This window comes from Pinus tabuliformis, chromosome 2_1 (assembly GCF_031772625.1).
Source record: "Pinus tabuliformis cultivar Carrire ecotype Pingquan chromosome 2_1, CPIR1, whole genome shotgun sequence".
Taxonomy (NCBI): Eukaryota; Viridiplantae; Streptophyta; class Pinopsida; order Pinales; family Pinaceae; genus Pinus; species Pinus tabuliformis.
In genome coordinates, this window is record NC_142299.1 from 877,106,937 (window position 1) to 877,179,025 (window position 72,089).

A 72,089-nucleotide genomic window follows, 5' to 3' on the forward strand; every position below is an offset into this window, starting at 1 on the left:
CAGAATGAGGTGTCTTTACCCTCCGTTGTAATATTCTACAATAACTTTTACTTTAAGTAGTTAGGAGATAGTTAAGTAGTTTGGCAGTTTTGGTGATTACAAACTGTCTCATAATGTATAAAAGGAGGAAAATTTATAGAGAAAGGGTTCGAACTTTGGGAAACTTGGAGACTAAGCCACTGTATTCTTGATAAAACTATGATTAATGAAAGAATTAGAAGTTTTCCATGCATTGTTGGGTATGATTTTGTGACTTCCCTGTTATGTGTCATCATAAGTTTTCTTCCTTTAAGTATGGTAATGAAGTTGCAGGTCTTTATTTTCTTATGTAAATGAATTTAAAATCCCTTAAAAGGGCGCTCCTATACTAGAAGTTCCTACCTTTGCAATTCTTCTAAGTTACAGATAGTAGTTTATGTGTAAGAAAACATATTATCTTTAATTTCTCCAAGTGTCACATATAATAGATTCTGTGTAAAAAAACATATTGTCTTTGACTTCTTCAAGCTTTATTCATTCACCATTTATATTCAAAAATTAAATGGCATTCTGAGATTTCATGTCACCTAAGTATTAAGGGTTAAAAACCAAGTCTTTTAGGTCCTTCATTTGAGAATACAACATACAATTAAGTGAAAAACAAGTGACAACAATTATAAACATTAATGTCTTAAGTACAATTTCTACACAGCGAGGAAATTGGTTTCTTAAGGGACAACATTAATTGGGACTGTTGTCGGGGAGAGAAGACAGGAACACTTTTCCCTAGGTTTTCAATATTTTCCTCTGGTTGTTCAGTGAGGAGGAAATATTTGGTTGTTTTGAAGAAAAGCAATAACTCTGGCTCTAAAGAGGCCTCATACAAGGTCAGATACCTCACGGCAGAAAGTTCAAGCCCTTTCAGATCCTGAGAGGCTAGTTTTTCAAGAGGGTTGGAAGGCCAAAAACTTCAGTTATACCAAGTCCTACACTGTGTGCACCTGGCAATAGTTCATCACATCTTTCATCCAAACATTCATCTGACCAAGAGTCACCTTTTACATCCAATTCATTTCAGGAACCCAACTGTCAAGAAAAGTCTCTAGATTATGTTACTTTTTCAATATCTACTATAGTTATTTAGCCTGAACCTATGACTACATTACCACCTCTTCAAACTCCATTTACTCCTCAGTCAGGTTCCACATTTGCTAGTAATCAAGGTTCATTAAATTCAAGAGCAAATATGGTAGCACCTGCATTCTTGATGAATAAGTATGCGCCTATTCAATTTCCACAATAGTTGAATCAAATGCCACAGGAATACTTGAATATTCTTCCTCGTTTCACAGGGGAGGATGAACAAACAGCAGAGAATCATATATCAATATTTTGTAATTCACAAAAAACCTAAATGTTGAACACCTGGATGTTATTCTAAGACTTTTTGTCCAATCCTTGGATGGAGAAGAAAGAAAATGGTTTAAAGGGCTTCCTAATAACTCTATTACAACTTGGGAAGAGATGGAGTGCCTGTTCACCCAGAGATGGGGAGAGAAAAGAGACCATGGGTATTCACTCGGATATTTTAATGCTATCAAGAAGAAGTTTGGTGAAAGTGTTCTTGAATTCATCAGAAGGTTTAATAAATTGTACAATAGTCTTCCAATGGAGATTAAGCCCCCTCCTACTGGTGCAAAAATAACTTTTGCAGGGGCTTTTGAGTCAAATTTTGGATTTACATTGAGGGAGAGAAGATCTGCAACCCTTGATCAGATCCAAACTGATGCATTAGAGATAGAAGCAAATCTGGTGGCTACAGGTAAAACACCAGAGATGCAACCTATCCAAGATAAGGGAAAGGCTAAAGTAGAGTCCTCTCAAAGTCAAACATTAGAGGATATGAGTAATGTAATTAAAACTTTGTCGAATAAATTGATTAAATTAGAGTTGGAGAGTAAGAATTCTCAGAGGCAAGCACAACAGAATAGAAATTTTAATCCTCAATATAGAAGACAACCTCTGCAAATTTTGCAGAAGGAGAGAAAAGATCAAGATCATATTCAAGCACCACTGTATATAGAAGCAGATCCTGATGAAATACTAGAGCATTCTAGGGACCATGATGATCATATTTCCACATTGTATGCAATAGATGAAGATGAACTAGGTGTTGAGGGAGAAGAATATGAATATGTTGAAACAAATGCCATTTATGATGAGAATGAAATTGATGAGTATTGGAAGCATTTTTCTGATTTTATGCAGGAAGAACTACATAAGAAATATGACTTGAGATCAAGGAAAAGGTCTAGAAGTCAAGAAGATGAAGGTGAGCAGCAAGTTCTAGCTCCCTTACAGAAGGCGACTCCATAAGAACCACAGCCTGCAAAATAATTGAATAAAGGAAAGTAGCAACATAATACAAGTAGCAAGACTCAAATGCTTCAAGGTGAGTCTTCTCAAGACAAAAGTGAAAAAATTCCTTTAGAAAAACTTATTTCCATTCCACAAGATATTTCAATCATGAAGAGAGGAGAAGATGAAAATTAAAAGAATAATAAACAGGGTCATGCATTTAGTCTAACTAAAGAATTAGAGAAAAACAGAATTCAAGTGCCCCTCACTAAGTTAGTCAAAACACCAGTTTATCAAAGAGAGATTGCTGAGTTTATCAATATAAAAGAGAATGTAAATATAAATGACACTGTGAACTTACAAGAAGATAAACCAATAGTGTTTTTTGGTCCACATGTGGAGGAGGTAGATTCTTCAACCCATCCTTTCTACATTTCTTTATTGATTCATGATTTCCTCTTGCACAATTGTATGTTTGATTTAGGAGCCTCACATAACCTTATGCCATTATCAGTGATGAAATAGATAAACCTACAAGTTACTAAACCTTATAGAGACTTGTATTCTTTTGATTCAAATAAAGTCAAGTGTCTGGGGGTCATTAAAGATATGGTGGTGTCACTAGCCCAGATCCCAGCTAGAAGCTTGGTAATGGATGTAGTGGTAGTAGATATCCTTGCTAGGTTTGGAATGTTGCTATCTAGGTCATGGGGAGCCAAATTGGGTGGTGTTTTGAAGCTAGATTTTACATATGCTATTATACCAATTTTTGGTGGAGAAGAAAGGAGGTTGTATAGAGAAACTAGATTTGTAAAAACAATTACAAAAAACGAAGTAAGTAATTCACCTGTATATAGCCAGGAGAAAGATGACTTTGCTTATTCATGCTGCATGATATTGTAGAGCTAGCTGAAGATAACTAGAGGCATCTTACATCAACCATTGTAAATACAGAGTTGCGAACAGAAGGGGTGTGGAAGTTCTTCTTTGATGGAGCCTATTCTAAGGAAGGAACAGGTGTTGGTTTTCTTCTAATTGCACCTGGAGGTAATATGTTCCCTTTTTCTTTTAAATTTGAGTTTGAAGCAACAAACAATGTGGTAGAAAATGAGTCCTTGAACATTGCTTTGCAAACAAAAAAACAAATGGGAGTCAGGTCAATTTCTGTCTTTGGAGATTCAGAGCTAATTATAAAGCAAATAAGGAACCACTGTCAGACAAAACACCCTAGGCTTAGGGCATACAGAAATGAAGTGTGGGATTTGGTTGAGAACTTTTTTTAAGCTTTCAATATTTAGTTCATTCCAAGAGATGGAAATAGATTGACAGACTCTTTGGCTATGGATGCTAGTACTTTTAGGCCTCCTATTAATCCAAAGCTGAGATATGAGGTTGAAATGAGGCATAGGCCTTCTGTTCCTGATAATATTAAACACTGGTAGATTTTTGAAGATGATCAATAGATTAAAGGGTTTTTTACTATGATTGAAGATTTTTAGGGCACAGAGATTGATCAGGATGAAGATGGAGCAACAAAAGGTGCAAAAGTAAGTGGTTTAATAAATTCTACAGTTAATCAAAAAATTATTCAATTAAAAGATAATACTTTGCCAAGGGGACTTGTCCCTCTTGAAATACATTTTAACTCCAATGATGTAGTTATTAGTTCACAGAAATTCCACAGGATGAGCAGATTCAAGATCACAATATTGGAACCCAAATTAGTCAAATTATTTTATGGAGGTCCACCTAATTATAAGGAGAGATATATTAAACCTTTCAAGGGCCATGTTGATGTTTTTGCTTGGTCCTATGAGGATCTTAAAACGTATGATGTAAGTATTATTTAGAACAAGATTCCCTTGTAAGAGGGGATTAAGCCATTCAAGCAGATGCTTGGGCAAATAAACCCTCGGCTTTTACCATTGATCAAGAAAGAAGCCAAAAAGTTGCTTAATGCCAAGATTATAGTTCCACTCAGGTACTCTGACTAGGTGGCCAATTTAGTGCCTGTAAGGAAGAAGAATGGAGAGATAAGCCTATGTGTAGACTTTAGAAATCTCAATAGGGCTTCCTTGAAAGATAACTATCCGTTACCTAAATTGGATCATGTGCTATAGAAGGTAACAAGGTCATTTAGGATGGGTTTTCTGGGCATAACTAGGTGGTTGTGGATAAAGAAGATTAGAAGAAGACTACATTCACAACTCCTTGGGGAACCTTTATGTATGCTAGAATGCCTTTTGGGTTGATGAATGCAGGTGCTACATTTCAGAGGGCTATGGACATTGCTTTTGTGGGAGATAAGTTTGTAGTGATATACTTGGATGACATCACTATTTTCTCTAAGTCTAATGAGGAGCATCTAGACCATCTAAAAAAGACTTTTGAGAAATGTAGAAGATTTGGACTTTCCTTGAATCCTAAGAAGTCCATTTTTGCTCTGGAGGAGGGAAAAATATTGGGGCACATTGTTTCTAGAGATGGAGTGAAGATAGATCCAGCAAGAGTGCAAGCTGTGTAGAAAATACCCCTGCCCAAGAGTAAGAAGGATATTCAAAAGTTTCTGGGAAAGATAAACTTTTTAAGGAGGTTTGTGTCCAATTATGCAGAAATTGTAAAAAAAATTACTAATATGTTGAAGAAAGAGAATGAAGTGCATTGGACCAAGGAAGCCAGAGAGTCATTCTCCAGGAATGAAGAAGCATTACAAGCTACTCTAGTCCTAATTAGCCCTGATTATCAAAATCCTTTCCAAGTTTTCTCATTTGCATCACCTAATTCAATAACTGTTGTCCTGTTGCAGAAAAATGATGAAGAAAAGGAGCAACCAGATGATTTCTTTAGCAATATTCTTAGAGATGCTAAACTAAAGGATAATATTCTTGAAAGATAAGTATATGCCTTGGTAAAAGCCCTAAAGGTATTCAGGACTTATATGTTGCAGTCACAGATCATTGCTTATGTACCAAATGTTGCAGTAAAGGATGTCTTAGTCCAGAGCGATGTGGAAGGAAAAAGAGGAAAATAGATAGCCAAGATCCAAGAGTATGACTTGGACATAAAGCCCACAAAGCTGGTGAAAGGGCAAGGATTGGTGAAGATGTTGACAGAGTCAAACTTTCAGGCATTGGGAATCAACTTGTTGACACCTGTGAATGAAGAAATAATTGAAGAAGGTGAAGAAAAATCAGATGCAGGTATGAAGATCAAGTATAAATTTTTATGTTCAGAATGGTACAAGCACATAGTCCATTATTTATGTTTTCTCTCTTGTCCTCAATATTTGGATAGAAAAAAGTATAGAGCATTAAAGATCAAAGCACAACCATATGTGATTGTTGAGGGCAGATTGTATTGGAAGGATCCTGTAGGAATTTTTTTGTTATGTTTAACAGAGGATGAATTTACAGAGACCATTAAGGATTATCGTGAGAATTTATGTGGACGACATTAGTTGGAAGGCTACTACACATAAAATCCTCTAGGCAGGGTTTTATTGGCCTACTCTATTTGGTGATACATATAAGTTTGTCAGAGGTTGTCAGAAGTGTCAGCTTTTTGCTGAGAAGAAGAGGTTAGCTCCCTTGCCTTTGATCCCAGTCTTCATAGAAGAACCATTTAGATAATGGGGGCTGGACTTTGTTGAAGAGATTAACCCGCCTTCAAGTGGACAACACAAGTGGGTTCTCACAACTACTGATTATTTCACCAAGTGGGTAGAAGCTATACCTACTAAAAGGGAAAATGACCAAGTGGTGATGAAGTTCTTAGAGGAGAATATTTTCAGCAGATTTGGATGCCTTATCAAAATCATAACAGATAATTCTCAAGTCTTCAATTCAAGTAAGTTTATTGCTTTTTGTCAAAAGTATAATGTTATTTTATCCCATTCAACAGCTTATCATCCACAAGGAAATGGATTGGCTGAATCCACTAACAAAAATTTGATGAATATCCTTAAGAAAACTATTGCAGAGAACCAGAAAGACTAGGATTCTAAGTTAAAGTTTGCTCTATGGGCTGCTAGAGTGACTACAAGAAGGTCTACAAGAAAATCACCTTTTGAGTTAGTGTATGGAACTCAAGCTTTGTTCCCAAGTCAGCTTGTGAAGCCTGTGATTGCAATGCTTCAAGAGGCAAAAGAAGAGCCCAATGCTCTGATAAGAAGAATGAATAAGGTAGTGGAGTTGAGTGAAAACATGGATAAGGTAAGAGACAACTTGATTATGTATCAATCAAAGATGAAGAGTATTTTTGACAGAAAATCTAGAGAGATTGATTTTAAAGTTGGAGACCTGGTATTAAGGTGGGATACTAGAAGAGAAGATAAGGGTAAGCATGGAAAGTTTGATCCTCTCTGGTATGGCCCATTCAGAATTATAGAAGCAAGGACAAATAATACATTCTTCCTGGAGAATCTTTGTAGTTGTCTGTCAATGGGCAGTACCACAAACATTACTTCCAGTTCTGAAGCATAAGCATCTTGTCATTGTAGATACCGGAGTGAATCCATTGTACAAATTCCATAGAAGTTTAATTGGCTAAGAAATATGTGACTCCATGCTCGAGGTGAAGGAACTAATCTGTGGTTCTTAGTGTTTCTGTGGCAAAAGCACTATCCATGGGTGGAGCCAGATGTTGTAGCATCCATTGTATTTAAGTTTATTTTCAGTTTTATCACAAAATGAAAGAAAAACCAAGTATTATGTTATAACGGAAATAAAGGAAATGTGGAGATTTGAAAGAAATGGTTGATTTTGTATTATTAATGGCTTTTGAAAGTGATAAAACCATGAGAAGATCTAGGCCTCCGATCAACAGGCCATAGATCCAACGGTAGTCACGCGGATAGCATGGACGAGGTATATTTCGGAAATCAGATGCGATGGTGTATGAAATGCAGTCTAATACATTGAAGTCTGAATCAATCACAACCGTTCATCGAAAGGGAAGAGATCTTATGGATATGGCATCGAAAAGTAATCAGGTTTTATTTTTAAAATCAGACCCAATAAATCTATAAATGGCAATTTTATTTCTTATCGGGTCCATGTGAAAGTCAAAGGTTTGTTGAAAAGACAGACGCGATAAGGTTTTGTTCAACGAGTTTAAAGCTTCATTGAATTCCAAAGGATCAGACCGCCCATTGACTGGGTGATCAGACGGTGATTGCGCATAGCTTAGGCAGACGTGATAATTTTATGAACCAAAGTCTAAATCCTTTTCAGTTACCTGATTTTCCATATTTCATTTAAATCAACCGATTTCATTGTTTTAGCAAAATAACCAAAGTTAGAGATGAACGACTAAAATTCCAAAGGGAATGATAATTGGTCGGTTTTCTTTGTGTTTCCTCTAATTGGAACACTCTCGATACATACGTGGGCCCAAGTCCATGCACGGGGTTTTGTTAAAATGCATTGTGTTGTGTTAAAACAGTTTAACCATTATCAAAACATCAACAAACAAACTTTTTTAGCAGCCAAGCCACAAATCTGAACAGCGAACAATCATCATCAGTTTTCTAAATTCTGTTACTTCTTGTTATTTTATTTTCTTGAGAATGAGGTGTCTTTACCCTCCATTGTAATATTCTGCAATAACTTTTACTTTAAGTAGTTAGGAGATAGTTAAGTAGTTTGACAGTTTTGGTGATTGCCAGCTATCTCATAATGTGTAAAAGGAGGAAAATTTACAGAGAAAGGGTTCAAACTTTGGGGAACCTGGAGACTAGGCCATTGTATTCTTGTTAAAACTATTGATTAATGAAAGAAACAAAAGTTTTCCACACATTGTTGGGTACAATTTTGTGACTTCTCTTTTATGTGTCATCATATGTTTTCTTCCTTTAAGTATGGTAATGAAGTTGCAGGTCTTTATTTTCTTATGTAAATGAAGTTAAAATCCCTTTGAAAGAGCGCTCCTATACTTGAAGTTCCTACCTTTACAATTCTTCTAAGTTACAGATAGTAGTTTTTGTGTAAGACAACATATTATCTTTAACTTCTCCTAGTGTCACAGATAGTAGATTCTGGGTAAAACAACATTTTGTCTTTTACTTCTTCAAGCTTTATTCATTCACCATTTATATTCAACAATCAAATGCTATTCTGAGATTTCATGTCACCTAAGTATTAAGGGTTAAAAACCAAGTCTTTCAGGTCCTTCATTTGAGAATACAACATACAATTAAGTGACAAACAAGTGACAACAATTATAAACATTAATGTCTTAAGCACAATTTCTACACAGCCAGGAAATTGGTTTCTTAAGGGACAACAGTAGCTGTGGACATCTTGGAAGCATATGGCTTATTTCTCAGTAGAGACTGTTCCAGCAAGCTGCAAGGATACTTTACTACGAACTGGTCACATTTATGGCTTCCATACAAGGGCAGAAACAACTAGATCCAGGTGTTTTCGGAAAGATATTGGAAACATAACATTACTCCCTTGAATGGTGAAAATGAACCGTTGGATTTCACAAAACTTATGTTTGGAAATTTCTTTCCAGAAATGCAGTCGGGGTGTTATATTGCTCAGCAGAGATTGGTCCAACTAGCTGCAAGGATACTTTGATATGGACTAGTCACATCTATGGCTTCCATACAAGGGAAGAAACAACCAGATCTTGATGTTGTTGAAAAGATATATGAAAAATAAATTTACTCCCTTGAATGGTGAAAATGAATCGTTGGATTTCACAGAACTTATGTTAGACAACTGCTTTCAAGAAACACAACTGGGGTGTTACCTTGCACAGCCAAGCCCCACCCCACCAGACACACAGTTGAGTCTCCTTCCTTACCCAACTATCAGAAATGAAGCTTGTACAATACATTTTAATAGTAGTAGCAATGGTGTTAGCAATACTTGCACGACAAGCAGTCCTTGTACAGATAACATGTGGACCTTGTATCTCAATGGATCCTAGACACAAGATGGCTCTAGAGCCGAGTGTGTTTTAATAGACCCAAGGCAAAGGAAACACTTAGTCTCAACCCACTTGGATTTCGAGTGGACGAACAACACTGTTGAATATGAAGCACTCATTTTGGGCTTACAAAAAGCCATCAGCCTCAACGTTGTTATGCTAAAAGTGGTAGGTGATTCAGAGATCATGGTACGTTAGGTACGTAACACCATACACTGTGTTTCACCTCATCTTAAGAGTTACCAACAAGAGGTATGGAAACTTATCTCTAACTTCCAAGCTTTCAATATTGTTTATGTACCAAGAATGTGTAATATAGTTGCAGATGCTCTGGCAAATGCAGCTGCTAGGAGGACACTGCTTAGGGATAAATTTTTTGTTGAAATTTTATACGAGCCATCTATCCCTGATAACATCACTAATTTGTGTGTTTTTTATGATGACCAACATATACTGCACTTCATGGCCGATGTTAACATCTTCAAATACATAGTGATAGACGAAGATGAGCACCAGCAATCTCTGCAAGACACAGCAGATACAAGAAAAGGAAACCTCATACCCAAGGGTGTGGTTTCACTTGAGAAGCTATATAACTTCCAGAACCACTTCCAGGGACCTAGGAATGCTAAAACCCACAGTTCCACACTGATGCATGAATACATTAATCTAGGAACAGACAAAGATCTGAAGTTTGTGAATCTTGGTATGTGTTGCACACTGGAAGAACAACAAGCCTTTGTCCTCATGTTCAGACAGTACCATGATGTATTTTCATGGATGTACAATGACTTGAAAACATATCACATGTGAATAATCCAACACATCATCCCAATCAAGGAAGGGGCCAAACCATTTCAGCAAAAGCTCAAGAAAGTACATCCATCACTTGAGCCCTTCATTGAGAAAGAGTTAACTAAGTTGTTGGATGCTCGAACCATTTACAAAGTTCGTCATTCTAAATGGGTTTCAAACTTAGTTCCTATTAGAAAGAAGTCTGGGGAGATTCTCTTGTGTGTATATTTTCATAACCTCAATTGTTCCTTGGACAAAGACAATTACCTAGTGTCGTCCTTAGAACACATCTTGCAAATAGTATTTGGAGCAGAAATGTTTTCTCTGCTAGACGAGTTTTCGAGATATAACCAATTTCTAGTTGCAGAACCTAACAGACTAAAAACAACTTTCGGTACCAAGTGGAGTACATTCACTTATAGAAGAATTCCAGGGTTGGTAAACCCAGGCGTAACGTTTCAGTGCACAATAAACATCGCCTTTCATGGTCTCATCGGACAAAGTGTGGTGATCTACCTTGATGACATAACATTTTTTACTAGAAAATGGTTAAACCACCTGCACCATCTCAAGAAGATATTTGAGCAATGTTGTAAGTGCGGGATATCCTTGAATCCCAAGAAGAGCATATTTATATTGTCTGAGGGGAACCTCCTTAGGCACATCATTACCCAAAGTGAGATCAAGGTAGATACGAACTGAATCTAAACCATCACGTAGATTCCTCATCCAGTGAACAAGAAAGCTATGCAGTCCTTCTTGGGAAAGATCAACTTCCTCATAAATTTCATCTCTGACTATGCACAAATTATCAAACCCATACAAGAGATGATCAAGAAGGATGTAGTTTACAGCTGTGGAAAGAAGGAAAAGGATGTGTTTGCCCATATTAAGTAGGTGATAGAAAAATCACCTACATTGTACAACCCATATTTTAGTAAAGATTTCTTTCTCTACACATTTGCTTCTGACACTTCACTCGCTACAATCCTCACTCAGAAGGACGAGCTCAATAACAAACATCCCATGTCCTTCATAAATGTGAGATTGCAAGGAGCAGAGCTCAACTATCCCATTGTGGAAAAAAAACTTATGTTGTATAAAAGGCAATTAAACACTTTAGACCTTACCTATTGAATAATCATTACATAGTCTTTGTGCCACACCCAACATTCAAATCAATGCTTGTTCAGCAAGAGCTAGGTGAAATATGGGCGAACTAGATGACTGGATGGCAAGAGTATGATATGGACATCAAGCCAGTTCACACCATCAAGGGTCATGGCCTTTGCAGACCGGCAGAAGAAGCAGTGCACGTGCAAGAGGAAAAAGAAGAGCTCATCGGTTGGGAGAAAGAAATTGACATGTACAATGTAGAGTGACCACCCCCACTTCGTACGGTAACTCTTTGTACGAAGAAGTTCACCAATACCTTGAGCACAACACCATGCCCTCTCACTTCTATATGTGGCAGAAGAGGGAACTCCAACTCAAAGCCTTATCTTACCAGTTGGTGCATGGAGTACTTTACAGAAAGCACCACAATGGAATTTTTCTCAAGTTCCTAGAAGCGTAGGATTCATAGAGAGTCTTACATGATCTACATGACAGACTAGTTGGGGGTCACTTCGTACACAACACAAAATCACACAAAGTCATGAGATTCGGTTTCTACTAGCCCACATTGTTCAAAGATGCACACGCTTATGCCCGCAAGTGTCTAGTATGTTAGAGATGTGTCGATAGACAATGAAGGTCGGCAGCCCCGCTGCAGCCTGTTGCAGTGGACGAACCATTCCAATAGTGGGGCTTGAACATCATTGTGGAGATTTTTGCACATTCATCAAAGAAACACTGCTACATCCTAATTTCCACTGATTACTTCACATGGTGGGCAAAAGCAGTTCCGCTCAAACAAGTGAATGATCAGGAATTCATTAGCTTCCTTCAGCATAACATAATCTCAAGGTTTGGCATTCATGTATCACTTTTTTTTGACATGGCAACGTACTTCTCTTTGTTAAATATTTATGACTTTGCATTGCAAAATGGTATTGTGTTAAAGCATTCAGCTAACTACTACCCACAGGGAAATGGTTTTGCCGAATCTACAAACAAAAATATTACCTGAATCATAAAAAATACCATTTTCTATGAACAGTGAAACTGGAATTCTGCTCTGGTGAATTCTCTTTGGGCTAACCGGGTCACACCCAAACTCTCTCTGAATACCTCCCCCTACTTCTTGGTATACGGAAAAGAATTCATCCTCCCACCAAATATCTACTTGTCTACTCTTCAGTTATCCCAAGAATCCCAAGGCAAGTCGTGTCTACTTGTTCAGTGTAGGATGGACACATTACACAAGATCTAGGAGGAAAGGATGAAAGAAAAAGAAAAAAATTCACTCCACCATAACTGTATCAAGAGATGGTTCGATCGAAAGTCTATTGGGAACACCAGCTTCGTTGTGGATGACTTAGTCTTCAACTGGGATAAACCCCATGAAGGCAGAGGAAAACATACGAAGTTTTTGTCCCTGTGGATTGGCCCTTTCACAATTCACAAGAAGCTTGGACAACACACATATCTTTTATAATCACTTGACAGGAATATTGACACTCTCCTCGTCAATGGCTTAGATTTAAAATTTTATTTTCAATGATCTTGGGCTGCGCCCCGCACTATGTACATAGCAGGTTTATTTCATGTTCTGTCATTTTTTTTTGCTATTTTTGTTTCATCTTGCTTTTCTTTTCTTTGATGTCTTGTCATTTTTTTTGTAAATAAGTGTTGTCATGCACTGTTTTCTGGCTTTTGAATAAGTATGTGGCTGAAGTTCAGGAGTCTTGTGACACTGCAGCGCTTGGCCAGTCTTGTGTCCATCTTCTCTGTGCTTGGTTGTAACTTTTGGTTGATGAAGTCTTGATGAAAAATATGATCTGTATGTAAGGGAAGATCTGGTCAAACTATGAACCTAGGTCCAAACTAGGAAACCCCATTCCTGTACTCAGTCTTCTGCTTTGTGTGTTCAAGCTTATCCAACTAGTAGAAACGGAGGAGGGGAAAACCTAAACGAGCAAACCTAAATCAGAGTTCTTACATGCTTCTATGAAGTACCAACCTCTCCTTCTCTCAATAATTTGGGATCCCTCTTCCACCCCAAAAACCAATAAGTGCCTATGCATATTCCTCTTTCAAAAAAATACAAAGGAGAAAGAACAGAAAGGCTTCGTACACAGAGAGGTGAAGAAAGTAACTCCACCAGGTTACTGACCAGGCTCGCTAACAATGGAGAAATGCTTGTGTTCCTACGTGACTCTGTTGGGGTACTGTCTAGGCCTACTGGTAGTATAGCAACACCATAGATGAAAACTTATACTCTGATAATCTTAAGCTCGCGAGCCAAACTACCCTTCCCGGTTTTCAAACACTATGATTTGGCTGAATCGTTTTATGTGTTCAACTGAGTTGGTACAAGGTGAACCATGTCTATGCATGGGGTAAGTGGGGAAGCCAAAGTGACCTACACAACAAATCAATACTACCTGAAAATCCAAGGCCTTGCGCTAAAATAAACCAAAACAGAGAAGTTGGTATTTAACCAATGTAACACCAAGTGTTGTAGTGGTTGCAACACCCTCCAAAATTTTAGCCTACATCCAAATTTGGGTTCCTTCTTTGGTGTTTCCACTGATGGTTGCAAACACTTGAGCTCATTCCATGAGCTCTTGTAGAGTCTTTAAACCCTTTTTTCTTATTCAACCAGCGATCGTCTTTTGGAATGTTGATTTCTTTGTCATGCTTGCGATCTTGTTCAGGCGATTTTGAAGGTTGGTCTTTGTGTGAATGAGTTGTCTTCACTCTGTGAACATCGGTCTTACTCACACACAAATTTTTAAGCATGGTCACGCAAGTTTTTTCATTTTCATTCGAAGGTCTATCTCAAGTGTCGCACTTGTTGCTCTTAACCTTAAGACAATCTCACAAAGCACATGTTCATCTTATTGGTTTCTAGTGTCCTGTCATTGAGTCATGCTAAGTGTTTGATCACAATTTCACATTTACACAAGTTCACTTTCTCTCACACTTAGCCATTTTCCGTGAAAATCTTTCGACCGGATGAACCGCTTCAACCAGACCTCGAATGAGCTGCACTGCACAGTCTCAGCTCTCAGTGACCATGCTTTGCTGCCTAGAACTGCATAGTGCTTGAGTTTGTCCTTCGAGGCAGCTGCACTGCGCAATACAGGAAGTGAGCAAGCTAATTGTATCCAAGAACTGCACATAATTTGTCTCCAAGCTCGATCCAATATGTGCTTCCCACAAGATCAGTTACCAAGCCTCCCTCTGGTCTATCAGAAATTTGCACTGCACTGTGACTAGTGACCGTACTACTCTCCAAAACTACACAGACATGCCTAGCTACCTTCCCTACTCTACACTATTTTTGGAAACTACACAGTCATGATATGAAGGCCCCTACTACCGATCTCGCACTATTCCTAAAAAATTTACAATTGTGACTAGCAGCTCCCCGCAGCCCGATCATGCCTTGCTAGTTCCCTCTATTGCCCCGCTTTGTCTCACTCTAAGAAACTGCACAGATTCCCAACTATACCCTGAGTGGCCTACTCAGTCCTCATCCTGAAAATTGTGCAGAACTGTCCAGTAGTTCCCTCGACACTTTGCCTTGTCTTCCTCCCAGGAATTGCGCAGTTTTGCCTAGATGGGTTCCACCTTGCATCTATCACTGTTGTCCCTGATTGTGCAATTTTGTCTCCCAGTGACCTCTGCACAATTTTTCCCAACAAGACTATGGAGCCCCTCATCCTGGCCCAAGTTGTGCTCTACATACTTTTTTTATATTGTCCTCCCTCCTAGTCCTGGACTTGAAACCGAAAACAATGCATCATATTAGACTAGGAAATTTTTGGATTTGATGCCATCATAGCATGAGTGAATTGTAGGAATAAGTACATTGATGAAACATGGCATGATGATGAATGGGATGAAGAAAGAGTGCATGCTAGGAGACTCGATCATAGTTGAATGGGCATACAAAGCACATCGAGCAGCAAGCGAAAGGGATACATACATTGAACCATCAATCAAGTACCAAGACCATCGAAGACCCCACAACACTTTTCCATGTGAATGTGAAGATACTACACATTGAGAGCACATCCATCACTCAACAACATAGAAACTTGACATAGACACCACAGTTAGTCAGTACATGTCAGCAGTATCATGTCAAGTTGTGTCATGAGTTGTCTCGACCACATCACTACCATGGGCCATACTTGTTGTAATCAAATGTAATGTAAAGTGAAAGTCCAATGAATGCACATATGAAGTTGAAGATTCACGTCAGGTTAAAAGTCATAGGAAGTTGAATGGTCATGAGGGAAGTCCAAGTGTCACAAGGGTCAGGCATCACCCTTGGCTATATATACCCCCTCATTGTATGAGCAAAGGGCTTTTCACCTTGGCTCCTCCCACATAGCCTTGAGAGTCAGTAGTATGTTCTTTGAGAGCAAGGAGTGGCTCCAATGTCCCACTACTGGGACTAGTGGTATATGGTGTACAGATGTGTCTTGGAACTTTTGCTTAATTTAGAATCTTGTCTTAGGCCAACACACTTTCACACATGTTTTGTATCCATTTGTAATACTATTCTTTAAACATTTGTAATGCATGTTCGCTTAACCTATACTAAGATAGTTGAACTACTTTTGTTATTTTAGTACTTACATTGTTGAAGATATGTTGTATTGTTTATCACTATTGTCTCGTCCATGTGGACTACTCTGCAATACATTAGACAAACCATTCTTGTTTTTTCTTGGTTATAACGTCCATCACCCCTGTGTGGACTACTCTGTTGGATGTTGGACAGACCCTTGTTGTTTTCGCATGTATCTCTCCCTAGGAGGTACTATTACCTCTCATCTAGAGGCTACTTTTACTCTCTCCCCTTATAGTAAGAGAACCCGGACACAAATTTACATTACGCACTCACCAAGCATACTCACCGCACTTTTTCAAGATACACGCATAACACTCTCATGTGCTAAACAACAAGAGCTAAGGAAAATATTTAATATAATAGCAACCAGACCATCATACCATATGGGACTCCTACACCAAACGACGTGGGGTCTAGTTGGGACTTCATACGACAGATATCCCCTAAATGTTGGCGAGTCCAACACCGTCAACACATACAAATATCACTCCCTTAATTTGTAATGAAGTGATTGGATGGCCAATATTTGAAAATCCTCAAATGAACCTCATATAGTCCCTAGCTAATCCCATAGAATATCACCTCTTACACATTCTGAGGTTCCATCTAACCCATGATTTCCTTGATCTTTTCAAGGTATACTACAACCCCTTCCTCTAAAATTACAAGATTACCATCTTAAATTGTTCCTCATTCTCCCCCTTAGTCTTTGAATACACCAAGATGCCATCTATAAAAGTAAATGAAAACTTATCCAAGTATATGCTAAGGATATTATTTAATAAGTACATAATCGTAGTTGGTGCATTGGCAAGCCCAAATGGCATCACCACAAACTCATATTTCCCATACTTGGTCAATGTATTTTTGTATATGTCCTCATTCTTGATCCTAACTTGATGATATCCAAACCTCAATTCTATCATTAAAAATAATGTGGCTCCTCTTATTTGAAAAAATAGGTCATCAATCTTTAGCAATAGATATTTTTTCTTGATGGTCATCTTGTCAACTATCTATAATTAATGCATAATTTAAGGGTACCATATTTCTTCTTAACAAACAATGCTTGTGTTCCCTATGGAGACACAATAGGATTGATGTACACCTTTTCCAACATTTCTTTCAATTGTATCTTCGATTCCACTAGCTAGGGGGTGCTTATCCTGTAAGGTGCCCTAGATAGACGTATTAATTCTGACATAAGCTCTATAAAAAAAAGAATCCCTTTTGGGAGGCAATCTTACTATCTACTATGGAAAATTGAAATACATCATTATATTCTTGTAGCACTATATGCTCTTTAGTTTTCAGTTTATTGTCCTCAATTGAATCTAATACATGTATAGTATAAAACATACATCCATTTATGCAATATTTATTTAGTTGTAGAGTTGAAATATGCCTCGGTGACATAAGTGTTTACACACATTGTAAGGTCATTTGTTTTCCTTCATCATCATCACATTCCATTTTTTTTATTAAAATTGATATAGATTGGATCACTATATAATTTTTCATCCATCTTTGTTGGAAATTGTTGTTGTTGATGTCAAAGTTTGTCCAAATAAAAGAGAAATATTCATAGTCAAATAGCGTATTATAAGACCTTTCCAATGGTATATTGTTGTTGAAAATTTTTTAACAGTCAAGGACCCAGGTTTAGCCTAAGTTTCCAACAAAGGAAGTCATCATAGTCTAGCTCTTCACCGACATTTTCGCTCCCTTTTGCAAAGGAGTGTCTCACTCGAGGCGAGCCATAACCATAGAAAATTGAAGTGATTCTAGATTAATATCATAATGTAATTCACATTATGATTAATTTTCATCTACGCAAGTATACCATAACTAAAACATACGGCCATTACAAAATAATTCTATACATTACTTGCATAAATAAAACTGGAAATTTAAAGGGGGCCATCCATTCGTCACATAATTGCAACATCAACACATAATTTCCCAAACTCCATTTTATTATTAACACCATCCATTACATCAGATATCAGGCAACTTTGCAGAACTCTATTAACCATAATATCACGTCAATCTCTACAAAACAAATACTAGATCTTCTACATAAACACAAGAATCTGTGGCACCAAATACACTAGCACAGAGACTCGACCTATATGGGAAATTTATGTTAATTCTTCCTCTATGATTTTCTTTATAGGAACGCTCGCTTGATCTAGTCTTCCTGGAAGTTTCATGATCTCATGTAGATTTGTTCCCTTTTTCCTAAAGTCCTAAAACAGTTTTCCATTTTTCTTGTTGGTTTCTTCAAAATTGATCCCATCCTCCTACTTTTGCAGGCATGCTGCCCTGCTTTTTGGCTGCATAAGTTCCAACACTTTAGTTCTCTGCCGCTTTTATACTTTTGGTGATTTGTTTCCAACTTCTTTTGTCATTTTCCTTCTGTAAATGCTTTTTACTAGATTTCCAAAAAACAAAGGACCCAACAGGCCCCGAGCATAATCCATTGACTCACCCTCGAGTTAATGCACTACTAATACATCCAAATCATGGCTTGCTTGTGCTTCACTAGCTACAATTGTTTCTCCTTCAAATGAAGGACCCAACTCCAGTACTAACTGCAACATATTGTCCTTGAAAGTGGTGTGTGTAGAAACAACATCGTTCCATGTGTTCAATACTACAGAAACCTGTCTCACAAACATTGTAGTCACTTCGACAGTGAACTCGGTGGGTTGCAACTAAAGGACATGCTTTAGTTATTCGTCTACACTGGTTGTAAGGGCGCTCAATGTAAGATAGTGGCACTGTGCTTCTAGATGGAGGTCCCATAGGACTCGCTTGGTGACTTGGGAAGCATCCTCCAGTCAGTTAATCTGGTCCTCAAGTGTAACTGATTGCACCCAAAGTGATTTCTTCTACTCTAGGTTAGAGGTATTCATTGCCTACATGAAAAATTGTTTAACATTCTCCCAGAGTAGATAAATAGGTTGATTTTTCTTAGAGAGGACATCACTCCAATCGCAGACCTGACTAAAAATATCCTAGGAGTACTACATGAGTTGAGCAAGAGTTTCTTTGATAGTCAATGTGACAGCAATCTACTAATCAATATTCTCGCGATTCTTGTACAATAGGTACGGTACTACCTTGAAGAGTTTAGTTACAGTAGCCTATAACTCTTGGTTCTACACAACCAATTTGACACATGCCACTTCAACATATTCATAGCATTCAACAAGGGAACAGGTGGAACTATTTTCAGGTTGCTCATCAACTTATGTAGCAACATTCGGCCACATTGACTAGAATTTGGTACCTAATTTTAATAACTATTGCTTGACCTGGGATTTTTTAGTACAGAGTTGTTCATGATCGCTTGTAACCAGTGAAAGTTGTTTTTTATGTTGATCGAATGCTCCTGAGAGGTTGGTACATTGGGATTCCATCTAGACTAGATGACCTTCAATTTGGGATTCATAAACATGAATAAACTAGAAGAGATATGGGGTATACCATGTATTAAGGGAATCTACCAAGATTGTATCTAATGGGGGGGGCCTTGCTTGCATAGATTTCCCAATGGCAACTGATTTCTCCAATTGACCCTGTGGAGAAGATTATCTCTCTTGGTCATGTTAATGGAGAGCTCTTTTCAAAGCTGCAACAAAAATGGTGGTGGAAGAATGGAACAATATCATGCTGCTAGGAAGTGAGAGAAATGACTTGGCAATAATGCTGAGGATTACTGATATAGGTAGCAACCTATTATGTAGGGAGAACTAAACTGGGTGGTGAAGAAGGAATAGTTAATTCAGGGAAAATTGGCTCAGAGACTGGAGAAAATGGAGACAAAGGAGTGATAGTGGGTGGAAGTAAGATAGTGGAAGTGACAACAAGCTACTCAGTATCCATGGCAGTAGGTTCATTAAATCCTTCAGGGGAATCAGGTCAGTCAGAGAAGGTTTCTTCAAAGTTCCTTGGCGAAACGATAGAAGTGGAATGTGAAGGGAGGTGTTCTTCAGAGATAGGCACAACAGGTGTTGTAGTGACTGGACATTCATCGGTAAGGTTGATGACACTAGTTGAGGTTGAGGTACGATTGGGATTTGTTTTATGAGGAGAGACTGAAGTGGTAATGGTAACTAGTGGGAGAGTGGAGGCAATAGTGAGAGGTGCAACAAACATCAGTGGAATGGAATGAATAGTGGTGGCTTGACAAAACAGTGAACTTAACTCTACGCAAGTGATATATGTCGAGGAAATTCATTCCTACTCTTTCCTTAGTAGGGGTTGGAGGTCTTCATCTCTATTGACGTGATGCTTGCAAGAGGAATAAAGAAAATATTCAGTGGAATATTTGGGTGCATAACATCAAAAAAATAGAATTCTTGATCATCCTTCTTCCACGCAATTACGCTAGGCCATGAAAGAACCTCACTATGGAATACGTTCTCATTAATATAGAAAGGAAACTTGTGCATGGAGAAAGTTTCATGGTGAATAGTCATTGATTGAATATAACAATGACTATGGCCAATCCTGAACCAAATCTGGTGAGCATATTGATCTAGGAGAAGAAGAGGTAGTCTTGGAACTTTGTAGGTAACACCGACCATCTTATTGTACTAGTTCCCAAAGGCAAGGTCATTAAAATCACGATTGGTTGTATCTTCGATGTTGCGCCATGGAGCATATGCATAAGCAAGCAGTTCATATTTAGGAACAAGTGTTAATTATCTTCCATCGAGTGTGCACCATTTGTACATGGTGAGAGGAATAAATAGATACCCAAAAATAAAGTAAGTGGCCCTAGCATGGACATATTTTGTGGCTTCAAACAATTCATTGAGTAGGTAGTTGGACCAATTTAGTTGATATCCTCGAACACAGGCCTCAAAAACAAAAATTGTATCTAGAGAACATTCCCCTCTGGTGAAATGTCGCATGATCTTGCTGGAAATTATAATGTAGATGACTTTGATAGGTTTATTGTTGATCATCTCAATAATGGTTCCTCATCCCTTCCTTTTGGTGCCATACATTTTATAGAGGCTATTCTCATCCTTCTTCTTTCCTCACTTGGAGACATTCTGGAATTTCATAGTAACATTGAAGCCATAGGTAGAGAGTCTGGTGAGGGTATGGATATTTTAAATAGGGTTTGGGTATTCCCGGTCCAACCATATCGAACCTCCATGCAAGCGACTGATTAGCAACTTAGTACACCTCATGACCTCCCTTGTGGTACCAAAGACATGTTAGTCCCAAAAAATCAATAAGGAGGACTGTTTGAATGGGCAGAAGTTGAGTTTGGTCTTGAGATTAGATTGGGCACCAAGTCTAACATTCAGCTCCATGAAAAATTCTGTGTGGATGGAGGGGAAAACTTCAAGGTCTAAGAGATTATTTTTGACTAGAGTGGATTTGTCATATTTTCCAAGGAGGTCATCATAGGAATGAATACAAGAGTTGATGGGGAAAAGAGACACGATAGCTTTAATAGTGCAACCCATGGTATATAAATAGTAGACTCGGCAGAACATGACATAGAAGCCAGGGTGACAAACTAGGGAAATGCTAAGTGGAATGACATGTGAAAGACAATGAACAAGGGTTATATAGAAGGATGTACAGCAGAAGGTTGAAATGACTTGACAGTTATGCTATGGACATGCATTGGACCCAAAAATCCCTCATGATTATGACAAACCACTCCACTTTCTTTGATAACTTAAATGACTAACACTTCAGATCAATGAGTAATGGGAAGTATTATCGATAGGCGAGCATATCGGATTGTGAACTAATAAAAGAGAGGAATTAATGACTAAAAAGATAAGTATTAAAATAAAATGACAAGACAGGACACACCAAAACCCTCCATGACCACAATCACTTGCGTTGGGTCGTAACCCAAAAAGCCTTATAGACCTTATAACAAAAGAACACGGAATCGAACTAAGATTGTCAGAACTATCAAAGGAACTGTAGAAATTCCTTGTAGATTAAAAAATACTAATGTAATATGCTAAAACAAAATACTTGAATCTACTCTACTCATCAATGGAAACAATTAATTGATCAAGAAATCACAACATAAACATGAGACAAGATTCAATCACATATGCTCAAAAATTTACCTAAGGGGAAATATTGTTGCTCAAAAACCCTTCCTATCTATATTACATTAGTCAGAAAATAGAGAAGAAATACAATTCTTTCTCAAGCCTGAGCAACCCCTGCACTAGTATAATCTATCTCACTACCTCACAAACTGACTCAATCCAATACTTAGCCAATTTCTGAGCCTACTAAGCTCCTATTTCCTTGCACTTTTTCTAAAGGAATTAGCCCCCTATTGATTAGGGAAATCCCCATCCTAAATTGTGCAATCCCTTTAGGCCATTATCTGACTTCATGCACCACCGGTACAACTTAGAAAATTATACAACTGATAGTACACTTCCCTTAAACTCCAATCTAAACTAGCTAACTTGAATTTCATGCATTGATGAATTAATTATGGCTGATTTATCAGTTAACTGGTTGAACAATAATGTTATATCCCACTGGTAGACCTACTAGTTCCTCCAATAATTGAAACTAGTTTAACTCACATTAACTCAATTTAATTGAATTAGACTATTACAACTCAAATTAAACTCAACCTAGGCTCATAAACTTTAGGAACCACTTTACATGACTCAAGTTAGGCCCTCAACTCGAATTAACTGATCCAAATAAGTGAAATTAACTTAGTTAACCCATTCTTGTTGTCTTGTGATGTGGAATTACAACTTTCTCCTAATTCAATTCAAGGGAAAATTAAATCACGATTTTCTTGTTTCCATTTTCAACAGGAACAAAGACTAACTGTAAATGATGCAACTACTCTAAGAACCTAACTATTACTCCCATTTTAGATAGCACATTAGCCAGAATTTGATGAACCAAAATAGGGCTTCAGGTGAGTGTCGTTTGCCCAACCACACAAGAGTATGCCATCTAATTGAGCAAGCTTTATAGCTCCAACATTTTGAATTTACTCAACATAAAATCGACCAATCCAATGCATTTGGAGCTTACCAATATTCTTTAGGTACTTATTGTCATAAATTAACACACTATCCCCAATAGAAAATGACTTCTTATTGATGTGTCGATCATGCCAATCCTTTTGTCTTGATTTCTCTACTGCCTAGTGGAAATTTGCAAGGAAGCGTTTCTCATCCAATTGCCATAAATCTTGCCAGAATGGATTTGTCCTCTAACATCTTGGTAGCATTAGCAATAAAGAGGTTAGGAACTATAAATTTTGTTGGAACCACTTCTTCCCAAACATAAACCAACTAAAAAGGGGTATATTTATGCAATCTCTTTATTGTAGTGCAGTAATCCCACAATGTTGCAAAACCCCATTCATCCTAGTCATACCTATTTGCAAAGAAAATTTTAGCAAGGCCTTTCTCCAAAATCTTATTAAACACTTCAATAGTACCATTTTCTTACCAATGATATGGACTACTCTTGTGGTGTTGAATCGTAAAGTTTTGTAGTAATGTCTAAATTCTCATTAATGAAGTGGGAACCTTGATCACTTGTAAGTCTTCAGGGATAGCGAAATCTAGTAATTATGTTTTCAAACATGAATCTTGTTTTTGTATCCACGATACAATCTTTAACAAGAGCGGCTTCTACCCAATGTGTCAGGTAATCTATTGCAGTGATGATATATCTAGCATGGAAATAGCGAGAAGGTGGGTTGATTGGTCCAATCAAATAAATGGCCCATTTCTCAAATGCTTCTAGTGCCCAAACTAGATGTAGAGGCATCTCATCTTTTCACAATGGTCGACCAACCCATTCAAAAACATCACACTTCTTTACATATTCCTTGGAATATTTGAACAACATTATCCACCATAACCCATCTTGTAGCACCTTACAAACAGTAGCCTTTCCTCCAACATGTCCTCCGGCAACCCCTGAATGGCATTCCCATAAAATACTATCCCACTCATGATTCAATACACAACACCTTAGAATGTGATCAAGTCCCATTTTATACAATTGACCTGTAATCAATTGATAATCAGCGACACAAACAACCATATGTCATCTCTGCGTGGATGTACATTCCTCCGAGAATTGACCTGTGGTGAAAAACAATGCACTATCTTCCAGATAATCTAAAATTTATTCAATGCAAAACAAGTGAGCATCCAGAAACTGGTCATCAAGGGATCCCCCCAATTCTCCTAATCCAAGATGAGATAAATTATTAGGACCTTCAACATCAAATTATTCCTTCCAAAACTGGTTTATTAACCAAGTGTTTTAATGTTGAATGATCTGTAAAAAATTTAAATGGTCCTCCCAATAGATAATGTTGAAACTTTTGGAGAGAATATACCATAGCAAGAGTTTATCTTTCTATAGTTGTATAATTCTTCTCTACAGTAGAGAGTTTGCAACTAGAAAAATAGATGGGATGATCCAAATTTCCCTCTCCAGGTTGCATCAAGATAACTCCTAACGCAATTCTGGATGCATCGATATGCACATGGAATTCCTTATTCCAATCAAGATAGACCAAAATAGGGGCACTTGTGAGTTTCTCTTTGAGGGTGTCAAATGCAGAATCACACTCAGTAGACCAAACAAACCTTTATGATTTCTTCAAAAGCTTCTCCAACGGTGCAATGATTAAAGCATAATTTTGAATGAACCTATGATAATACTCGATATGTCCTAGATTTGACCGCAACTGCTTCATAGAAGTTGGAGGTGGCATATTCAATATCACCGTGACTTTAGCAGGGTCCACACACACTCCTTCCTTACACACTATGTGGCCCAATAATGTTCCAAAGGGGACAAAAAAAATGCATTTCTTCAAGTTTAAAGAGATTTGAAGCTGCCTACATCTGTCAAACATCACACTTAACAAACTAGAATGATTCTTTAGCAAACTGTAAATTTTCCAGTCATCCATGTAAACCTCAAGAAATTTGTGAATATAATCTCGAAAAGCAGCTATCACAATTCGTGAGAAGACAACTAGAGCATTCTTTAAGCCAAATGGCATGAAATTATATGCATAAGAGCCCCATTTAATGGTAAATTTGTTTTTCTTCTTGTCCTCCTCTATGATCCTAACGTGGTGATCGCCTGAAAAGCCATCAGTAAAAGAGTAGACCTCATTACCCACAACATTGTCCAAAACTTCATCACTGAAAGGAGTGGGGAATGGGTCATGTACACAATAATTGTTAATACTTTTATAATCAACACACACCCTAATATCCTAAGAGTCTTTCTTATCTTGGATGACAATAGAGCTTATCCACTCGACCTCATCAACTGGAAAGATAATTCTGGAAGCTAGCATCTTGTTGATTTCTTTCTTCACTTTATCTTTGACCATTGGGTTTAACCTGTAAGGTCGATGCTTAACTCATTCTGCATCTGGTTTTAGTGTCATATTCATCTCTCCAAGTTCTCTTTTAATTCCGTTTAATTCTAAAACTGAAGCAGGAAATAAATATTCATACTTCTTAATCAAATCAAAAACATCTTTGGTAGTCTGCTCATCTAATCTGGTATCCAGCAATTTGAGCATCAACCCAAAAATATATTCCATTTCTCTTCTTATATCATCGAAATTGCCTAGAATGTATTTAATGAAGATTATCAAAAATAGACTCTTCTAAGAATGGGTCATCCTTCACAACAACTTTTAACTTTCTATGCAACTGGCCAACAAGTTTCTCATCATTCATTATTTGTAAGAACTTAAACCATTCTAGGATTGGTCGAGATGTGTCCTATGGTGATCCGGGATATTTTAATTGTACTTGTTCTTGCTTCTCAACTTGGGGAGCTTGAGAAGACATTAATTTTTCGAATAATTCAACTGCATCTTTATAGTATTCTTTATGTTGGTTGGAATCGTAACATTTCCTTGGTGACACTTGCCTTGTAACAGTTGGTTGCTTAGAGGTTCCAACATCAACTTCGGTTCTTTTCCCTCATCTAGTCGCAATATTAATATTCAGTTGCACCACTGCTCTAGTTCTCATGATTCAACATTAATCAAATTAGCTCCCTTCATCTCCTTACACTCTTCCCAATAGGTAATCAACTCTGGAAAATATTTTGTAGCATGTGTATTCACCTGACAGTGTGAACACCAAGGTCTTCTTAACATTGGACATTCCCTTTCAACATGACCTTATTGGTTAAGTTATAACCTCTAATTGGGCCTCTTCCTTCTATGCCCCCCCGCCCTTGGGGTGGCACCTCCTCATCCCAAAGGAGATTGATTGACGCAGAAAGTCGTATGATCATGGCAATCAACCAAAGCAACTGAGGACTGACATTGATTAGTATGATGTGTGGGAAACTCACAAAATTAATAAAATATAGTGTTGGGCACATTAAAATACTTTTGTAAAATAGGACATACGTGAGGTGAGTGGCCATAATATCGACAAATTTCACAATCCTCGTTCATGGGCATACCTTGACGTGAAGGGAATGCCTAATATTGAATTGGACCCTGAAATGGAATTGTTGAAGAAATTTGCACCACTTCGGGATTATGTGGAAGTGGTGGCGAAGGACCCATACGTAAACTCGTTGACCCTTGACTCCTAAACCGCAAGCATTCAGTGACATGATTCCCTTCAACTTGGAAGTGTGTGCACCAAACCTAAGGTTGCATGGGTCGCGCAGGAGCAAGATCCTTTAGTCTTTAAGTAAGGATGGAAATTTGATTCTGAATTCCCATAATAGTAAGTACAGACAAGGGAGTAAACAACTTTATAGTCCGACAGATATCTTGTCATTGCTTCAATCTACATTTCATGTTCCAAAGCATCTTGTAATGTAGCAATCTTCTATTGCAACAACGGAATCCTAGTCATAGGTAGCAAAGATTTAATAAATAAATCCCTCTAATGAATAGGATCAATAGGATATAATATTTTACTGATAACATCTTTGAACTATTACATGCACTTCCAAGAATATTCTCCTTCTCTTTGATAGATATCTCACAATTCTACCAAGCCTTGCTGATTCAAGTAAGGTAACTTGAATTCTTGAAGAAATTCTTGTTTGAAAACATCCATAGTGGCATTAGGATTGACATCAATCCACTTAATAAACCATCGAAGCGCCTGATCCATAGGGTAGTTTGGAACTCAACCAATTTAGTGGCATCAGGAGTCTGTCAGGCCCTCTAGACCACTTCACAAAGATATCAATGTTATTCGACATCTTTGCCACCTCGTCCTAAAAATTATGGATATCAAGTAAGTGATCCAGCCATATTTCTAGCCATGACTATGTGTCCCGACTGAACAATTATAAATCCCTTGGAACCCGACTGAAAATTATTGATTGAACTAGACTGAACACCACTGTTAGTACCACTTCCTCCACTAGAGCTACCAACATTATACCTAGAGTGTACTTGCTGAAATTTGATAGTTTTAGTTAATTTAGAAAATAACTGATCAAGATTTTGATACAGTACCAGGGGAAGGTTAGGGAGAGGAGGAGTTGTAGTTGTATCCTACAATTTGTTTCTACTGGGGACTGACTCATCTTCAAAGAATAGTCTCCTCATCAAAAAATTCATGTAATCATCTACTATATTATGCTCCCTTGACATTTTAATCGGATTCACAAGGGGCTTTGGTGTATGAAATCCTGCTGACCCAAAGTGGGATTTACAAATCCCTACTAAATTTGCCCCAAAATTGTTGTCAGGGTCTCCTACTTCATTATAAAAAAATCCCCCATGCTCTCCACTTCTCTGCAACTCAAGACGGTCCATGTTATACTTCCATGACACTAAACCTATCATTACTTCTCCTATCCTCTACAACTCTCTCCTCCTACATCTTATCTCTCAAAGCTTCCTTTCTCACCACTCGTCAGTTATTATCACCCTTCGCAATGCTCTGAAATCTCATTCCTTGTGAAACTCCTTGGGATCCATCACAACAACCCCTCATTTTTCTTAATTGGACAATATTCCTCCCCCTAGATCCAACCCCCAACACCTATGGTTTTAAACGACCATTCAATCTTCTTGGAATGGTAACATATTTTCTTCAACCATCAATACCTTGATCCACAAGGTAACTTATTTTAACAATATTCCTAACAACCCGAACTTGAAAACTACTTCTGCTCTAGAAAGGACTAATGATCTTTGGCTGAAAATTTAATAATATAACCTTTTATCGTTGCATTTACCCAGAAATCAGCAGCTCTTATCAGATATGTATCCAACCGGTGCAATTTATCCATATAAGTGGTCGACTAATCTCTGCGGATTGCGGGTTGATTTCCAACCCCCACCTTGATTCGCAATCATTTTAGTCAATCCTGTAGCTTCTTAGGAAACTCACACCAAAATATTTTGTATTGATCAAAAGAAGATTTAGCATATAACTTCTGACCTAACCTAGTCTAGGTTCTTATGCTGCAGTTGTACTTGTTGTAAAATAAAGTGATTGACCTTCTCATGCCACCAATTATGAATACCCTGACCAAAGATTCTAGATACCATGATCTAGATCCCCTTTTGAGCTTAGGGCCTTGGCAATGGAACCATTTCTTGATGGAATATTTTGAACAGTCAAGGACCTAGGTTCCCAATGAAGGAAGTCATCATAGTCTAGCTCTTTTCTGACATTTTCACTCCCTTTTGCAAAGGAGTGTCTCACTTGAGGTGAGCCAGAACCATAGAAAATTGAAGGGATTCTAAAATAGTATCAAAATGTAATTCACATTATAATCAACTATCATCTATGCAAGCCCCAAGGGTTAGCTCAATCGGTCGAATCCCCGTTGTTAAAGTACCTCACCGATCGGGAGGTCACAAGTTCAATTCTCCTCGATGCCCTTGGGGTTAGGCTCAACTAGTAGGCTGCGAGGCTTGATCCCCTTGATAGTTGATCAGCTCAGATATTTCCTATGTGAAAAAAGCTATCATCTATGCAAGTATACCATAGCTAAAATATACAACCATTACAAAATAATTTAGAACATTACTTGCATAAAAAAAAAAAAATGGAAATTTAAATGGAGCCATCCATTCATCACACAATTGCAACATTAACAAGTAATTTCCCAAACTCCATTTTATTATTAACACCATTCATTACATCAAATATCAGATAGCTCTATGGGACTCTATTAATCAGAATATTACATCAACCTCTACAAATCATATACTAGATCATTTGCGCAAACACAAGAATCAACGACACCAAATATTTTAGAAATTCCCTGTAGATTCAAACTGTTAATTGTAATTTACTAAAACAATAGACTTAAATCTACTCTACAAACTGTAGAAACAATTAACGATCGAAAAATCACGAAGTAAACAAGAGAAAGAATTCAATCAACACATTACACAATGATTTTCTAGGGAAATCCATAGCTAAAAACCCCTGCTATCTGTATATTGCATTAGTCATAAAATATGAGAAGATTACAATGCTTTGCTCATGCCCAAGCAACCTCTACACTATCTTTATCTGTATCATTGCTTCCTAGGCAAGCCTAGGCTAATACTTAACTAATTTTCTACCTTCCCAAGTCCCTATTTCCTTGCGCTATTTCCTTGGGAATTAACCCCCTATTAATTAAGGAAATTCCTCAATTGGAATTTCTCAATCCTCATAGGCCTTTCTCTAATTACATGCATCACATGTAAAATTTGTATGATTATACACCTAATAGTACACTGCCCTTGAACTCCAATCTCATGTGGGTAACTCTCATATATGACATGCATGAGTTATTTATGAGTGAATCATCAGTTAACTGTTTGAACACATGAAGTAGCACCCCACTATCTGACCTCCTACTAGTTCCTCCATCAATTGGAACTAGTTTAACTGACTTTAACTCAATTAAATTGAATTAATTAATTACAACTCAAAATAAACTCAACCAGGGCTCCTATAAAGTAGGATACACTCTACATGACACTAGTTAGACCCTCAACTCAAATTAACTAAGCCAACTAAGTCAAATTAACTTATTTAACTCGTACAAATTGTCTTGCGATGTGGAATTACAATTTTATTCCTAATTTAATTTAAGGGAAAAATATTTTAGGAATTTATTGTTGTGTTTTCAATGCTCCCTCTCAGCAAGAAATGGATTCACATATACCCCGATATAGCACCTTTGGAATGCACTGCATGAAACACTTCTCAATGTTATTGTTTCTACTACAACATTTGCAATTGAAAAGCATCCAAAAAATAAATAAAAATAATCACTAAATCAATCTACATCTGTCTACTAGGAAAACTGTATTTCTTCTAACTCTACTACTGAGCCTCCTTCTTTGTTGTCAACACTGCTCTCTACTCCTCAGTGTTTGACTAACATTGATCCTCCTACTATTGAATACTATGGGCTCCCATAGCAAGGTAATGATCCATGTGACAAACACACCTCAATGTACCCTACCCGATTTCTGAAACTCTTGGAATAAGGTTTCATATTGCCCCACCTCACACCTAGAGGTATAGCTGCATGTTCTCCCTCTTCATACTTGGTTAAATTTCCCCCTACTAGAGATCTCTTCTTGAGTGGATATTTCCCCTTTGTCTCTGTTAGTTCCAGTCTTCGCAACTCGTCGCCAGTGATCAAGATGGGCTCTTACTATGTCTAGTTTTGTTAAATTTTTTGCTCATGATATTTAGTGAAAAACATGTCATAAGCATGTTCATCCGAAGAAGCTTGAAAAACACTTTCCAATGGTATATCACACTCGCAAAACCGGCTCCTGGATCAGAAGATATGACTGAATGAATAATTGACTCAAAAATCAACCAGTGCAGCAGTTCATGTATTTAACGATTTTGAGGAAGCTAGGAGATGCCAGTGGTAGGTTTTGTGGATGGATTGTGATAGAGAAGGAGAGAACATAGCATTTGAAGTCTATTTTCATGTTGCTAATCCTCATCCCAATGTATGGCAAGCTCATTTCTCTGCTTTGATTGAAAGAGATATCCATGAATCTGTGCAGAGGTTGGTCTGTCCAAATCAGTTTTTTGCCGATGTAGTTCTTGGTAATTGTGAACCTGCTTCCAATTCGTGGCATAGGCCACTGTACATTGCTAACAATGATATTGCTGGTGAAAGGTTTACAGTTTTTGGTCTCATGGTTCAAGATAGGAATTACTTGGAGATTTATAAGTATGAATCTTAAGGAGGTTGAAATTGATGAGGAGGTAGATGTCATTATATCGGAATGGATGGGTTACATGCTTCTATATGAGAGAATTCTTTCTAGTGTAATCGTTGCAAGAGATCGTTGGCTCAAGTCAAGGGGGCTAATTTTTCCTTCTCACGCGATATTGTACATGGCATCAGTTACACATCCTGAAAGATACAGTGAAAGTATTGACTTCTGGCGAAATGTTTATGGAATTCATATGTTTGTGATGTTACCATTGGCAAAGAAATGTACCTTTTAGGAGCCTTGTATCGAAACTATTACAGCAGAAAATGTCTTGACATGGGTAATTTTTATCACACAAATTGATTGTAGTACTGTCACAATACAGGAGTTGGAATCAGTTACTGCAAATTTCTGTGCGTCGTCTATGATGAAAACATCCCTGCATGATTTTTCATTATGGTTTGATGTTTCATTTGGAGGGAATGCACAACATCTAGTGATACCCAGTCAGAATCATCAATAGATAGCTCTTTATCTAGATATGTTCGTGTAAATGGTGTACATCAAAGAAAAAGTGTGTGAAATCTCTATATTTACGATCCTTTAGAGGTGAAGCAATATCAAGTAATTGTAGGTTCTAGGTTCTATTACGTTGTCACCGAGTAGGGAGAACCCACACTCTCTAAATATACACCTAGAATATGCTTCTAGGGAACAATACTTTGTGAAGGAAATCTATTATGCGGTGATATGTTTAGCTTGTTATTATTCACATCCTTTGGGGCATCATTCTGAAGCATTTGATTTGATTATTTCATTGGTTCCTTGATGTTTTATATAGCAAAGTTGATCTGAAAGAAATGTTGGGCTCAATTCGTACCAAAATTTTGTCCTTTAAATATCATCATAGGAGTTGGGTGTTCTTGTATGTTTATGTTATTACCATGGCTATCAAGAGGAAAGTTTTAGAGCATGCCTAAGACTTCTCATTTTTATAGTGGTTTATCTAAGAGTGCACATTCTATTAGCAAAGGTGGAGAGTTTCTAGTCAAATATGATGTCAAATATTGCTGAGGTTTCACATAAAAGGACAATGCCAAATGTCTATTTGAAGAAAGTTGGGAAGTGGAAAATTGGTTTTCAATTGCCAAATGCTGAGTGTAGTGAAATTAAACGACCTAACTTCAGGTTGGGTTCTGAAATTGGACCTCTTTATATCTCATGTTATGATATTTATTCAAATCGGATGGCTTTTAAAGTTTATCCAGCTCAGCTTGATGTATGTGTTTATAAGATGGAAACGCCAGTGAAGATTAAGATAGAGAAGGCATCTGGATGTCTCATACAACAAAAAATGTTTCTGCAAGTTTCGAAAATTTTGTTTGGGGAGGCAAACTGGATAAGTTGCGGCCTAGTTTTGAAGCAACCTTGCGTATTGGTTCCAAGGATTCTTGTTTTTCTGTCATGCTTATGATGAGAGCACAACCAAGCAAGTAGCCATGATAGATTTGATGATTCCAGGAGAAAACTCGGTACCAATACTAATGATTCTTGCAGTCAAGTTTCTCACAGATTGTCCACCTGCACTACAACAATTAAAGGCAGAAAACATGAAGATGGAGAAATCCAAGGAATAGAAGAAAGAGTAGCTAACTTGGAACAATTATACTTCCTTACCCTTTACTTAGAAATGTGATAACCGAGACTTTGCGAATGGGGAATATCATAACTGGTGTGATGAGGAAAGCATTGTAGGACGTGGAGATTAAAGGGCACTTCATTCCTGAAGGATGGTGTGTGCTCACATACTTGAAGATCCATTCACCTTGATGAAGACTATTATGAAAATCCACACAAATTCAATCCTTGGAGATGGCAAGAAAAGGATGCAAGTGGCAACAGTTTTATTCCATTTGGAGGAGGCCATAGACTTTGCCCAGGCATCGACATGGCAAGACTAGAAGCTTCCATCTTCTTGCACCAACTTGTGACCCAATACAGTGGGGAGGCAGATGATGATTCCATTTGGACACAGTAGTAAACAGCGTAGCCATGATAGAAGGGGTGATACAGAGAATCTAGGGGCACTGCGCATAGCCCTTTAGCGTTGCGCGTAGGGACATCCTCAAGGGGCACTATGTGTAGCCCTTTGGTGCTGTGTGTACAGCCTGTGTGTTGAATTTAAGGGACTTGCATATCAGACAGAAGCTTCGGTTAATTGGTGCCATGCCCTTGGCACTGTTTTGGCAAATGAGGAGGTCATTGATGGTGTTAGTGAATGAGGTGTACATCCTATTATCCACAAGCCAATGCACCAATGGATGCTTAAAATTACTGAGTATGTTGGTCGCCTTCTCAAAGATATGGATGGACTAGATTGGCCTGAAGGCATCAAGGAAATGCATCATAATTGGATTGGATGGTCAAAAGGTGTTGAATTGGAATTTTATGTCCTCGATAGAGATGGACAAGAGAGGGAATTGAAGCTCACTATTTTTACAACAAGACCAAACACTATTTTTGGGGCAACGTATTTATTTATTGCACCTGAACATCCATTCTTGGCATCAATAACATCTGATTCTTAGAAAATCTATGTAGAGGATTACTTTGAGAAAGAATCCAGAAAAAGTGAATTAGAGAGGATTGATCTTCAGAAGGATAAATCTAGAGTCCTTACTGGTTCTTGTGCACGGAATGCTGCAACTGATGAGGTTATTCTTATCTGGGTGGCAGATTATGTCCTTGGCAGAAAAAATTATGGCAGTTCGACAAGTTGTGATTCCCAAAGTATGACAATGGATATTCTACAGACAAAGCATATAAAGGTGAAGGTGTTATGATAAATATGAAAGTAGGCATGGAAATAGGTCCCGTGAAAGGAAGAAGAGTAGTTTTGATGGCAAGTGTTACAACCATGAAATCAACAGCAAATCGAGTTTTTCAAGGGATGTGGCATTATTCCAAATCATTCAATGAACAGATGGAAAAAAATTTGGGCATTTAAAGCATTTATAGGGCACAGGTGGAAGAGGATCGATCAATATTCCTAAGTATCCCAGATTTCCAACAATGACACCTTCAACAAACCAATTATTCTGTTTTGATGAGATTTAATTAAATTATTTAGTTATAATTTTAATTTATGTTATTTGACCGTAGCACATATTTGTTTGTTTTGATTTTAATTATTTTGATTCCTATGTTTAGGAAATCATAATTAATATGTAATAGGGTATATATAGGGTGATTTTTGAAGATGTAGGGGTTCGATTTTTGCAGTAGAGTGAGGCTTCTTTGAACTATGTAAATCTTCTTTTGAATATTATTTTTAATGGAGCATTTTCTGCCCTTTAGATTTGGGATCCATCATGGTGTTTAATGTCCAGCATGTGTTCCTTGTAAAATCACTTACATTGTTTTTTCTGCTAATTCTTGTTATGGCATTATCTAAGGGAAGTGTTAGGAATCCATCCATGCAAGATGCTCCTTTCGCAATGATTTTGTTGTTAAATGTATTGGTTATCTTTGTAAAATCCATCCTCTATTAGATGCTCTGTTGAGTAACCCTGTGTTTCTTTTTCTTCTAACGCTGCTACTGTAGATCCATCCCTTAATTGATGCCTGTAGGGTAGCAGGCTTTCTCCTCTTTACTTCTCTCATTTACATATTTTATCTGGCTGAACATTGCACTTACTTTTCCCCAAGTTTTTTGGTAGAAATTAGCCTCGATTCCATAGCCCAATGATCCCTTCTCCTGCTGTTTTCGACCCACAACTTTCAATCAAATCCCCGTACTTCATAACTAGCCTAAGATTCACTTATCGCAACCACGTTTTGCTGGAAAAGAGAGAGCCCTCTCTGGTCTGGCAGGGCTAGATGCCAGATCGAAAGCTTGGTCTGTGGTAACCTTAGAATTGCCTCTTCTCAGCCTTGAGGTTCATTCTAAGTGCTAACATATTGGCGTCATTGCCGGGGAATGAGGTGACAGATCTTCTCCGGGAAAAAATCGTTCAAGTTGCAATTCCGGTTGCTGATGGTGGACAACGATCAGACATATGAAGGCTAAAACATTCACCTCGCGACTCCAACTCAATCTAGAGATTCTAGCGCTCACTAATCCGTTCATGTACTAAAATAAGATGGTAGGTTATGTGGCAAACCCTGTGTGTTGTGAAGTTTTCAAAGATGTTAGAGATTAGTTAGTGGATATTAAAATAGATGAGGTATTTTTTATTATCGTGCTTCAATGTTTGAGATCTCCGAAGTTTACTCTTAACGGTAAAACTAGTTTCTTTGAGTTAGTAGTTGAAAAATTTGAGAAGGATATTGAGTATATAGATGTTCAAATTAAGTCATATGAATTCCGAGATCCCAGAAAGGTCTTGGAAACTCTCCCTCCTTCAAAACAAGAAACAATAGGGCTATGCATGGATGTTTTCATTGACAGTTTGCAACTAGAAGCATATGTTGAGGAGTTAGGGCAGCAGACATGGTCTGGTTTCTTTGATCCTATTGTAGCATATATGGAAACTATCTCAGTTTGAATAACAAGCCAAACTTCCTTTTACATAGACAGACTCATTTTGTGCATGTATGGCTGTCAGCATTTCCAATTGTGTCCTGGTTCAAGCCCTCCCTAGCATCATCGTTGTCACGGTTGCTTGATTAGTTGGTCTAGCATTACAACATTACTTGATCTATCAATTTTGCATCAAAGTAGGGTAGATTTGTAAATAAATAAGTTGCCCAAGGCAAAATTTCAGTTTCCAGTATTTGTTTATGTATAGGTTACAATGTGTCTATGTTTTTGGATTGGTATAAGTTGTTCAGGTTTGCAGTTGTTTGCGACCGTATTTCCCAATAGGTGAGGCACTTGGTCTGCAGTGTTCTTGACACCTCCAAGGAGCTGCCATCCCCAATAAGGCCAATGTTAGTTCCAGTCTTCGCAACCTGTCACTAGTGATCAAGATGGGCTCTTACTATGTATGGTTTTGTTAAATGTTTTGCACATGATCTTCAGTGAAAAACAGGTCATAAGCATGTTCATCAGAAGCAGCTCAGAAAAATATTTCCAATGGTATATCACACTCCAAAAACCGGCTCCCAGATCAGAAGATATGACCGAATGAATAATTGACTCAAAAATCAACCATTGCAACAGTTCATGTATTTAATGATCCTAAGGAAGCTAGGAGATGCTAGTGGCTGGTTTTGTGGATGGATTGTGATAGAGAAGGAGAGAACATAGAATTTGAGCTCTATTGTCGTGTTGCTAATCCTCATCTCAACATATGGCGAGCTCATTTCTCTGCTTTGATTAAAAGAGATATCCATGAATCTGTGCAGAGGTTGGTCTGTCCAAATCAGGTTTTTGCAAATGTAGTTCTTGGAAATTGAGAACCTACTTCCAATTCGTGGAATAGGGCATTGTACATTGCTGACAGTGATGTTGCTGATGAAAGGTTTATAGCTTCTGGTCTCATGGTTCTAAAGAGGAATTACTTGGAGATTTATAAGTATGAATCTTAGGGAGGTTGAAATTGGCGAGGAGGTAGATGTCATTATATCAGAATGGATGGGTTACATGCTTCTATATGAGAGTATGCTTTCTAGTGTAATCATTGCAAGAGATCGTTGGCTCAAGTCAAGGGGGCTAATTTTTCCTTCTCATGCGACATTGTACATGGCACCAGTTACACATACTGAAAGATACAATGAAAGTATTGACTTCTTGAGAAATGCTTATGGAATTGATATGTCTTTGATGTTACCATTGACAAAGAAATGTACCTTTGAGGAGCGTTGTATTGAAACTATCGTAGCAAAAAATGTCTTGACATGGGTAATTGTTATCACAAAAATTGATTGTAGCACTGTCATAATACGAGAGTTGGAATCAGTTACTGCAAATTTCGTGTCATCTATGATGAAAGCATTCTTACATCGTTTTGCATTATGGTTTGATGTTTCATTTGGAGGGAATGCAACAACATATAGTGATACCCAGTCAAAATCATCAATAAACAGCTCTTTATCTGCAGATGTTTGTGTAAATGGTGTACATCAAAGAAAAAGTGTGTGAAATCTCTATATTTACAATCGTTTAGAGGTGAAGCAATATCAAGTAATTGTAGGTTCTAGGTTCTATTACATTGTCACAGAGTAGGGAGAACCCACGCTTTCTGAATATACACCTAGAATATGCTTCTGGGGGACAATGCTTTGTGAAGGAAATCTATTATGCGGTGATATTTTCAACTTGTTATTGTTCACAGCCTTTGGGGCATAATTTTGTGTTGGCATTATGATGCATGTGTTGTACTTGATGGCAACCCTCTCATAGAAGAATATCTCACTTATGTATAACTGGATGAATCTTCAGAAGAGATGTCATATGTGACTGATGGAGGACAGCTCAAAGGAATCAGATGATAGTTCTAAGTATAACAAGTCAGCTTTGCCATCAAGTCCAAAGGGGGAGATTGTTGGCATTATGAGACAAGTATTGTCCTTGATGGCAAATCACACTGATAACAAATCATAGTGCAGAAGGATAGCAGCAAGGAATTGATGATCAGTCTACAAGTATGAAGAAAAATATATACACGCTGGTTCACTATATACCAAGTCGCGTATACAAGTAGGTTCACTATATACCAAGTAGCGTATACGCAGGTTCGCTATATACCAAGTCGCGTGTACACGCTGGTTGGCTTCAGTAAAAGCGCGTGTATGTGGAAAACTTATCTTTGGTCCACGGCGGTTATTCCTTGGAAGTTGTGCCTATGATTTTGGACCTTGGTGTCTCGACGAACGTGTTGATCCCTAGTTTTGAAGATGATGGTATTGGATTTCTATGGTTTTGGCTCTTGGTATTGAACAAGGCCTAAGGCTATATAAGGAGAAGGAAATCATTAGGCAAGTGTATCTGAAATGTCTTGAAAATCTGAAGAAGTATGAGATCCAGTATGCAGGTTATGGGTTGAGGATGCATTGCTTGATTTGAGCTAAGGAGGGATCTCACCGGCTGATTGAGAACAAGATCTAAGGAGAGATCGGGATCAAACGGTTTGAAATGAACTATCTTTATGATGCTTATTCTAGATCTACATACTGACGCATGTATTGTTCTATAAGTGTTATGAGTATGACTGATGTCTGGTACAGCTGCAAGTTATGAGAAATTATTTTTAGATCTGTACGCGGGTTGTCTTTGGCAAAAGCACGTATACACACGGGTTTGATTCATCGAAGTAGCGTATACATTGTAAAGCTTGATATTTGAAGTTGCAGATGGGTCTGATGGTTATTACAGAGTTCTGTGTCTACTCTGTGTTTTGGTGACAGTGTTGTTAACAGGGTTTCAGTGATTCAGAGTTTGATGATTTTTTTGAGCTTCAATGATAGTTATGGGTCCAGTATGAAAATTGGATGAAAAGTGGCCTTTCAGATTATATGTTGTGCTTCAGTGTATCCAGTCTGAAAATTGATGAAACGTGGTACCTGGAGGAAAGAAGATTGTAGGCAAGCACCTACGTACTAGTATCTAAGCTAGTACAAAAGCTAAGGGAGATCTTTGGAGCATTGTAGCAGGTAGCAGCCTGCGTACTAGTAAATGGATCGGCTAGTACAAGAGCAAAGGGGGTTGTAGCTCCCGTACTGGTATAAGACTGCACCAGTACAAATATTGTAAAAGGATTTTCTTATTAAGAAGAAGATTGAGATGACTTGCAGCAGGTGGTTTTCACCCACATTGGGTTTCCACCTTATATCTTTGTGTTCATGCGTGTGGCTTTTGTGTGATGATCTGTTCTGTTATACTGCACCTGTTTACTGTTAATATGGTTAATAATGTTCTGATGCATTTACTGAAGATAAGCTAACTGAATCATAAGATTTCTGGATATACGCTAGTTGCTTTAGACACAGAAGCGTGTATATGCGGGTTCACTTAACTGAAGTAGCATATATGTTTTTGAGCATTAAAAGAAAGTTTTAATGATCTGATAATACTGATTCACCCCCCCCCCCCCTCTCAGTATTACTTCCAACAATTGGTATCAGAGCAGGTCCTTCGGTAGAAGCTTGATCGCTTGAAGGAGATCCGTGGAACAATGGGAAAGAAGCTTAAGAAGAAAGCTCATAAGAAGAAGAAGACATCTCAGAAGATCTATGACAGTGGGAGAGTCGATTGGGGATTAGGTATAAGAAGTTCTTCAGATTCAGAATCATTATCAGGTATGAATGTGTTATCCTCTGATGTTCCTGTTACACAGTAATTTGTCACCATCCCTTTTACTCCTCTTGTCGTACCTTGGAGGACCCATCCCGGGAGTTATAAGAAGTGACAAAGTCTAAAAACACTTGCATTATGTTCCCCTGAGTATGTACTCCATGTTCCCTGAAGACACCTTCTGCAGATCATCCCTAAAAAGTGCTCTTTTTCCATTGGCGCAAGTCCACAATATCTTACCCGCGCCAATGATGGAGATCCTCAAAAGGGGGCGCAACCATTGGCGCTTCGTCTCAGAGCAACGGTCGCGCCAACCAAATTTAGTCATGCTTTTTGCCTTAATGCACGTCCGACTGTTGTTTCCTTCATTACATGGAGCTTTTCTTAGGATAGAAAATCAGTTTTTTGTCGAGCTTTATCCATCTTTATGGCTTTTGCTAAATCCACGAAAGGTGTCCCGGTTCATCGCATCCTCCTCCCTTCTCCATCTATATAAGCTTGTCATTATGCATTGGACAAGCTAGTGCGAGAGTGTTGGTGTTAGTGTTATGCTAGTGATTTGGTAATTGAGTTATAGTAGTGATGATTATTGGTCATGGAGAGAATGCTAATGAGTGCTAGAGAGGTTATGCTGCCGGAGAGGAGATGCATGTCAAGACACATATAGTTACTCACCCAGCCAGGAGAAGGGTCGACGTCAGAACAATGGTTGTAACTTTTCCTGTTTATTAATTGATGAGCGACTGCTATTATAGTTCCAATCTCATTATCTGTCGTGATGATATGTTGATTTATTTCCTTTCTGACTAAAATATAGTTGTGCCTTGGTAGTTTTTACGTTGGTATCCGTCTCTTCCTTTGCATGTGCAGGTGTTCGTCATGATCTGTTGGAGCAAGGGATCGGGGATATCAACTTTGCTTCAATCATAGCGTTGGACTCCAGGTTAGTCTTCTTGATTCACCTTTGATGCATAACTAGGAACTTGCGTAGCAGCGTGGTTTGTTTGTGGCTAGTTCTGTGATAGGCTAGTGGGATCGCCTCTATCCGCAGAGGGGATTTACCTTACCAACAAATTGGCGACTCCGCTGGGGAGTAACTCTTTGATTTTTGTCTTGCATGTTAATTTTCTTCTGCTTGCTTGAGTGCATGAGCTTCCTAAGTCATTTTTGAGTTGATTCTTTACTGTTTGACCCATCTGAGCACTGTCAACCCGACCTGAGGTCGTATCTTTTATATTTTTAGTTGGCAAGCTTAATTGGCGCAGTTATTTCTCTGACAGTCGCGCCAGTTGGCGCATGTTGCTCAAAAGCAACTCGCGCCAATTCTGTGGTAGCGCAAGTTGCAGGCTGACAGTCGCGCCAGCTCTGTAAATTTTGCCTGTGTGTGGGTGGAAAGCTCATTCAGTCTCTTTATATATCTCTTTCAGCCTCTGGAACTGTGTTGAACCTCTGCTTGACTGGTCTTAGCCTGTATCCCTCAGCCGTTTGCTTATTTCCAGTGACTTTGCATGTCTAGCCTTCTGTGGGAAGTTTCGATCTCTTGATCATCCAGTCAGCTTGTTGATTGTTCTACACCTATCCAGTGCTTTGTTAAAGCTTGATCTTCTATACTCTGAATACTTCACTTCTAGCCTCTTTGAAGTTCACTAGTTTTTATGTTTTTCCTTGCTTGCATGGTTCATTTTGTGTTTTAGAATTGGTTCTATTTCATTGACTGAACTTGGATTGTGCATATCTCTTAGAATTTGTTTACATGCATCATGCCATCTTAAAGGAAAGAAAAACAAAAAATCTCTTGCATTATAGTAGTTAGCATTTATTGTTATTTGTTGCTATTGAAAAAAAAAAAAGACAAAATTTCATTTCTTGTCATTAGCTGCATTAGGATCTTTGTTCTTTGTTGAAGTGATCATTTCGTTTGTGAAAAAGATATCAACCCTCCTGTAGATAGAATTCATCGAATCAAATGATTTAATTTCGGCATATAGTTTGCATGTAAGAAGTTTTCGAGATATCACATACGGTAGGACCAAAAAACTGAAACATAATCAAAGATAAACTTTAAAATGAACTCAATGAACATAACAACGCATTGGAACATAACGCAAACACTCTAGAGGTCTAGGTTAGAGACGTGTTCTGGCGTCGTTAAACCTGGTAGTTTATCGTCGAGTGGTTGGGTGATTCCTCCACGGTGAAACGGTAGCTGCCAATACGGACTGTGCTCCCACGTACCGTCGAGTATATATTGGGAGACCCCTATAGGAATAAAGCCTTTATCCATAGGAAGCCGTGTCAGCTGCCCTACGATTCGCAATGCAGTGAACACAGCATTCACGAAGATCGACCACCCATACCCTAAAAAGTATTCTGTGGTTTTGCGAAAAGTTTGGCACACCCTCTACCTAGAATTCCAGAGCAGTCACTTTTGATCCTTTTCGGACTCCCTAAACGAAAAGGTGCCTATGAGCGTCTTGTCACTTCGTGCTCATTAAATATTCGAAGGAGACTAGAGTCATCTTTTACCCTTTTCTCGACTCTTAAAAAATGAAAAGGTTAAGTTCAGTGTCTTAAAAAATTTTATTGGCCACGATAACATTACCCAATTAGATTTTGCGTGCGTTAGCTTGAGTAGGGTTAATTCTTGTTCAATGGCAGCCTTTCCGGTGCCCACCGGCCAAGGTGTTCCTCCTAATGGGTACCCTCGCCCATTTCCTTCTGTTGGAAATGTTGGTGTTCAGTATATCGCAACATTGTCTTTGCCTGGGTTGACCATTGGTTTACCTGTATGGTTGTTTTCAAACTCGGTGGTCTCAAGTGTGATGAATCCTGTCCCACCACCACCTCCTCCACCCGAACAACACCATGTTGATTCTAAGGTGGACCCCTTCCCTTCTTCGCCTATTGCTGCGTCCTCATCTTCTACTTCGCCTGGTGAAACCTTGGATTTCACTAACCAGGTGGCTAAGAAGAAGAAGAAGAAGACCAAAAAGAAGAAGTCTCTTAAGGGAAAGGTCGTATCTACCACGAAGCTATCAGAAGTGGAACCACCTTCTGCTCCTCCGCGGAAGCTCCAGTCTCCTTGTCGATTATGCAAAGGGGACCATTTTCTTTCTGATTGTCCTGGCATTCCCAGGGTACTAGATATATGGTCCCGTGACCCGACTCGCCCCTTGCTGTCGCAAATTGACGATACCTTACTAGTTGGTAACAGAAAAGGGAAGGTTCGTTTCCCTTGTCGACTTTGTGAAGGTAATCATCTCCTTCACCTTTGTCCACTGATGGATGAAGCTTCCCGTCTTTTGGCAAGTCTGTCGGATTCTTTACCCCAACTACCCGCTGGATATCAACGTCTTGTTACACCCGCAAAGCGTCTCTCCACTAACCAAGTGATCAAACATGATTCCTCTTTGGTCCAGCTTTCTCTTCCTGAACCTACCTGTGCTCCGCCTGCTCCAGACTAGTCCCTGGTCAGAACAAGTGATTTATATTCATCATCTACGCACTACTTGATCATCAAAGATGAACCACCTGAGTCCAAACCAACCGAAAGTCCACAGTTCCAGCTTACAAGTAACCCGGTCTTTCAAAAGGTCCAGCTTACAAGTGACCCGGTTTTGCCTACAGAAGTTCCATCTTTAGCTGCTCTTACATCTGAATCCAAACCAGACAACAGTCAAACGGTCCGGCTTACAAGTGACCCGGTTTTGCTTTCAGAACTTCCACCCCTAGATGATCCTACATCTGAATCCAAACCAGACAATAGTCAAACGGTCTGGATTACAAGTGACCCAGTTTCGCCTTCAGAAGTTACCTCCTCAGATGATGTTATCACTGCCAAGAATGACGAACCCACCGTCCAAATTCTATTCATTGACATAGACGCTAATGATCAAGTGAGCATCCCTCTCATTTCTTCACAACAGGAAGAAAGTCCATTAGAGGCATACCCGGCTGTCTATCCAGTTCCACCTCCGAGCAACCTAGTTATTTCCTTTAATTGGGATTACCTAGTCAATCCTCGGTTACCAGCCTCCATACCATTTCGAATTATAGTTCAAGTCTATCGCATGGTTATGGCTGGTACAATTATTGATGAAGGATCTCCTGTTAGTATCCTTTCTTCAACAGCTTGGGAAGCACTTGGTTCCCCACTGTTTCTGCCTGAGATGAGAAGCCTTGTAGGTTTCCATCGAGAAATCACTCGACCTTTAGGAATTATTCCCAATGTACCTATCACGTTAGAAGGGAAGACTATCCAAATGGGTCTCATGGTAGTCCAAGGTCCGTTAGATTACAATTTACTCCTTGGACGAGACTATATTTATCGCATACGTGCTATTGTGTCCTCACTCTTCAGAGTGATGTGTTTTCCGCATGAAGGAAGAACGATCAAAGTCGTAGACCAACTTTCATTCCCCGGTTCACACTTCACATATAGCCATTTGCCATTCCTAAATGGTATTATTTCCACAGGAAATGCCCCAGCACCCACACCGTCATTCTGATGACGGCAGCTCACCCGGGCGCGTGACTGAAGCCCGGGGGCATCCTCCAATCGAGTCTTTCCAAGTAAACCTTCATTCCATCCACTCCGTGAATGCCATGAAGCTTGGGGGGCATGTACCTCGATTGGTATAATCATGCTGGGGGCATGCAACAAATTTTTTTTTAACAAGCAAAGTTCTCCATGGTTCAAGCTTGTGTAAAAATGAACCCATTTACATCCCGTGATTGCCTTTTATCCGCTAAAATTCTGCTAGATGAGCCCTGGTTGTTTCATTCCATCGCTACCATCTTTTTTGGCCGATCATATGCTTTCACTTGGTTGTTTCTCCTTTCCTGAGGAACCGTAGCGATGAGTGGTCTTGTTAGCCAGCCTCTTAACCTTTACGTGTTTCAAGTAAAGTTCCACCATTACCGGAACCAGTTGCTATCCCTTATACCACTCATTCCTTCAGGACGAGTCGCCTTTACGCTCTTTTCTGACTCGTAAAATATGAAAAGATTGCCGAGTATTTTTCCCTTTTTGACTCGTTAAAGAAAATAAAAATGGAGGTCCGCTTTCAGCTCTTTTCTGACCATTTAAAGAGGAAAAGATTGCCGAGTCGCTCCTCTTGACTCGTTAAATGGTGATAAGGGGCGGTCGTGTTAAGTTCTTTTTGTCGACCGTTAAAACACAAAAAGATTACCGGGTTTTTGTCGTTTCAAACTCGTTAGTGGTTACGAAACAATGTGGTTTTGACCGCTTTTTTACTTTTTCAGGTCGAAGTCACTAATCATGAAAAGTACTCCTCGATCGTAATGATCGGGCGGTTCTTTCGGGTATTATTTTATACTTTTTTGGGCTCGAGAGACACAACTGTACTAAAAAGGACATCCCTGGAGTTTCCTTTTCTGCTGTCTTTTCAAACTCTCTAAACAAGAAAAGACACCGAGTTCTTCCTTTGTCAGACTCGTTAAAACTTAATGACATCAGATTTTGTCACAACACAAGCATATGCTATCCCCATCAAGCTTGTTAAAAATAACTGGGGTACTCGCCAGAAATGGTGGGGGAAAATAAAATTCTTTGAACCATAATTGTTACCGTAACGGCAGTATGTCGCTCTTGAACATGACACTTTTTGCTTTCGTGTCCAGGGTGGGGATATTTCATCTCATATCTTTCACTTGCTTCCATGGATTTGGGTACCCTATTTGACCTCTCATTCACTCATTGCCTCGTCATAATGACCTTTGATACATTGATGTCAAATACTGCCAATTCCGTTAATGTGCCGCCGATATGTTCAAGAGAAGTTGACCTTTGCAAATAAACAACCTCCCTCTGATAGTTCGCACAATCTTGATTCACGACATTATCTCTCTGTCTCGTGTCGATGATGTGGGAAACATTATGGCCCACCTTCGATCAAGGTCACTCCCTGTCGACTTCAGCTCATTATCCAGGAAGTTGACCTAGAGATTCCCTTTCGGTGCCTTGGAGCCTGCATGCCTCAATGGCAGGTTCTTCGTATTCGACGTAAGGTTTTCATCATTGGCCTCCGATCGAATGATTCTACGGGTGTTCGACTTCAGTTCATTGATTCACACGCCGTAGATTGTACCTATAGTACCTTGAGGGCCATTGTCATTATTGGTGGTACCTCTCGCGTCTGTTAACAGTTTCCATCATTGACTGGTAATCAGGCGATGTTCATGCATGTTCGACTTCAGCTCATATATTCACATGCTTGGACTTGTACTCTTGTTCGGGTCGAGATGGAGCGTAAGACCCTGGATTGTGTCTGTTGTAATCCAGGCGTGATTCTTGGTACTTGACTCATTCACTGGATGGCTGCGACCATACCTGAGTCAGTTCATTGATCCTAACCAGATGGCTGCGTCCATACTATGGATCCAGATTATTTATGTACTCTCTTATGGATGGCTGCGACCATACCACGTATATCTTGTAATTCAACTATCAGTCATGCCTCTTAATACAGCTCCTCGGCGGCAGTAACTATATGTGCTCTTGTGTGCTCTTCTGTGTGTGTTCTTGTAAAGCATTTCACCCCTCTCCACCTCTCGGACTTCATGCTTTAGGGGGCATCTGTTACACAGTAATTTGTCACCATCCCTGTTACTCCTCTTTTCGTACCTTGGAGGACCCATCCCGGGAGTTATAAGAAGTGACAAAGTCTAAAAACACTTGCATTATGTTCCCCTGAGTATGTACTCCATGTTCCCTGAAGACACCTTCTGCAGATCATCCCTAAAAAGTGCTCTTTTTCCATTGGCACAAGTCCACAATATCTTACCCGCGCCAATGATGGAGATCCTCAAAAGGGGGCGCGACCATTGGCGCTCCGTCTCAGAGCAACGGTCGCGCCAACCAAATTTAGTCATGCTTTTTGCCTTAATGCACGTCCGACTGTTGTTTCCTTCATTACATGGAGCTTTTCTTAGGATAGAAAATCAGTTTTTTTTCGAGCTTTATCCATCTTTATGGCTTTTGCTAAATCCGCGAAAGGTGTCCCGGTTCATCGCATCCTCCTCCCTTCTCCATCTATATAAGCTTGTCATTATGCATTGGACAAGCTAGTGCGAGAGTGTTGGTGTTAGTGTTATGCTAGTGATTTGGTAATTGAGTTATAGTAGTGATGATTATTGGTCATGGAGAGAATGCTAATGAGTGCTAGAGAGGTTATGCTGCCGGAGAGGAGATGCATGTCAAGACACATATAGTTACTCACCCAGCCAGGAGAAGGGTCAACGTCAGAACAATGGTTGTAACTTTTCCGGTTTATTAATTGATGAGCGACTGCTATTATAGTTCCAATCTCATTATCTGTCATGATGATATGTTGATTTATTTCCTTTCTGACTGAAATATAGTTGTGCCTTGGTAGTTTTTATATTGGTATCCGTCTCTTCCTTTGCATGTGCAGGTGTTCGTCATGATCTGTTGGAGCAAGGGATCGAGGATATCAACTCTGCTTCAATCATAGCGTTGGACTCCAGGTTAGTCTTCTTGATTCACCTTTGATGCATAACTAGGAACTTGCGTAGCAGCGTGGTTTGTTTGTGGCTAGTTCTGTGATAGGCTAGTGGGATCGCCTCTGTCCACAGAGGGGATTTACCTTACCAACAGTTCCAGCTATATTTCCTTGTGAAAGAGATGAAAGTGATAGTGAGACTACTGAACTTGCTCTTATGGGTGAGCAAGAAAGATGTCAAATAGAGGCAGAATTTAACAGGCTGACAAACAAAATTATTGAACAAGAAAAATGTTTTGATGTAAAGAGTGGTGCCCTCAAGTTATGCAAGGAAAGGTATGAAAAGTTGCAGGATGAAGCAAGATCTCTAAGAAATGAAGTCATTGAAAAGAACACAACAATCAAGGAGCTCAGAGATCGATCCAGTTATTATGAAAGTCTTGAAGCCACAATCCTCTCACTAAAGGAAGAACTTGAAGAATCAAAGAAGCAGAATACAGATCTACTCCAAGCTATTGCAAAACAAGAAAACAAAGTCACCAGCTTAAAATCTCAACTAGAATGTGCCTTCTGAGTTCGTCAAATGCAGCAAGATCTGAATGAAGAACAAGAAAAGGAGATTCTCAAACTAAGGGAACAAATGGAAGAAGGAAGGAAAGCTGAAGAAGATTTGAAAAAGCAATCTCTTGAAAAGGAAGAACAGCTTCAGGTTGAGGTAAATATCTTGAAAGGTAAACTAGAAGAAAAGGATAAGCTTTTACGATTTCAAGATAGTTCTAAAGTCTTGGATGATATTCTTAGTAGTCAAAGGTCTCCTGCTATAAAGACTGGTCTTGGTTTCCATGAATCTGTTGAAGGTGAATCTAGTTCACAAGGTGAGGCAAGGAATTCTAAAGAGAAATCAAAAGTGATCAATGAAGAAATGAAAGATCAATCTCATCATCAACCAAGGAAAGAGATTCCTCAAAGAAAATCCTTTACTCCTCCTATGAATAATGTTGAATTTTATGTATGTCATAATCTTGGACATGTTGCAGCTAGACGTAGAAGAAGAAGAGTTCAAGGCCATTATGCAGACAAGTCATCTCAATCAAGGTATTTTTATGGATATTGCTTTGCTTGCAATATGTTTGGTCACAAAGCTGCTGATTGCTACAGGAGGAATATGAAACATGTAAGATGTTATGCATGTAACAAGCTTGGACATATAGCAAAGGAATGCAGGAACAAAGGATGGACATCACACCAAAAGGAGAAAACCTCATCACACTTGAAGATATGGAGGAAGAAGGAAGTACAGTCAGCACAATGTACTGAGACACAGCACAACACAGACATATCAGACTCAGGGGGAGCTGAAAGTGTAAAACTTCAGTGTTCTGAATCTCATACGCAAGTTCCTTAAAGGGAAGTCGCGTACATACGTGAGTTAGACACTGCAAAGTCGCGTATATGTCAGTCTGAGGAAAAGCAGTGGGGACAGGATCAGAAAAAGGATCTGATATGATTCAGTCTATTATTTGCTCTATTGGTTACAGTCTGCTGAGGATGTGTGGAAATGTTTTGTTACTTATATGATGTCTAGAAGTGTTTTGATCCTAACTTGAGGATGATGATGTTTTGATACTTATTGCTGATATATGCATGATCAGATCTAACAGATGGCACTGGTTGAAGGGGAGCATATGCCTTTAGTAATTCATTGTTGGCATTATGGTTAATAATCCTTGGTGATGATTCTTATATGGCTAAATGATATGGTTGTGAGTTGTCTATGATAAAATCTCATATGATTCTTGGGGTTACATAGTTGATGATCAGATCAGATTTATGGTTGATTCTTTGATGATGCATATATGGTGCTTACATGGTGATCTTCATAAGGACAAGGAGAAGTACAAAGCTTGAATACACATCTTCCTCACTTGATGATGAGTCACTCATATATTGTTGTTGTCATATGCATAAAAATCATACAGTTATTATGCAGGCACTCTTGTGGATAAGGATTGTTGCTGTTGATGATATCAAGAAGTTTTGTCAAATGAGCTTGAGCTCAAGATACATAGTGTTGATACATGGATGACTACTCAAATTTGCTTTATTGGAGACATGGTGATGAGTTCTTATCTATATGATGATAGGTTGATACTTACATATGTTGATTAATGCAGATGTTCTCAAGTAATGATACTTGGATCATGTAGATCTTGACGTTGATGTAATGGCTATGGTGGTTTCACATGTAATGTGAATGATTTCATGATGATGTTTAAAAGGAGGAGTTGACATCTATGTTCAGACATACCTTGCTGCAGGACATTTACAGGTTGCTGATATGAAAATGGTTGTACGCGAGTTTCATAAGGCCTATCCGCGTATATACGCTTGTTTATGTGGATGAAGACGCGTATATGGAGTTTTGAAGGAAATTAGCAGGGACAGATGTTGGTTGCAGAAAGTCTGATATGGGTCTGACGGAGATCATCTGGCACAGATTCAGGGGGAGCAGATAATCTTCCAATGATGCATTGTTGGCATTATCTTAAAGCTTTTGGTTCTAGTTCACATTTGTTGTTGGTTTCAAGTAGAACAAAGGCGAAAGGAGAACAGAAGGATCTCTTGGTTGCTGATCTGAATGGTGATTATCAGATGTTGCTAGTAACTTTCATAAGTCTTGGTCTAGTTCTTTCATCTCTATGTCATATATATCTTTTGTGGTATCTCTTTCATGGTGTCAAGGTCATGTAACGGCCTATTTTGGTTTCCCCACTATGCCTGGGATGAGTGATGCAATATGATTGGTTGTCATATGTAAACTTTTGATGTATCCCCACTTGGTTGGGTGGATGAGTCAATTTTTGTATATCCTCACTTAGTTGAGAGATGGATGTATGTATGAGTCTTTGGTGATAGGAAGATCTTTTATGATGTATAGAGTCATGTTCTTCTTGAAGAACATCTTTTGCAGATCTTGCCTACAGTCAGGAAGAGCATGAACAGCACACTTCAGCAGTACAGAGACTTGGCATGTACTCAGGGGGAGCATTGACAGATTGGTACACTTTGGCATATACAAAGGGGGAGATCATTCAGAGATTTTAATAGATACTCAGGGGGAGTATGGACAGCGAAATGTTCAGCAAAGGAAGAGAACATCTTGGTCCACCCTTTGCCCTTGATGTCAAAGGGGGAGAGTGATTTGGTGTTGTTGCCATCAAGTCCAAAGGGGGAGATTGTTGGCATTATGATGCATGTGTTGTACTTGATGGCAACCCTCTCATAGAAGAATATCTCACTTATGTATAACTGGATGAATCTTCAGAAGAGATGTCATATGTGACTGATGGAGGACAGCTCAAAGGAATCAGATGATAGTTCTAAGTATAATAAGTCAGCTTTTCCATCAAGTCCAAAGGGGGAGATTGTTGGCATTATGAGACAAGTATTGTCCTTGATGGAAAATCACACTGATAACAAATCATAGTGCAGAAGGATAGCAGCAAGGAATTGATGATCAGTCTACAAGTATGAAGAAAAATATATACACGCTGGTTCACTATATACCAAGTCGCGTATACAAGCAGGTTCACTATATACCAAGTCGCGTATACGCAGGTTCGCTATATACCAAGTCGTGTGTACACGCTGGTTGGCTTCAGTAAAAGCGCGTGTATGTGGAAAACTTATCTTTGGTCCACGGCGGTTATTCCTTGGAAGTTGTGCCTATGATTTTGGACCTTGGTGTCTCGACGGACGTGTTGATCCCTAGTTTTGAAGATGATGGTATTGGATTTCTATGGTTTTGGCTCTTGGTATTGAACAAGGCCTAAGGCTATATAAGGAGAAGGAAATCATTAGGCAAGTGTATCTGAAATGTCTTGAATATCTGAAGAAGTATGAGATCCAGTATGCAGGTTATGGGTTGAGGATGCATTGCTTGATTTGAGCTAAGGAGGGATCTCACCGGTTGATTGAGAACAAGATCTAAGGAGAGATCGGGATCAAACGGTTTGAAATGAACTATCTTTATGATGCTTATTCTAGATCTACATACTGACGCATGTATTGTTCTATAAGTGTTATGAGTATGACTGATGTCTGGTACAGCTGCAAGTTATGAGAAATTATTTTTAGATCTGTACGCGGGTTGTCTTTGGCAAAAGCGCGTATACACGCGGGTTTGATTCATCGAAGTAGCGTATACATTGTAAAGCTTGATATTTGAAGTTGCAGATGGGTCTGATGGTTATTACAAAGTTCTGTGTCTGCTCTGTGTTTTGGTGACAGTGTTGTTAACAGGGTTTCAATGATTCAGAGTTTGATGATTGTTTTGAGCTTCAATGATAGTTATGGGTCCAGTATGAAAATTGGATGAAAAGTGGCCTTTCAGATTATATGTTGTGATTCAGTGTATCCAGTCTGAAAATTGATGAAATGTGGTACCTGGAGGAAAGAAGATTGTAGGAAAGCACCTACGTACTAGTATCTAAGCTAGTACAAAAGCTAAGGGAGATCTTTGGAGCATTGTAGCAGGTAGCAGCCTGTGTACTAGTAAATGGATCGGCTAGTACAAGAGCAAAGGGGGTTGTAGCTCCCGTACTGGTATAAGACTGCGCCAGTGCAAATATTGTAAAAGGATTTTCTTATTAAGAAGAAGATTGAGATGACTTGCAGCAGGTGGTTTTCACCCACATTGGGTTTCCACCTTATATCTTTGTGTTCATGCGTGTGGCTTTTGTGTGATGATCTGTTCTGTTATACTGCACCTGTTTACTGTTAATATGGTTAATAATGTTCTGATGCATTTATTGAAGATAAGCTAACTGAATCATAAGATTTCTGGATATACGCTAGTTGCTTTAGACACAGAAGCGTGTATACGCGGGTTCATTTAACTGAAGTAGCGTATATGTTTTTGAGCATTAAAAGAAAGTTTTAATGATCTGATAATACTGATTCACCCCCCCCCCCCCCACTCTCAGTATTATTTCCAACATTCTGAAGCATTTGATTTGATTATTTCATTGATTCCTTGACGTTTTATGTAGCAAAGTTGATCTGAAAGAAATGTTGGGCTCAATTCATACAACAATTTTGTCCTCTGAATATCATCATAGGAGTTGGGTGCTCTTGTATGTTTATGTTATTACCATGGCTATCAAGAGGAAAGTTTTAGAACATGCCTAAGACTTCTCATTTTTATAGTGCTTTATCTCAGAATTCACATTCTATTAGCAGAGGTGGAGATTTTCTAGTCAAATATGATGTCAAATATTGCTAAGGTTTCACAAAAAAGGACAATGCCAAATGTCAATTTGAAGAAAGTTGGGAAGTGGAAAGTTGGTTTTCAATTGCCAGATGTTGAGTGTAATGAAATTAAATGACCAAACTTTAGGTTGGGTTCTGAAATTGGACCTCTTTATATCTCATGTTATGATATTTATTCAAATCGGATGGCTTTTAAAGTTTATCCGGCTCAGCTTGATGTATATGTGTATAAGATGGAAACACAAGTGAATATTAAGATAGAGAAGGCATCTAGATGTCTCATACAACAACAAAAAAATTATTTAAGTTTGAAAATTTTGTTAAACTGGATAAGTTACAACCTAGTTTTGAAGCAACCTTGCGTATTGGTTCCAAGGATTCTTGTTTTTCTATCATGCTTATGATGAGAGCATAGCCAAGAAAGCAGCCATGATAGATTTGATGATTCCAGGAGAAAACTCGGTACCAATACTAATGATTCTTGCAGTCAAGTTTCTCACAGATTGTCCACTTGCACTACAACAATTAAAGGTAGAAAACATGAAGATGGAGAAATCCAAGGAACAAAAGAAAGAGCAGCTAACTTGGAACAATTATACTTCCTTACCCTTTACTCAGAATGTGATAACCGAGACTTTGCGAATGGGGAATATCATAACTGGTGTGATGAGGAAAGCATTGCAGGACGTGGAGATTAAAGGGCACTTCATTCCTGAAGGATGGTGTGTGCTCACATACTTGAAGATCCATTCACCTTGATGAAGACTATTATGAAAATCCACACAAATTCAATCCTTGGAGATGGCAAGAAAAGGATGCAAGTGGCAACAATTTTATTCCATTTGGAGGAGGCCACAGACTTCGCCCAGGCATCGACATGGCAAGACTGGAAGCTTCCATCTTCTTGCACCAGCTTGTGACCCAATACAGTGGGGAGGCAGATGATGATTCCATTTGGACACAGTAGTAAAGAGCGCAGCCATGATAGAAGGGGTGATACAGAGAAGCTAGGGGCACTACGCGTAGGGCTATCCTCTGCGTGTAGCCCTTTGGTGTTGCGCGTAGAGCCTGTGTGCTGAAAAAGTACTTACATATCAAGCAGAAGCTCTGGTTAATTGGTGCCCTACCGGTGGTACTGTTTTGGCAAATGAGGAGTTCATTGATGGTGTTAGTGAACGAGGTGTACATTCTGTATCTGCAAGCCAATGGATGCTTAAAATTACTGAGTATGTTGGTTGCCTTCTCAAAGATATGGATGGACTAGATTAGCCTGAAGGCATCAAGGAAATGCAGCATAATTGGATTGGACGGTCAAAAGGTGCTGAATTGGAATTTTATGTCCTTGATAGAGATGGAAAAGAGAGGGAATTGAAGCTGAGTATTTTTACAACAAGACCAGAAACTATTTTTGGGGCAATGTATTTAGTTATTGCACCTGAGCATCCATTCTTGGCATAAATAACATATGATTCTTAGAAAATATATGTAGAGGATTACTTTAAGAAAGCACCCAGAAAAAGTGAATTAGAGAGGATTGATCTTCAGAAGGATAAATCTGGAGTACTTACTGGTTCTTGTGCACGGAATGTTGTAACTGATGAGGTTATTCTTATTTGGGTGGAAGATTATGTCCTTGGCAGAAGAAATTATGGCAGTTCGACAAGTTGTGATTCCCAAAGTATGACAATGGATATTATGACAGTGGATATTCTACAGACAAAGCATATAAAGGTGAAGGCGTTATGATAAATATGAAAGTAGGCATGGAAATAGGTCTTGTGAAAGGAAGCAGAGTAGTTTTGATGGCAAGTGTTACAGCCATGAAATCAGCAGCAAATCGAGTTTTTCAAGGGATGTGGCATTATTCCAAATCATTCAATGAACAGATGGAAAAAAATTTGGCCATTTAAAGCATTTATAGGGCACAGGTGGAAGAGGATCGATCGGTATTCCTAAGTATCCCAGATTTCCAGCGATGACACCTTTAGCAAATCGACAGCAAACCAATTATTCTGTTTTTATGAGATTTAATTAAATTATTTAGTTATAATTTTAATTTTTATTATTTGACCGTAGCACATATTTGTTTGTTTTGATTTTAATTATTTTGAATTCTATGTTTAGGAAATCATAATTAATATGTAGTATGGTATATATAGGGTGATTTTTGAAGATGTAGGGGTTCAATTTTACAGCAGAGTGAGACTGCTTTGAACTATGTAAAGCTTCTTCTACATATTATTTTTAATGGAGCAGTTTTTTCCCTTTAGATTTGAGATCCATCACGGTGTTTAATGTCCAGCATGTGTTCCTTGTAAAATCACTTACATACTTTGTTTTTTCTGCTAATTCTTGTTATAGCATTATCTAAGGGAAGTGTTAGGAATCCATCCATGCATGATGCTCCTTTCACAATGATTTTGTTGTTAAATGTAGTGGTTATCTTTGCAGAATCCATCCTCTGTTAGATGCTCTGTTGAGTAACCCTGTGTTTCTTTTTCTTCTAACGCTACCACTGTAGATCCATCCCTTGATTGATGCTTGTAGGGCAGTGGGCTTTCTCCTCTTTCCTTCTCTCATTTACATCTTTTATCTGGTTGAACATTGCACTTACTTTGCCCCAAGTTTGCTGACAGAAACTAGCCTCAATTCCATAGCCCAATGATCCCTTCTCCTACTGTTTTCGACCCACAACTTTCAATCAAATCCCCGTACTTCATAGCTAGCCTAAGATTCACTTATTGCGGCCACATTTTGTTGGCAAAGAGAGATCCCTCTCTATTCTGGCAGGTCTAGATGCCAAATTGAAAGCTTGGTCTGTGGTTACCTTAGAATTTCCTCTTCTCAGCCTTGAGGTTCATTTTGAGTGCTAACAATCACCTCTCTGCTTCTCCAATTGTGATTGCTCCACAACTTGCTAAGGCTGCTTCTAATGCTCCATTTTGAGAGGTAGATTGTGTTCCCTCTCAACCAACAAGTCTCTAACCTTTACCTTTCTCCTCAAGGCTTTGCATGCATATTCGACCTCAAGTTCATACAAGTACTTGACTTGCACACTGATCTTCTTCACACGTCCCATGGAAATATGTCTAAGGAAAAACTTCCTTTTGCTAAATATCACATTGTAGCCACAACCTTCCAATACCATGGCGGAAAAAAGATTCTTCTTTAGACCCAAAACATACATCACATCCTTGAACCTAACAGGGGATCTAGACTCCCTCTAAAAAGTAGCAGTACCAATGTCAATCGCATTATACCTTCCCTCGTCTCCAAACACAATTTTCATCTTGAGGTATTTCTCCTCCATGTCATGGAAGAGATCTCTATTCCCCATTATATGGAACAAGGCATCGTTTTCAAGATACTACATGCTTCCCATTACTATGCTTGCCATGCAAGTAATGAGAGTAAGATCAAGCTTGAATTGTGAAGCTAAATCTTCACCTGCTGCTACTATTTCATGCTCCTTCTTGCTTGCCTTCTTCTGTTGGCATTTCATGGCATAGTGCCTAAATTCATGATAGTGAAAGCACTTGATGTTGTAAAATGATTTCTTCTTGCCCTCCTCACCTTGCGACTTACTTCCCTTAGATTTATTTCCTTTGCTGGCTAATAAAAATTCCTCTTCCACTTTTAGATGAGTTCCCATCTCGATTGTCCCACATTATCTCTTGTTGCACCAAGTCGGACCACAATCGTGCCCACTTTGGTAGATGATCCCTTCCATTTACCGAATCGTAGTAGTTGTGCCAGCTCTTGGGAAGGCCTAGAATTGCTAGGTTGACTATATCATCTTCAGTAACTATAATACCAATGCTCCTAATATCATCCTGGCATTGAGTGAACCTGTTCAAGTATTGTGATATTGGATCGCCCTTCTCCATCTTAATCTTCTGAAGCTTGTCCTTCAGTGCCAACTTCCTATGGTCACTACTATTTTGAAAGAAGTCTATCAAGGCTTTCTACATTGCATATGGTGTATCCTTCCCATGGAGATTCAAGACAATCTGATCTCGAACTCCTTCTAGTATGGTCCTCCTCGCCTTTGTCACACATTTCTTCCACTCTGCCATATCTTGATCATCAGTTGTTGGAGGCTTAGGAATATCATTTTCTATGAATTCCTTCAACCTGTTTTCTTCCAACACTTCCTCTATCATGTCCTTCTAAGAAATATAATTTGAACTACCATCAAGGGCATATTCGAGTTTCAATTCGTAGAGCGACATCATGCCGACTTTGAAGAATGATCCTACAAATTCGATTTCACCTACAAAGACAAACTCGTATTCTTCTCTTCTTTTGTGATTTCTTCTTTGATACCAAGTATAAATTCCTTATAGATTCAAACTTCTAATTGTAATTTACTAAAACAATAAAATTGAATCTACTCTACCAACTATGGAAACAATTAATGATCGCGAAATCATGAACCATACAAAAGAAAGAATTCAATCAACGCATTACACAGTGATTTTCTGGGGAAAACCATAGCTAAAAAATCTTGCTATTTATATATTTCATTAGTCAAAAAATATGAGAATATTACAAGTCTTTTCTCAAGCCTGAGAAACCTCTGCACTATCTCTATCTATCTCACTGCTTCCTAAACAAGCCTAGGCCAATACTTAACCAATATTTTTCTTTCCCAAGTCCCTATTTCATTTCACTATTTCCTTGGGAATTATCCACCTATTAATTCATATCAACATGCATGAGTTATTTATGAGTGAATCATCAGTTAACTGGTTGAACACATGAAGCAGCACCCCACTATCTAACCTCCTACTAGTTCCTTCATGAATTGGAACTAGTTTAACTGACTAACTCAGTTAAACTGAATTAATTAGTTACAACTCAAAATAAACTCAACCAAGGCTCCTATAAAGTAAGAGAAACTCTACATGACTCCTGTTATACCCTCAACTCAAATTAACTGAGCCAACTAAGTCAAATTAACTTATTTAACACATACAAAGTGTCTTGTAATGTGAAATTACAATTTTATTCCTAATTTAATTTAAGGAAACTTTAATTTAGGAATTTATTGTTGCATTTTCAACAAACACACTAGCACAGAGACTTGACCTATACATAAAATTTATGTTGAGTTATTCCTCTTTCCTTTTCATTATAGGCACGCTCACTTGATCTACTCTTCCTAGAAATTTCATGATCCCATCTAGATTTGGTCCCTTTTTCCCAAAATCCTGGAACTATTTTCCCTTTTTCCTGTTGATTTCTTCCAAATTGATCCCATCTTTCTTCTTGCATGGGTGTGATTCCCTTCTTTTCTGTTGCGCAAGTTCCAACACTTTAGTTCTTTGTCGTTTTTATATTTACAGTGATATGTTTTTGGTGATTTTTTCCATTTGCCTTCCATAACTTTTTTTTACTTCATTTTCCAAAAACGAAGTACCCAACATATGTGGCCCTCCCTCTAATTACATAAGAAAGAGGAGATATGGAATATGTTTTCAAGATTACCTAACCAAATTACAAGTAGGTCCTATTTGATTGCCCTATATTCATGCATTTTTAATCCAATTACCTAGCTTAAATGGGAGCATAAAATATATGGTCGGAAATCTTATTTTGATACCTTTCCAATATATATGGCACACCTTATAACTCCTCATGATTGAGGAGAAATGATGTTTTGAAGATTAATTATACATTCTACCAATTGCACAAGTTGGCCCAACGAGAGGACAAGTTGATCTCAAATGCACTATAAATAGGCGTGAGAAGGAGCATTTATTGTTACCTTTTGTAGCATCAGACAGATGTTCTAGTCTTGAATTTGGTTAAAGAGGCTAAGAAACAAAAGATCTCAAGAACCTAGAAAAAAATTAGGAGAAAACACCCAGAGACAGATCAATTAAATTGATTGATCGATAATTACAAAATTCCTAAGTCCAACTTAGGGAAATCAATTAATTAAAAGGAAATAATTGAGTAGATCAACAAAATTTGTTGAGAAAATTTGGGCATAGTTTTTTTGAAGCAATTTTGCAATAGCAAATCAGCGCAGGTCAAGAAAGAGAAAAACACACATAGAGGAATTTCTCAAAGGGTTTCTATATCCAGCTGGTAGGAGGAAATCCATGATTTCTAATAGAAAAAGGTAGATAACATCGTATCTACACATTCCAAAAGAAAGTGTGAGTAGCAGAGAGGGAAATCGAGCAGGAAAGGGAGGAGATTCCTATTTATTTTCTTAGGTTTTATTTTTGTATAAATGGCCTCAGCAGGACTTTGATATCAGGATAGGGTAAATGGAGCCACTAATTATTGTATCTGGAAAGCCATAATGTCTTTCCTACTAGATGGACATGGTACGAAGACATGCGCAGAGAGAGTTATAATCATACCTACATTGTTGGAAATAATACTGAGAGGGGGGGGGTGAATCAGTATTATTAATTTCTTTTCAATAAACCATCCAGATTTATGCTTTAAAGTATTCTTCTGATATTGATAATTAACTTGTAAATCAGAACTATATAATAATGAATCAAGAACAGTAAAAAACAGATAGTCACACAAAGGAACACTAGATATAAGGTGGAAACCCAATGTGGGTGAAAACCACCTGCTGCAATATGTCTCTATCTTCTTTCAAATAGAATTTCTTTTACAATGATTTGTACTAGTGCAGTCTTTTGCCAGTACGCAGGCTGCAACCTGCAGAGAGCTACAACCCTCTCTTGTTTTCCAGTCTCTCCTGGAAGGGAGCTACAACCCCCTACTTCGTTCAAGGACCACGTTTCATTAATTTTCAGACTAGATCCAAGAAGATCGAATGGTCATCAAGTATAAGAAAATCTTCAGAATTACCCAAGCATCAGATCAACATATATATTCTTTATACAGTAGATCTTTCAAAATCACCAAGCGCCAACCCAAGCACTAGATCAAAATATAAACAAATATCTGATCTGGTCACCTATTAAAAACAGAGGTTGTTTATGCCGAATTCAGAACACAATGCAGAGGATATACATATAACAGTGCACCCGGAGGCTAGACACAAAGCAAACCCAATATGCGCACCCAGAACCTGAACTGCAATACACCCGAAGCAATGTGATTTCTCTCGAAGAAATGTCTGAACTTTAAGCCTGCGATCCTTTTCTCTGTTCTGCGCGCATTCAGATTCAGTAATTGCTCCTTTACCGGTCACAAGAATGCCAATCAAATAATCAATTCTCCCTTGAGATCTTCCAGTCATGATCGATCCTTTGCCGCAGGATCCCCTTTTCTTTATATATTCACGCTTTTGATAATACCAAGAATCGAAACCAGAGGATCCGAAAACCTGGGACGCAACTGTTTTGACCGATCTCTTAAGAAAAGAGCTTAAGCAGGAAAATAATGAAAATGGTCCAAAGGGGCGAAGAGGCAGAATTTTAATTGAATGCTCTCAAATCAATAATATATCGGGTCCACTCCTTATCGCTATCGGCGATTAGATGAGGGAGGCTTTTATAAAATGGGCGACTATCGCAGATGCGATATTAATATATGATGCCTTTAATCCCTTCATCGGGTCCGCCCCCCCTTATCGCAATCGGAGGATTGGAGTGGGCCACCCTTTATGTATCACGATACACTGCGGATGCGATATTGTTATAAACCATGTTTGATGCCACCATCGGGTCCGCTCGCAATCAGAGGTTTCAACGAAGTCATATAGCCGAACCCCCAAATTTGATATGCCATCGGGTCCACTCACAATCGGAGGTTTCAACGAAGTCACATAGCTGAACCCCCAATGCGCATATATGCCGAACTGTGGATGCGATATTATTATAAACCAATTTTGATATGCCATCGGGTCCGCTCGCAATTGGAGGTTTCAACGGCGTTACATACCCGAACCCCCGATGCGCATATATGCCGATATATATGTATTAACACATATAACTGTGTTTATCCGCCGAAAAGGGGAAATACTATTGTTTATTATATAATACATACATACATACATACATACATACATACATACATACATACATACATACATACATATATATATATATATATATATATATATATATATATATATATATATATATGGGTTTTAATAAGCCCAATACCTCCCGATAAGCATATATATGAGAAAGAGACTCTATTGCTCCGATAAGCTCCCAATGGCTCAAAGGTTTCGATAAACATATGTAAATGGCCCCTCTTCTCTCCTTTTGGCTCTTCTTGTCCCCATCAAGATGTATATAAGAGAAATGTCTGTCTGTGAGAGGGTTTCCATCAAGTTCAACACATGTCCATAATGCCATAATGCCAACATACATATCCACAGATGCTAGAGAATTACAATAAGGAGAGGGCCAAAGAAAAGCGGTTTATCTTCGATGGAGTTCAAGATCATATAGTCTCACATTTAGCTACCAAGAAGATGACAAAAGAAATGTGGGATGCTATCACAATGTTTTTCCAAAATCCTTCTGAGAAGTGTAATATTTTCTTGACAGTGAAGTTGAGGACCACTAAGATGAATAAGGTGAAGGAGTCACTTCTTATCTCACTAGAATTCAGAATGTTTGAGATGAGCTTGTAGCTGTTGGAGAGACACCTCAAGAGAGTGAGATAGTGTGTACAACTCTCAACAGTTTCACCAAGGAGTGGGAAACTTTCATCCAAGGTATTACTGGTTGAGATCAACTACTTGGATGGGATTGATTACGGGTTGATTTCACATAGGAAGAGATTAGTCTTTCTCTAGTTGAGAGTAATATCAGCAGAAATAGTAGCAAATGACTGGAGAGTTTGAAGGATGAGGAGAACGTAGCCCTTGCATTGAAGGGGAAGGAAACGAAAGGTCTCAGTTAGGGACAAGGCTCATAGGGATGAGAAAAGAAGAAGAAAGATATGTCAAATATCAAGTGCTTTAGTTGTGGTGAATTTGATCACTACAGTACCCTGTGTCCCAAGAAGAAGAAGGACAAGAAGGAGAAACAGGAGCAGAAAGCAGCTTCAGCAGAGATATATGATTTGTCTTCTAGGTTGGAGGATGAATTCTCTTTGTATGCAGTTATACCTCTAGGAGAGAGGTGGGGATATCTTGAACTCTAGTGTTGTAGATATTTTAGTAGGATCCTTGGAGGACAACATCAAGCAGATGTTCCCTCATGGATCAATACACTTGCTATAGGGGGCCTGGTATTTAGTAGAAAATGGATCAGTTTTTAGCATGGCGTACTCAGATCTTGAGGTACAATTGTTGTCAGATGCTTAGAGGCACATAACAGTTGAAACATAGTTAGTTACTTAGTGGAAAATGTTGAGGCAAGTCGCAGATAGAGACTCAGGAAACAATTGTAGATCCAATCTAGGGACACAGTTGATTCAGATTTTATTTCTCAGTTGTTGTAGTTGTAGCAACAACATCAAGAGCATAGTTGGCAGTAGTACATGAGTACAGTGAAATGTCAATATTAACGCAGATACAAGATGGTTTAGCTACAGAGTGGTATATGAATTAAATTATGCATAGTTGTTGGTGGATAGTGGAAGATTATCATAGTTGTCAGAAATATGCAGTGTGAGTGATGATATTATGGGAGAAAGATAGTAGAACACCTTCCTTGCTAAGAAATATTGTTAATATTCGTAGCATTGGATAAGTGTTCTAGTCTCAATTTTGGTCAGAGAGGCTAAGAAACATAAGATCTATAGAACACAGAAAAAAATTTAGGAGAAAACACCGAGAGACAACTCAATTAAATTAATTGATCGATAATTAAACAAAGTCTAAGTCTAGTGTATGGAAATCGATTAATTAAAGGGAATTAGATGAGAAAAGTCAAAATTTTATAAAAAATCACACAAATTGAATTTGATATGACCTTATCCATTCAAGGGGATCTAATCATGGTCGTTGGTTCACTAATGAGAGATTATAAGAGCAGGGCATTGGGTTGGAGACAGACACATCAAGCTAGTGGGTGATATAAGCATATTGAATTTCCCAGAGAGTGGAGATTCAGTTAGGAAGATAATTCAAGCTAGAGATCAATAGCATAGGTTGAGAAGTAACATTAATGTGATCTGGTGGATTTTTCCAGTGCCATAAGAGTCATCCAGAGGAGGTCGAATTTATTCCACAAGAGGTTGCAAAAGGGCTAGCGCATGTTGAAATATGTAACTAGGTTTGGTCTTCATAATGACATATGTAATCATGATTTTATGTATTTATTTTAAAGAGAAAAATAAATTTCTATTTGTCATTCTTGAGGCATGGGTTTCATGCTCAAGGAAAATTTATTTTTAGGTCAAACGCCCATTGAGTGCTTCTAGGGCTTGTCTTTGAGTCAACAAGTCATAAGAGTCGTTGTCATGTATGAAAGACCCTTTTAGGCATGTTACATATTGTAAAGAAAATTTTATTTGAGTAACATTAGAGTCAAAGACCTTCCAAGACCTTGTCATGGTGCCTCAAGCAAGTCAACCTACATCAAATATAAAGTAGGCCTGAAGGAATAAATTCATACCCCTAGGAATCCTATATAAGAAGGAACTTGACCTCATTTGGAGACATCTCAAGCAAGTTTTATCTCCTCAAGAAAGAAGTTGGAAAAAGAAGCAAATGACGGTCAAAGTTTTTGGATATCTCTCTCTCTCTTGTTTTATGGTTTCTGAAGTTGTTGGGCAAAGTTGAGTTGCTGGAAAGTTATTGGGAAAGTCGAGTTGTTGGACAGTTGTTGGGTAAGTCAAAGTTCTGGAAAGTTGTTGGGAAAGTCGAATTGGTGGAAAGTTGTTAGGCAAGTCGAAGTGTTGGAAAGTCGTTGGGCAAGTCGAAGTACTGTAAAGTTGTTGCACAAGTCGAATTTCTATAAATTTGTTGGGGTTGAAGTAGCAGAATAAGTTGTTTGGCTTAAAGTTACAAAATAAATTTTTGGGTTTGAAGAAGCAGAAGAAATTGTTGGGATCAAAGTTGCAAAAGAAGTTCTTGGGGTCGAAATTGTTGGAAAGAAAGCTCATTAAGGAGAAAGGTTGAATTCGCCTTGGAGGGGTCTTTTTCCAGGGTCTTAGGTCTTGGAATTCATCATTTGAATATTGTATAAGAAGAGAAGAATTATTGTGGGTTTTCCCCTCAAGAGGAGAGGTTTTGGCCCTGGTTGATCGCCTACATCTTTTTTCCTCTTGTCTCATTGTTATTTATAATTTGGTAGTTATTTGATGATAATAACACTAAATATAATTAAAAGAAACAAGAATCTAATTGATTTAGTTAAAAATAAATCACAAGCAGTTATCGAAGTAAGAGAAATCACCTAATCTAGTTGCCTTAGAGTTCTCAATGTGGTTTCAGAGCTAAGGTGACAAGACAAGGAAATCAAGATTAAAGAAGGACCATCAAAATAAGTATCAAGAAAGGTTAAGACCTCAAATAGGACATTGAATCATCAATAATGGATACATAAGGGTTTAACAATCTAAGGAGCATCAAGAAGGATTACCAAAACGATGACACCATCTAGAAGAAACAACCAAAGGAAGGACCCCACCTCCACTCAAAGAAGGAAGGTATACACATTAAAGCATATTGAAGTATCTATATAAAAAAGGAGCATTAAAGGAAGAAAGGTGTTCTCCCCGTATTTAAATCAAGAATCTCAACATAAGCATATTTGAAGAAGGACATCTCTAGAAGAAGCATTCTCATCTTCAAGGAAGCAAATTTCATCGTCGAAATCAATAAGGCATCAAGTTGAAGATATCACCCAGGAGCATCTTCAATTTAAAATTAAGTATCCTTATATCTATCACTAAATCTACTATCAAAATGACTTCATTTTGCAAGGATATCAATAATTTGGTTGGGTCATCAAATTTCCTTGCATGGAAGAAGATGACAGATTTGATCCTCATAGAAAATTCAATTTTTAAACCACCAAAAGAAGAAGTTGAAGCTCTAGAAAAGTATATGAAGTGGGGAATAAGGGCTCAAAGAATCCTTATATAATCAATCAAGGATTCCCTCATCCCTTATGTGGAAAAAATAGAGAAGTCAAAAGACATCTACCACAAACTGGTGGAATTATTCTCCGTAAGAACTGCAAGAGAAGTGATATCATTGAGAAACAAGCTCCAAAAGATGAAGATATAAAAGGAATAAGGAATAGGCTCATACTTTGTCAAGGTGTCACAAATAAGAGACCAACTGCAAGAGTTGGGGGACATAATTTCCGACAAAGAGATGACCATTGTTGTGCTTAATGCACTATCAGAGGAATGGGACAACTTTGTTTCAAGCATCTATGGAAAGAAGGAAGTCACCCCATTCAGTGAATTTTGGTCATTTTGTAAGATTAAGGAAACAATATTGAAAGAAAAAAGTGTTGTGCGATCAAATGAGAAAGTTCAAGCATTTGTTGTTATGGCTAGAAGAAAATGAAAGTTTGGAAAGTTTTGTCCTTAGAAAAATAAGAAGATCGATATGTCAAAGATCTAACGCTATGGTTGTCAAGAATATGTAAATTTGAAGAGAGATTGTCCAAAATCAAGAAGGAAAACAAGAAAAGGAAAGAAATAATTGAAGACCATATCACCAAAGAAGTAGAAGAACCTGATGAGAATAAATCTAAGAAGGAAGGAATAGATCTTCACTATTAAGGTCTCTCAGGTACATAGCAAGGAAATGTAGAAGGTGAAAATACCTCTACTATGATTAACAAATTATTGTCAATATGAGAAGCATTGTAAGTATGATAGGAAACATCACACTACTAGATGGCATCATATTAGAAGCATGTTATTGAATAAATAGCTCATGATATCATTATAGAATATTGAAAGGATAGCTAACATAAAATTCTACATGGTTGTAGCAGTCATAATGATAGTATCTCATACAAAGTAGTAGTATGATTGAAATAAAGTCATATAGCATAGAAAGAAATCATCATACATCAGTCATACATCTTCTATAGGAAGGAGCATTTTCAGGATAATGATAATCAAGATCCTCCATTGGAATCTTCATTAGAAGTTTCACCTCTACTTGGAAAAAGAAAGTGATTCATTGATGGTCTACATTCCACCTTGGGTGGGATATTTTGTTTGGAAGGGTTATGGTATAATGACAAAAGAGTGCAGCATGTTAAGTACTTTCAAGCAAGGAAAGGAAGCTTCCAAAGGAGTTCTAGATTACCAAAATAAGAAAAGAGGTATGTATGCATTTATTTGATAAATTAAGTCATGTCATCATATAATTGCAAATAGCATGGGAAATTTATCTACCTCATGAGCATGATATAAAAGAAGGATATCTTCCTTTATAAATATGGATGAAGGAATATACCTTGAACTAGTTCACATATTGATAAAATTAATTCAACATAATATGTCCTCATATAGAATATGAGGTAGTTGACAAGATGAAGGAACTAAGTATGGAAGTTCCTAAGGAATAATATGTGAAGAAAGGAAGGAGAGTCCGTGAAATATGCAACTATGGTCACATAATATAAGCTAAGTGATCAACATCCAATGACTAAAAGAATTGGATATGATATCTGACTTTGATAAATTAGATAAAGAAAAGAGACCCTTGACATTGAAAGTCTTGGAGATATATTTATGAATGTGCAAGATGTTGATGTTGCAAGAAGCAGGTGTCGTGATGAAAGGCCATCACAAAAGGTCACTTTGATTTGATGTTCATTTTTTCTTTTTGAACAAAATTTGGATGGGTTGATATAGGGCTACCAAAATAAAGTTGTATATGTCACCTACAACTAGCACTCATGTGGTTGGATGGAAGATTCTAAAGGAAAACGTGACTTGGAAGGGGTAGTTGTATGAAGGAAATCCATATGTGGACTGGAAGATCAATTTCTAATGAAAAGAAGGATGGAATGACTATTGGTTCAATCCTATGGTTCGTTGAAGGAAAGTGATGGATGGTCAATGGCCTATGAAGAAGAACTAGAAGAACTAGAAGAAGAAGTCTCCATAATGAAGAAGATGAAGTTCATGACATCAAAAGGAGGAGCTCTACTAACAATTGATAGTACCATGATCTCCACCAAAGAGTTGTTGTTAAACAAGTCCCTAGTTAAGAAGGAGCTTGGGTATATTCCTTTTATAGGAATGAATTGGTCCTCCCTGGTTAAGAGGGAGTGATATATATGGTTCTCTACTTCATGTGTCATGCACTAGCCCACGACTAACAGTTGTAAGTCTTAGTGACGACTATCAGGAGAGATAGAAACATCATTCTTGTCTTCATACTGTGAAGAAATAATGGAGGATTGGGTAAGAATTAGAGATTCATTATGATACTCTTTGAGGATGTGGTAGGGCATCCAAGATGTAAGAGTAGTTGAAGAGGAAGTTCCTTAAGGATGTGTTATTACAAGATAGGAATTGTCCTAAAAGGACATACCCTGTGAACACTCTGGTGGGGTATGTGCCTTAAGAGACAATGATGATGGTGTTTGTCATTCATTGGTTTCTCTAGCATTGTGCTCTGATCTTGTGGAGAGATAGAGTTGTTAGTCAAGGCCTTGTTATGTGAAAATGTTGGTTGGTATGATAAGATGTTATGGTAGTTGATAAGATATATTATGAGATAGCTTACGAATCCAACTCTTCTTATGATAATTATTCAGCTTGAGAATGTCCAAGTACCATGTATGGATTATGAATACCTCCCTAATTAAGAGGGAGTGTTGAAATATGTAACTAGGTTCACTCTTCATAATTACAGGTGTAATCATGATTTTATGTATTTATTGTAAAGAGAAAAATAAATTTATTATTGTCATTCTTGAGGCATGGGTTTCATGCTCAAGGGAAATTTATTTTTAGGCCAAGCACCCACTGAGTGTTTCTAGGGCTTGTCGAGTCAAAAATTTATAAGAGTCATTTTCATGTATGAAAGACCCTTTTGGGAATGTTACATATGGTAAAGAAAATTTTATTTGAGTCAAATTAGAGTCAAATACCCTCCAAGACCTTGTCATGGTGCCTCAAGCAAGTTGGCCTACATGAAAGATCAATTCAACCTCAAGGAAGCAATTCGTACCCCTAGGAAGCCTATATATAAGAAGGAAATCGACCTCATTTGGAGACATCTCAGGCAAGTTTGATCTCCTCAAGAAAGAAGCTATAAAATGATGAAAATCAAGGATAAGAAGAAGAAAAGCAAGATTGATTTTTATTTTCTTTTAATCTAGAAAGTTGTTGGGCAAGTTGAAATGTTGGAAAGTTGTTGGGCAAGTCAAAGTACTGGAAATTTGTTGGGCAAGTCAAATGGCTAGAGAGTTGATGGGGTCAATGTACCAAAAGAAACTGATGGGGTCTATATTGTAGATGAAAATGTTGGGGTCTAAGTTGCAGAAGAAATTGTTGGGATCGAAATTGCAGATGAAGATGTTGGGGTTGAAATTAATGGAAAGAAAGCTCATCAAGGAGAAATGTTGACTTGGTCTTGGAGGGGTATTTTTCAAGTGTCCTACATATTAAAATTCATCATTTGAATATTCTATAAGAAGAGAAGAATTCTTGTGGGTTTTCCTCTCAAGAGGAGAAGTTTTGGCCATGATTGATCGCCTACATCTTGTGGCCTTTTGTCTCATTGTTCTTTATGATTTGGTAGTTGTTTGATGACAAGAACACTAAATATAATCAAGATAAAGAAGAATTTAATTGAGTTAAGTAAAACAAATTGCAAGAAGTTATCAAATTAAGAGAAATCACCTAATCTAGCTACCCTAAATTTATCAACAATGCAGAGCCTCAAGGAGGAAGTTCGATTCAGCTAAAGAGGAGGTTGATTCAGTTTTCAGAGGCTAGGATAATTTTGCAAAGGGCCATAGAATCACTTCTAGATGCAGAAACAAGCAGGGTATCTAACCCAAAGGTAGATCCAGGGAGTGTGTGTGAGGGATTGCGCAACATCTATGCAGAGGCCTATGAAGGGGTATTCTAAGGCCAATTTTTTAGGTAGTTTGTTGCAAGATTTCTTGTGGAGAAGGGAAAAAATCCCTTGATAATTTTTCCAGTGATTTTCTCAGGAGAGGATTGCCAATTTGGCATCCATATTTGTACTCATATTTTGTTGTTGAAGAATAATAATAAAACTCTCATATTTTGCACCCGTTTTCCCACATTGGGTTTTTTTGGGGACATTTGTCCAAAAAATAATGGTGTCAATTTTATTTTGTGTGTGTGCTCTATTTTCTCGGTTCCAATTTTTATTTTCTATGGTACTTTTATTGTGAAGAAAGTGCAATGTGATTTATTCATTATTTTTTCATAACAAAATAAACTACATAATTAATCAGTTAGAAGAATAAATTCCAGTTCTTGCATTTCAATGGATTTTCACATTTCTAGCCACTTGTCAAGCATTCATATCTTTCTTGAGGAGAGTGAAGGAGCATGCTTGAGGTTCATACCTCATGAACCAACAAGAAGTGAAGTAGAGTTGGAGAATATTTTTGTGTAACATTTTTTGGTATATTTCTTGGGATAGGATTATGTTCTATTTGATTCATGTTGAGGTTGATTTGTGATGTTAAGCAGGCCGAGTATAGCGGTTGTTGGACCATGTTCTGCTGGACCTATTTGAGGTCAAGTTTTTGTCCTAGTTTGAGACTGAGTTGTAGTCTTGGTTAAAGGTTGAGTTACAGTCCTGGTCAAAGGCCGAATTATAGACTTGTTCTACTGGGAGACCAAGTTGTAGTCCTTATGGAGGCCAAATTCTAGTCTAGTTTGGTTACAAAATGCTAGGAGGGAGGACCTTCTTTTGAACAATTTCTAAGCTTAAATACAATCACTTAAATAGTAAAAAAGTTGTAATTTGGTGCTTATTAAGGATTGGTGTCCTCATCTTTGTGACAGTTGGAGAATGTTGTTTTTGTAAGTTACTGCTTACATAGGATTAATGTCCTCATAACTGGTTGCAATAAATTGAATTTTGTTTGGAAAGCATTCAAGTGTTCTTTCTTCAAGTTTGGATTTCCACTTTTATCATTGTGTTGATGATTGATTATGTGATGCAATTTCAGTATTAAGGTTAATAAAGTGAATAGAATCTAATATTTGTGAAATTGATCCATCCTCTATCGGTATCCTTGTGTATTTCCAATCATTAGTATCAAAGAAGGCTTATTCAAGAACATTATAACAACATGAAGAAGACCTTACAAGTGCCATAGCCAATCAAGAAGCATCAATCAAAATTATTTTCTTTGATCGAAAATGTTTTCTTTTGGTAGATAATAATGAAAACCCACTTAATGTCTCTTAATTTTGAAGTTTGGTAATCTATTACATATGGATATAAGTTTCAATCTTCTCATCCAACTGACTAAGATGGGAGAAAGGCTTATGTATCCAATATAAAAGCTATGAACTCCATTTTAAGTGGCTTGTAATATTTAGAATTTGTCAAATTTATGTAGTGTGAATCGTCTAAAGAGATGTAAGACAAGTTTGTAAGCAACTATGAAGGAGATGAAAAAGTAAAGAAGGAAAATATTTAGACTTTCAAAAGACAATTTGAAAGCTTGAAAATGAATGATGAAGAAAATCCTACTACTTATTTTCTTTGAGTAGATAAATTCATTAATTCCCTCAAAGGACTTGGTGAAAAGGTTGAAGAAATAATAGTTGTTCAAAAATTTTGAGGTCTCTTCTATTGTGTTTTGATGCCAAAGTCTCCACTATAGAATAATTAAAGGATTTGGAGAATATAAAAATAGATGATCTTCACAAAATTCTCACTGCATACAAGATGAGGATGGGAAACTCATCACGGAAGGAAACAACATTTAAAGAATCTAAGAAGTCAAGAAAATGTAAGGTTAGTGATTGCTCCAACGATGACTCCAATACAAAAATAGCTCAACAAGTTAGGAAACTAAAGAAAAGATCCAAATTCAAAGGTAATTTACCTCTCATTTATTTTAATTATGGTAATATAGGACATTTTTCTACTAAGTGTCCTTTCAGGGAAGAAAGTGATGATGAGGAAGAACCCAAAAAAGGATCTTCAAAACAAAATCTTCAAAAAGAAAAATATATGCTCCAAAGAGGATAATGATTTTTCTGAAGAAGAAGAATATTACTTCGATGATGATAGTAGAGAGATCGTATTTTTAGCCACAAATGAAGAATCGAACATAGACAAATCATAGGAGAAAAAAGAAAAATCATAAGAAGAAGGTGTTGAAGGTATAGTGGATCTTGAATCATAACTCATCAATTCATTAGAAGAGAATATAACCTCAGGAAGAATATCGAAAGACTATCTAAGGAAATCATATTCATCAATATTGAAAAAGAGGAAGCACAAAGAGTGGAAGAATTGTTGAATAGTCAACTAAAAGGAAAGGAAGAAAATTGTGAGAATCTTGAAGTAGAAATCGTCTCATTAAGGAAGGATCTAGGTAAGCTCAACAAAAACATAAAAATATATCAAACCATAGATGTTATTCTTAGATGTCAAGGACCACCATATGCCAATATTGGTCTTGGTTATGTGGGTGAGACTTCATACAAAGAATATGCAAATCCCAAGTCACCAAGAAAGTAAGTTGATGAAAAACTTGAAAGACCCAATCTTAGGAAGAGAAAGGACAAAAGTCAAGGGGAGTTTGGAAACAATGTTACACCAAAAAGCTACATTGATGCTCTCAAGAAGTCCATTCACAATGTAAGAAACAATATGATAAGAGGAAAGGAATGACATATTATCCAAAGTAGATCAACTTCAGAAGAACTGTTCCATTAAGATAATCCTTCTTAGCCAGATATCAACCTATTTTTCTTGGTAATTGTTTTTCATGAAAAAAAATTGACATCAATCAAAAGATTCCAGAGATTATGGGAAAAATGATTATGAAAGAGGTTCTCATAAAACCTCTAGAAATAATTTCGTAGACAATATAATCATAGATATTGATGGCTTAAACAACAAAAAGCATAATTCATTTTCTCCATTATCCATGTATAGTGTTGAGTGTTAGAGATGCAACAATTTTGGACATATGACCTAAGTCTGCCATTTAAAATCAAGAGAAGGGTTTTCGAATAAAAAATAGGAAGAACCACCAATAGAAAAATGTGGACTAGCTATGTATGTTTGAAATAATCAAAGTGGTAAATTGATAGCAAGTTCTTTAGACACGTGACTGGAGATCAAAAGAAATTTTTACTCTAAAAGAAGAAAAAAGAGGAAATGTGAGCTTTGGAAACAATGGATCTGCAAAAATTGTTGGAAGAGGTATTGTAAGCCTTAACAATGGTAAGGATAAAATACAACATGTTTTGTACATCGAAGGACTCCAACATAATATTTTGAGTGTCATCCAAATGTGTGATCAAGGTTATGATCTCACTTTACATGCTTAATATTGTGAAACAAGAAAACTAATTCAAGTATATTAGTGGGAAGAGAAATAAAGACTCGAGGAAATGTATATATTCCTAATGAAATTCAAGGAGAAAGATGTTACATTGGATAAACAAATGAGAGTTGTTTATGGCATAAAAGGATAGGACACTTGAGCTTTAATAGTTTGGTAAGAATTAGGAGAACAAAAATAGTGAGAGATATGTCCAAATTATCAAAACCAACAAGTTCCATTTACGAATCCTACCAACATGGAAAATAGAAAAAGTGAGAGTTTCAATTCAAAGGAATGTTCAAATCAATACCACTAGATATTTTTCCCATATATCTATGCATACCAACAAGAACACCAACCCTATAAGGTGAAAGGTACTTTATGTTGTTTATTGATGATTACACTAGAATTTTTTGGGTTGCATTCAATAAAACAAAATTAGAAGCACTAGATACTTTCAAATCATTCAAAGCTTTAGTTGAAAATGGAAGTGATCTAAGAATCAAATGTTTAAGATTAGATAGAGGAGGTGAATTCACCTCAAGTTATTTTAATGAATTTTGTGACAAATATGGAATCAAGAGACAAATTTTAGTCTCACAAAATCCACAACATAATGGAGAAGTAGAAAGAAAGAACAAGTCAGTGCAAGAAACAACAAGAAAATTTTTGTTAGAGGCTAAAT

The 72,089-nt window shown here is 37.8% G+C and overlaps 2 pseudogenes; both read left to right on the forward strand.

The window, feature by feature from the left end:
* Positions 1–30,966: 30,966 nt before the first annotated feature.
* Positions 30,967–31,854, forward strand: LOC149203452 (putative protein arginine N-methyltransferase 6 pseudogene; annotated as a pseudogene).
* Positions 31,855–36,546: 4,692 nt separating this feature from the next.
* Positions 36,547–37,336, forward strand: LOC149203453 (putative protein arginine N-methyltransferase 6 pseudogene; annotated as a pseudogene).
* Positions 37,337–72,089: the final 34,753 nt, after the last annotated feature.